Below are 72089 nucleotides of genomic sequence, written 5' to 3' on the forward strand. Positions count from 1 at the left end.
GATGTTGTTTGCAAGGATTTAGTGATGTTAGCAGGATTAGAAGTTGAAGAACTATCTAATTTCGACTTGTATTTGATGATTTTGGCAAAAGTGGGGATTTAGAGAGAAAGAGAGAATGAACGATGTTTAAAACAGAAGAGAGGGTTTTGAGAGAAAAGGTTTTTCTGGGCGTTTAATAACCAGAACCCGTGTGGGGTATCGATTCCCTAAAGGAGGGAATTGGTTTCCCTTCAAGGGGGTATCGATTCCCTCTGCACCAAAAATGCTAAAATTTGATTTTAAACACTCAAAATGCTAAAATAATTTGTTCTAGTGGTATTAGCAACTCATATTACGAAAAATTAACTATGTTCAATCAATCAAATCTATCATTAAAATTTATTTGAACATATAATCAATTTTTCACAAAGAATCATAAACTCCCCCTAACTAATAGCAAAGAATGCAATCAAAATTAATTATAAGCTTTTTCCATTTATTCTTAAAAGTGCTAAAATTATTTTAAACACTAAGTGAAGATAGGTCAGTTAAACCTAATTCTCTCATAAGTGTCCAAAATATTTCCTTGTCTAAAGGTTTTGTAAAAATGTCCGCTAATTGGTGCAAAGTATCAACAAATTCTAGAACTATATCTTCCTCAGCGACATGGTCTCTAATAAAGTGATGTCTTATTTCAATGTGCTTAGTTCTAGACTGTTGGATGTGATTTTTAGTGCGACAAATAACACTAGTATTGTCACACTTGATAGGAATGGCACCTACTTCAATTCCATAATCAAAAAGTTGTTGTTTCATCCATAAAACTTGTGCACAACAACTATCAGCTGAAATGTATTCTGCTTCAGTGGTAGATAATGCAACACAATTTTGTTTCTTTGAAAACCAAGAAATCAGCATATTTCCAAGAAATTGGCAAGTACCGGAGGTGTTTTCCCTATCTAATTTGCATCCTCCATAATCCGCATCAGAGAAGGCATGCAAGCTAAAGCTAGAGTCTCTAGGATACCAAAGTCCTAAACTAGGAGTGTCCTTAAAGTATCTAAAGATTCTCTTAACAGCTAGTAAATGTGATTCCTTAGGGCATGATTGAAATCTAGCACATAAGCAAACACTAAACATAATGTCCGATCTACTTGCAGTTAGATAGAGCAAAGAGCCAATCATTGACCTATATAATTTAACATCCACACATTTACCTCCTTCATCTATATCAAGCTTTGTTGATGAGCTCATTGGAGTGTCATGAGGTTTCCCATTTTCCAGTCCAAACTTCTTGAGCATATCTTTGACGTACTTAGCTTGATTGATGAAGATGTCATCTTTTCTTTGCTTGATTTGGAGTCCCAAGAAAAATGTGAGCTCCCCCATCATGCTCATCTCAAATTCACTTTGCATTAGCTTGGAAAATTCTTGGCAAAGAACATCCTTAGTAGAACCAAATATTATATCATCAACATAAATTTGAACTACTAATAAATCTTTACCTTTATGCTTTAAAAACAATGTAGTGTCAACCTTCCCTTTTGAAAAACCTTTTTCAATTAAAAAGTTTGACAATCTTTCATACCAAGCTCTAGGAGCTTGTTTTAAACCATAAAACGCTTTTGTCAATTTAAGAACATGATTTGAAATTTTTGAATATTCAAAACCTGGAGGTTGTTCCACATACACTTCTTCTTTTATAAAACCATTTAAAAATGCACTTTTAACATCCATTTGATATAATTTAAATTCATGAAAACATGAAAATTCTAATAACATTCTAATTACTTCCATCCTAGCTACGGGAGCGTATGTTTCATCATAGTCTATGCCTTCTTCTTGAGTATAGCCTTGAGCAATAAGTCTAGCCTTGTTTCTCACTATATTACCACTTTCATCAAGCTTATTTCTAAATACCCATCTAGTACCTACAGTAGATTTATTACTAGGCCTTTCAACTAATGTCCATACTTTACTTCTCTCAAATTGATTTAACTCTTCTTGCATAGCCATAATCCAATGTTCATCATTTAATGCTTCTTTAATATTCTTAGGCTCTATGCATGAGATAAATGCAACATAATTACAAATATTTCTAAGAGAAGATCGAGTTGTTACCCCTTTTGGATGGATCATTTATAATCTCACAATCCTTGACATAGTTGTACTCTCTTGGATAAGATACTTCATTTTCTTCAATGGTTGGATTCTCGAGAGGATCTTGAGTTTCCTCATCTTTCGTTTTTTCCTTTGATGATGGTTCTCCAACATCATGTCTAACGTCATTTGTATTTACAACACCTACATCATCATTCAAACAAGAATCCTTCCTCGAAAAGAGATTATCATTGAAAACAACATGTATAGACTCTTCTATAACTAAAGTTCTTTTATTAAATACTCGATAAGCTTTAGAATTTAAGGAATAACCCAGAAAAATTCCTTCATCACTTTTAGCATCAAATTTGCCAAGATTGTCTTTATTGTTGTTTAAAACAAAACATTTACATCCAAAAGGATGAAAATAGCTAATGTTATGTTTTTTTATTTTAAAAAGTTCATATGGAGTTTTCTTCAAAATAGGCCTAATCATTACTCGATTAATAACATAACAAGCGGTATTTGTGACTTCCGCCCAAAAATATTTTGGCAAATTGTTTTCACAAAGCATGGTTCTAGTCATTTCTTCTAAAGTTCGATTTTTCCTCTCAACAACTCCATTTTGTTGAGGGGTTCTAGGAGTTGAAAAATTATGGCTAATACCATTAGAATTACAAAACTCAGTAAATCCAAGATTTTCAAATTCAGTTCCATGATCACTCCTAACACTAGTTATAGAGTAACCTTTTCCGTTTTGGATTACTTTTGAAAAACGTGATGAATTTTTCTAATGCTTCATCTTTAGTACTTAAGAATAGAACCCAAGTATATCTAGAATAGTCATCTACCAAAACAAATGCATATTGTTTTCCACCCAAGCTAGTAGTTCTAGATGGCCCAAAAAGATCTAAATGGATCAATTGTAATATTCTTCTAGATGATACATCATTAATGGATTTAAAAGAAATTTGCCTTTGTTTTCCTTTAGCACAAGCATCACAAATTTTATCATTATCAAATTTTAGCTTTGGCATCCCTCTAACTAAATCTCCTTGAATCAATCGTTGCAAAACACTCATACTAGCATGTCCTGGTCTCCTATGCCATAACCAACTATCATGCTCATCCTTAGCAACTAGGCATAAATTAGTCATGTTGATAGAATCTAAATACACCATGTAAATGTTTCCTATTCTATGACCAACAAGCATAATCAAAGTAGATGCAATGTCAATCAATTTTGCAAACACTTAATTTAAAAATAAGACATTGTATGTTTTGTCAAATTCATCTAATCGGATTATGCTTTAATCCATTCACATACAAAACATTATGCAATGTTGATTATCGAGATTAAGAGCACATGCATAAAGTTTTTGAAAAATGTTATACATTAAAACTTTATAATATTTTAAAAAAAAATCTATGCGTAATCATTAAGAAAAATTTAAGGTCTAAATTTTGCAAAACCAAAGTTCTTGAAAAATCGATATCGATTAATAAAGAGATATCTATTACATTTTAAAAACAATTTTGACCAAAAATTAATATGATGAATTAGAGTTTATAAAACATTACCAAAAATTATTATGTTCATCATACAATATTTTTCAACATACATGAGATAAAACATAATCATTTAGAATTATTCAACATTTAAAACCTCATGCATGCATAAACTAAATGAACAACCAAATAAAATAAAAAATTAAGTTTAGAGGTTACCCATTCCTTTTTCATGTGTGGCTAGAGCATCTTGAATATCATCATCTTCATCACCATTTTTCCCACACACCTACAAGAGACATTTAAGTAGATTTTGGTATCCAAATTGCTTTGGATCCTTGAACATTAGTTTCAATGCCTCTTGTTCCTTTTGGAACCCATATTTGTCTAATTTTAAATTGTTTTTCTTTCTTTAAAGGACAAGTATGTTCCTTATGACCATGATAATGACAATGTGAGCATATTGTCATTATTGAACTAGATGAATTATTTAAAAAGATCTCTTTTTCTTTTGTTAAACATTCAAGCTTAACTTTCAAATCGAAATTTTCTTTTTTAATACTTTCAAATTTCATTTTTGAAAGCTCTAAATCCTTCTTCAAGATTTCATTTTGATTTTCAAAATTCATTTTCGTTTCTAGAAGAAGTTTGTTTAATTTGACAATTTCTTTTTCAAAGTTTTCAGATTTTATTTTTGAAAGTTCTAAGTCCTTTCTCAACATTTCATTTTGATTTTCCAAGTATGTTTTAGCTTTCAAAAGAAGATAATTTTTAGCAATAAATTTAGAAATCAATTTATTGTATTTGGAGTTCATGGTCTCAAACTCCAAAAATAATTCATCATAAGCATCTTGTAACTCATTAAAAGATTTTGAATTTAATTTATTTTAGTTAGAAGATACATTTGGCTCTGTGAGAGCTAATAGAGACATCACCTTTATTGGTTCTTCTTCTTCCTTGTCTCCATAGATCTCCTCAAGCTATCCCACATCTCCTTGGCACTTGAACAAGAAGAAACTCTTTTATATACATTAGGATCAATTGCACAACATAACATGTGCATAGCCTTTGCGTTTTGTTGAGCTTTATTCCGTTCTTGATCACTCAACTTCTTTCCCTTCTTCGTAGGAGAAGAATATCCTTTCTCAATCATCATCCAAGCTTCCATATCAAATGCTTGGATAAATATCATCATGAACTTCTTCCAACGACGATAATTTGTTCCATTGAAGTGAGGAGACACATCAATCGGTCTGGATTCTTCCATGGAGAATGAACCAGAAGTAGACGTCATCTTTATCGATTTAACTCTTCTCGGATCTACTCAAGAGGCGGTTAAACCTTCAAATGAGTCAAGATCTGATGCCAATTATTGAGTTAATCGATTAATGGAATTGGCCAAGAAGGGGGTGAATTGGCAATAAAAATTTTGGTGGAAGCTTTTGTAGAAAATTGAAAATATTTGCACAACGATTTAGAGTGGTTTGACTTTCTCAACTAAAGTCTACGTCCACTACCTTAGCTATCCACACTAAGAATTTTCCAACAAATTCACTAATTTGTTCTTTCTTTTGAGGACAAAGAGTAACCTTACAACTCCCTCAAGAATTATACCCCAAATTCTTGAGCACACTCTTTTTCAAAGAGAAATACACAAATTTGCAAACTTATAAGGAAAACCTCACAAGGTAGATTGTTTGCACAATTTTAGAACAAATAAAGAACACTCAATGATAAATACAATAGAGAACAAATGGTATTCTTGAAAGATCAATGAATATTGAATGAAAAATAGGCTTGAAGTGCTCAAACAATGAGTTTGTTGTTTTCTCTTTGATTCTCTCTCAATTCTTGATAACTATTGTTTCTTGTTCTTGATCAATGGCTTCTAAGCTTTTTTAAATACTCCTTCAATTGATTCTAAACGTTGGGGATGATTAGTGGAGTCAATGGAGCCGTTTAGGTATGAAATCAATTAATAAAACAGCTTGGAGCGTGGAGGGAATCGGTACCCCTCATAGGGAATCGGTTCCCTAAGTGTAAAATTCAAATATTTTGACCGTTGATTAGAGGGAATCGGTACCCCCTTGAGGGGGAATCAGTTCCCTCCGAGCATTCTATTTTTCTTGGAGCGAAACCATTCAGGGGGGAATCGATACCCCATTGGGGGGGAATCAGTTCCCTCTGGACAATCTGGAATTTTTGGCTTTGAAACAGTTCGAAATACTTTGTAAAATTATTTTGAAATTATTTTAAGATTAAAACTTAATTTTATACTTGAGTAAGGATTAAAAATGACATTTGAAAGATTTTGGAGTAATATTTTGATATTCGAATAATTATATCGAATATACTTAAAAAATCTTTTGGAAAATCTTAAAATTCATTTATCTTAATTTGTTATATCGAAATATCAAAATGTTTTCTACATAATTGTTGCTCCCTATTAGAATATGTAAAAAAGACTTAAATCTTAAAGAAAGCTTCTTAACTCTTCATTAATATGAAAGCATGGTTTTTATACACATAACGACCAATTCCCTAAGCTGATAATCTGGTGTAACATAATACTAACAAACTAATTGCACTACATTCTACAGACATACACGGTAGATTACTTCAGTAACATTCTAGATTCATTCTAGAATATTTACTTCAATATTCCCCCTACTTTTTCTCTTCTCAACTTCAAGAAACGACAACACACCAAGTCTTTGTCTGAACTGAACAAAGCTCTCTTTCGTTAGTGTCTTAGTAAGTTCTTCTGCCACTTGATGTTCAGAGGGTACAAAGTTCACTTGAAGCTTTCTTGTAGTAACTCGTTCCCTCACAAAGTGTATGTCTAACTCCACGTACTTTGTCCTTGAGTGGTATACTGGATTAGCACTCATAGCAATTGCACTGGTGTTGTCATTCCACACCATTGAAGCAGCTTAAACTAGAACCCTCATATCACTCAGTAATGCTTCAAGCCAAATAATATCAGAGGTGGCATCAACTAGGCTCTTGTACTCAGCTAGGCTCTTGTACTCAACCTCTGTGGTGGACCTCGAAACTATCTTATGTTTCTTTAAACTCCATTGAACCATACTGCCACCAAGAAAGACACAAGTGCAAGATATAGACCATCTATCATCAACATTACTTCCCAATCGGTATCAGCAAAGGCCACAAGCTGAAAGGGTTCTGTTCTTGGCAAAAACACCAACCCATAATCGAGTGTCCCCCTAAGGTATCTCAACACACGTTTGACAGTCACCAAGTGTTGTTTGCATGGTGCATGTATGAATTGTGCTAGCTTATTCACACAATAAGCTATGTCCGGTCTTGTATGACAAGCATAAAGCGAAGACCCGACCAAACTGCGATATTCCCTTGCATTTTCTAATAAGTTGCATGCATTATTACTTGACAGTTTAACTGATGCAACCATAGGCGTAGGAGTTGTTGTGGCCTTACTCATTCCTGACTTATCGAGCAGCTCCATTATATACTTTTTATGGCTGAGAAACATTGCACAATCAATACACTTAACTTCAATTCCAAGAAAAAAAATTAAGCGTACCCAAATCTTTGAGTGAGAACCTCTCTCCTAACAACTTCACAACTTGCTCAATATCCTCATTTTTGCATCCTGTAACAATGATATCATCAACATAGGCTAAGACATACGTGCTAGTACAATTATTATGTTTAATGAACAAAGAGTTATCTGCACGAGAGCTTTGAAACCTAAGTCCACAAGAAAGTTTTTCAGCTTGGAGTATCAATTCCTTGGTGCTTGCCTTAACCCATACAAGGCTTTCTGTAGCTTACACACCATCCTTGTTCCATCTGCAGTCTGTTGTTCAAAGCCTTCAGGTTGTTCCATGAACACCTCTTCATTTAATTTACCATGTAAAAATGCATTATTAACGTCTACTTGCCTTAGGCTCCAACCATTGCGAGCATCAATTGTCAACAAAACATTTACTGTTGACATTTTTACAACAGGACTAAACGTTTCTTGAAAGTCCTGGCCAGGCACCTGTGAAAACCCTTTGGCCATGAGTCTGGCTTTATATTTTTGTACTGAGCCATCAACATTACGCTTGACTCAAAACAACCACCTACAGCCTACAACAGATATTCATTTTGGAAGAGGAACAAGTGACTATGTATTATTCCTCTGAAGTGCTTCATACTCAGCAAGAACAATAGCCTTCCACAGTGGATCCTCGAAGGCTTCATGAATATTTTGAGGTTCAACCTCATTTATATTATTGTTATTCTGACAAGTATGTCCACCATTGAGAGTTGAGGAGTACAACTTGGGTTTGGACACTTCATCTTTGCTGCGTGTTATCATGTGGTGGCATGTCACTGGTAGTGATGTCTCATGCTGACCATGAATACCTTGACTATTGTTGCTCGATCCTTCATTAACCCGGGTCGACGAGGAAGTACATGCCTCCCTTGAATTTTGTTATGCAACCACATTCTTATCTTGTTGTTCATCCTCATCTACTGTATTGTTTCTTGACACCAAAGGCTGAACATCTGACTCATGACCACCATCTTCAGGCATACTCATATTGTTAAAGGAATTAGACCCTGACTCATCAGCACTGGTCGCAGGGTTAACACCGTATGATTCTCTTCCTATGCAGACACTTTGAGCACCACCTATTATAGGAATTTTTACACCATTCTTACGCAATGCACACTTGCATCCAGTCTTACTGCCTAATACTGCAAAAGGAAAGAACTCTTCATAAAAAATAACATGGCGTGAGATAAAATTCGATCATCCGAGTCAATGCATTGGTAACCTTTGTGCTGAGTGTTATATCCTAAGAACACGCACTGAGAGGATCGATAGCTAAGTTTGTGTGCATTGTATGATCATAAGTGGGGAAAACAACGACACCCAAAGATTCTACGGTAACTATAATCTGGTTTCTTTTAATATAACACCTTATATGGAGATTTGTCTTGAAGAACGTTTGTAGGCAACCGATTGATGAGGTGCACAGCAGTGCATACTGCATAGGACCATAACTTAAATGTGATTGAATGTTGAGCCTTAAGAACCAAGGCTGACTTAATGATGTCTCTATGTTTCCGTTCAACCACACCATTTTGCTTGGATGTATGTGGACATGCTAGACGATGCACTACGCCTACTGACTTAAGCCAAGTCGAGACTAATTGATACTCACCTCCCCAATCGCTTTGAACTTCTTTTATTGTGGTGTTGAATTAAGTTTGGATCAAGCTAAAGAACAACTGGAAATTTGACAGAACCTGATCTTTGGTTTTGAGCAGATAGACCCAACTATGCCTCGTGCATGCATCAACGAAGAAAACATAATATCTATATTCATTGGAGGCTATGTGTGTTGGACCCCATACATCAGTGAAAACTAAGTGAAACAGCGTGGTATACACTATTTTTGATCGATTAAATGGCAGTTTATGACTTTTACCCAATCGACATACAACACAAAATGAATTGCCAACCATATTATTTTTAGAAGGAAACAGTACACCAACTTGTTTACAAGCTTGCACAAAAACAGGATAAGCAGGGTGCCCAAGCCTTTTGTGCCATAGGTTATACTTGTAACACCCCAACCCGTATCCGACCCGGATACGAATCCGAGGTGTCACATTGACCTTTTAAAACATGTACTTGTATAAAATAGTGAGTAATTTAAAACTTTTATAACATATAAATGACTAATTTACATAAAAGACATTTTCATTATTACAAAACCAATCAGAGCGTGTATATTTCACTTATTTATTTACATATAACTATTCGAAACATTTATAAAAATGTTCATAGCTTAAACAATATATTCTTTTGAAAACATGCCAACTAGAACTTTATATACTAAAATACATATTATTCATATATTTTCTGATCTGACCTTTAGTAAGGAGAACTGACCTGTCTTGCTCCACATTGCTCTTTACTCTTCTCGAAACATACGTGTAAATCACTTACACGCTAAGTCAAAGACTTAGTGAGGCATATAAACATATAAGGTAAACGGTAACTAATAATCATACCTAAACAATTACTACTATCATTTCATACCACTCATACTTTTACATGTAACAAATATCTGCATACATATATGTCATTATCATTCATATCTCTTATGTCCATATCATATAACATATACCATAACCAATTGCACATATACATATCATGTCATGTAAACTATATATATATACTATCATTGATTCCTTTCATCATATGGTCTTATAAGTTACCATTTGTACAATCAATATCACACATGAAATTCCACAAGGAAACAAACATATTATCATATCACATTATTAATATTATCTATTTAATAGCCCATGATACACATGTGAGAACTAAATATATGCGAGTACATAGAGGTTGTGCACTAATGTTGTCACCACAGCTCATATAATTGCACCGAAGTGCCACATATAATTGTACCAGAGTGCCGCGTAGAATTGCACCGTAGTGCCATATAATAATGTCCATAAGGACCACATATCATTCCTTAAGAATCATATACATATACTATGGATCAAGTATGTGTCTCACCAGACTTCACACATGTTCCAAAGAATACATATATGTCCCGAAGGACCACATATCATTCCTTAAGAATCATATACATATGCCAAGGATCAAGTATGTGTCTCACCAGACTTCACACATGTTCCAAAGAATACATATATGTCCCGAAGGACCACATAGACCCTCGACTCTTGGCATGCCAACTATACCCCTAGCTCTCATGACACAATACATGGGCATTATCTTTTATATCCTTTTACATATTCATGTAACCATATCATATATTCATATAAGCTCATGGTTTCATTCACATATACATGTAATCACGTAGTTCATGTCAATTCTCATATGAGTTCATATTCATATAAACATAGGATTCACCCTCATGTATCACATATACTTTCTCTTTCATATGGCTCATAACATTTCTCATGTGTTCATATGACATGTAAATCATTGTCATCTTATCATGTTATCACATAAACATATCATCTTACAATACATACAAAACACATCAATACCTATATTCACATATACCTATCATTTCATTATCCTTATTATTATTCATATCATCACCATTAATCCCTTTTACTTTCCATATTCATATCAATAACACATATACTCATGCACACATATAAATCATAACAAATACATACTTCTATGAATTCATGTTTTTCACTATTGGAAATAGACTTATCACAAGTCTTATTTTCCCTTGAGCCTCATATACTAGAGAATGTACACTCGCCTTAGCCTTGTTTGCTTTGAATCAATCTTAATCCTTAGATTGTTCCGGAACAAGCTTTATTCTATATCTACATCATAATAATACATTGATACATATCAGTATACTAATTGATATCTTCTAAATTGTCACTTCTTAGGCTAAAAGAAAAGCCCATTTCATCTTTTAATGAAGGTATGCATCGATGCACTACACAATGTATCGATACATTCCCTATCGATGAATCGATGCACTACTTGTGCATCGGTGCACAAAATACATTCGATGTTTGTTTATTACTGGGATACATCGATGCATGCCTTATGCATCGATGCACCAATTGCATTCGATGTTTTTAGATTAAAAGAGTGCATCGATGCACTACCTGTGCATCGATACACCTTCAAACAATTTCTGGGTTTTAACCTTGATGCATCGGTGCACTATGAATATGCATCGATGCACTTTGCCCAGAATCCTCTTTTTGAACCCAAAAATTCATTCTTTTTGGATTAAATCCTTCATATTTCAACTCCTTTCATATTCCTAACTTACATATACATACTTAAACTCATTAATATTCATTTATCTCATCTTTAACCTCAAAATTCCATCTTTCATATGGAAATCAATAATCATACCCAATTTTCCATGTTATCCAAACTTAATTCTAACACTTCTAACTTCTTATTCTTATAGATGACAAGTCAAATCCATCCTCCAAATTCATTTAAACCTCCTTATTCAAAATTTCACTTAAAACCCCATTTTCTTTAATCTCTTCTAACCTCTTCATCTTTGAGTTTTCACTTATCTTTAGACTTCTTTAAGCTTTCTTACTTTCCAAAGAATCAAAACCAACTTAGAATTCAAATAGTAATCAACTAATAAAAATTCTCACCTTTGCTCTTGGCTTCCACGCGTGAAGAAGAAAGGAGAAGAAGAAAACTCTGGAAACTCATTTCCCACGTTTTTATATCCCCTAAAAGAGAAATAAAAAAATCTTCTCTTAGAAAAGACCATAATACCCTTAATACTTTCAAACTTTACTATTAAATCAAACCTCAAAATTCTCCAATTAAAATTCTGAACTTTTAACTTATTTCGAACTTGAACACAATGCTTTCAAAATTCACCTTTAGGTCACTAGCCTGATATTGAGGATGTTATAATACTTTTTATTACTACTATTGGAATCTTCTACCATGGTGACATGACAAGCTTCCAAGCATTCTGCATTTGTTATGAACTGATAGAGGCCTGCATGCTCTTGTCCTTTTAGCAACACCACTTTAGTCACCTCATCATTAACCAAACACGTCCCCGCATGAAATTCAAAGAATACCTTGTTATCTCTAGCAAACTTTGACACATAAAGAAGGTTTTTGGTTACTAAGGGCACATGCAATAAATCATTAAGAACCATCACACGAGAGTTAGTAGTCATAGCTGAAGAACCAGCTCGAGCTATACTCAAGCTATGCCCATTACCAACAACTACCTTACTTGGTCCGGTGTAATCTGAGCTAGTAAGGTTTGAGGCGTCAGGAGTGATGTGTTGAGTAGCCCCTGAGTCCATAATTCATCGACCATAATTTTTTGATGCAATATGTGCTTGAGCATGCACACCACTATTGCACGACTTGCATTCATCTAGGACAGTATGATTTGCTTCACTACCTTTATTTTTGTCAGCCAACACGCCTGGAAACGTCTGATCGAAGCGATGCCAGCAGCGATCAACCGAGTGTCTATTCTTTCCACATAACAGACACTGCAATCGAGGACGACCACACCCTGCAGGTTTGTTGCTCCTATTATAATTGCTAGCTCCAGTGCAATTATAGACCTAATTTGTAGGTCTGCCATTTTCACGAAAGCTTGTTCTTACAGTAGCCATATTTGCACTCAGAGGCAGAGATTGTTGCAATTGAAAACTACTCAACTGTGATTCAACATCCATCAAGATTGTTTTCACACTGTCAACTGAAAACATATATTTGCTTGCAGTGATCACGGCCACAAATGGTTGATATTCAACCGAGAGACCATTGAGAATAGTAGCAATTTGTTCAAGGTCCGAGATCGTACTCCTATACGCTACAATTGCATCGCACACTTCTTTAATCTTTGTAAGATAAAATCTCATGATATCATCAATTTTCTTGATAGATCTGAGTTTGTAATACAAACTCATCACACTCGTAGTCGATCGATTAGCGAAAATTTTTTGAATCGTTCGCCACACATCAGCTGTTGTTTCAGCTCCTACAAATTAGGGCAGCAAGGGATCGCTGATCATAGACAGCAACCAGGACGCAAGAGCACTGTCCTGAGCAACAAAACTTTTATAGTCTCCATTCACAACACTAGCACCTGATTCATCAACAATTCGAGCTGGTGGTGGTAGTAATTCTCCATTGAGCAACCTCTCTAACCTGTGGCTGCGAACCGTGAGCAGTACTTGTTGTTTCCACAACAAGAAGTTTACTTCATCGAGCAGGATGTTGATCTTCTTATGTGTGAAGATCTTGCTGCTGCGAGCAGTTTTCCCGAATTCGAAGGCAACATTGCTACAATCACCCATGAGAGCAGTAATCTCCATGATCAAAAGGTGAATGATACCATATTAGAATATGTAAAGAAGACTGAAATCTTAAAGAAAGCTTCTTAACTCTTCATTAATGAAAGCATGGTTTTTATACACATAACAACCAATTTCCTAAGCTGGTAATATGGTGTAACAGAATACTAACAAACTAAATGCAAACTACATTCTACACACATACACAACATATTACTTCAAGAGCATTCTAGATTCATTCTAGAACATTTACTTCAATACTCCCGACATCGACCAAGGAGTCCCCGAAAACAAATACTGTCGGCACCATTTGAGCCGTCGAAAACCCCACTGTCAAGCTAAATACAGAGAGTAAAAACCATAACAATTTCTTCGCCATAAAACTGTGTTGAGTTAATCGACTGACGGAATCGGCCAAGAGGGGGTGAATTGGCAATTTAAAATTTGGTGGAAGCTTTTATAATTGTAAATCTTTACTATAATTTAAGATATTTTTTATTTTTTAAATAAAATTAATGAATCCTTTTAGGGGAAAATATGATAGAAGAAGATATAAGTATAATACTATGTAGATTATTTTTTATGTTATTAATTAATTCTAATTCTTTTCCACTAATTTTTTTCATATTAATTTAAATATAGACAAATCTCTGAAATAAATGTTCAATTAATACCAAAATTATTATTTTCATCTTAAAAGCAATTTATTTTAAATAATATATATATTTTATTAGTTTAGTGTTATTATAATATAGTATATGTTTAGAATCTTTTTAACCATTGACAATATGCATATATCATGTAGATGTAGTTGCTCGAATCTGAGATACCTAAACACAACTTTTTAAATATTATAAAATTATTATTATAAAATAGTCAGGTATTACAAAATAAATTTTAGATTTATAAAATGTTATTATTTTTCTTTTTAATTGTCCTTTCGAATCAGTTCGGGTCGTACCACTTAACTTTTATAAAATTTAAAAATAAGCGATTTGAATGACCTCCGTAATATTTATTTAATTTCAGTTTTTTTTTTCAAATTATGATTATCAGTGAATTTTCTTTAATAGACTAATAAATCTTAATATTTAGAATATTTAACTTTTTTCTTTTAGGTAAAGTATAGTAATGGTCACTAAACTTTTTTAAAGCTTTCATTTAGGTCTCCCAACTTTTAAAACTTGCAATACAATCCTCCAACATTTAGTTTGTTTGCAATATGGTCCATGATGTAACCTGCCGTTTGACATTGTTACACTACCGTTAGTACGTTTGTAATAAGGTCACTGAACTTTTCAGGCGCTTGTTTTTAGGTCCCTCAACTTTTAAAACTTGCACAGTTCTCAATTTCAAAAACATGTAAAAAAATCTAATTCGTTCACGATATATCAGTCTTATAATCAACGTGAACTTATTAAAAAGAATACGAGCTCACATGACGCCAAAAACCACATGTCTGATCAATACAATTCCCAGTAAACTAGTACAAGCAGTGTCTCAGATTGAGCCTGGCGATTTCACTATGTCGATACTCACAACCAATTCCCTCATTTAAAGAAAAACCAAACAAGAAGATCTAACAAATTTAGCCTAAGACCCTCTTTCATTTCTATTCTAATGGATTGAATATCTTTCATAAGGAGTACTAAAAGTTTTTCTTAAGAAGAAAAAAAGAAAATTAGATGGTTTTGGTTCAAAACTAACACTGAATATCCAGATCATTTACATGTAGTTCCATAAACATAAAAATTTCAAAAAAAACACACACAATGCGAGTTGAAAATGGGAAAGTGCGAAAGAGGAAAAGCTTACTTCCGGATAGCCCAAAAGAGAAAATAAATACCTTCTTACTAGTAAGGGAAGAGACTAAACGCAATCGATGTTGCGTCCCGACAATTATTCCTCCATTTTTTCTTTGTAAATAAAAAGCTGAAAGATAGAGCATTGCTTAGGTTTACAATTTTACATGGCGGAAAATTGAAGAACAAAAACCAAACGGCAGTGCATATGAGCGAAAGAGACTGAGAGGTGAATGTGTTGTTTGTGATTTCATTATATTTAATCATTTGTTGGAAAATCTTTAACCACAAGGATTAAACGAAAAAATTATTATGTCATTTATACAAAATAATTCCAGCTTTGTTGGTGACTTTCAACAATCATATTTAGTTCATCTTAGTAGTAGTTGTCAACTCTGCATTTCTAACCCCGTTTATTTCTCACAAGCATTTCATCAAACATCTATGTTTTACCTGAGATGACCTGTATCTAACATTACACCTTGAATTGTTGATGGTCCTGATAGTCTCTTGGTCGGTTTTTCACTCAATGAACCCTTATTCAAGTCAACACCTCCACATAATTCAAAGTTAGATTAGAATTTCCCATGCATCCCTGAATCTTAATATTTAGAATATTTAATTTTTTTCTTTTAGGTAAAGTATAGTAATGGTCACTAAACTTTTTTAAAGCTTTCATTTAGGTCCCCCAACTTTTAAAACTTGCAATACAATCCTCCAACATTTAGTTTGTTTGCAATATGTTCCATGATGTAACCTGCCGTTTGACATCGTTACACTACCGTTAGTACGTTTGCAATATGGTCACTGAACTTTTCAGGCGCTTGCTTTTATGTCCCTCAACATTTAAAACTTACACAGTTCTCAATTTCAAAAACATGTAAAAAAATCTAATTCGTTTACGATATATCAGTCCCATAATCAACGTGAACTTATTAAAAAGAATACGAGCTCACAGACGCCAAAAACCACATGTCTGATCAATACAATTCCCAGTAAACTAGTACAAGCAGTATCTCGGATTGAGCCTGGCGATTTCACTATGTCGATACTCACAACCAATTCCCTCATTTAAAGAAAAACCAAACAAGAAGATCTAACAAATTTAGCCTAAGACCCTCTTTTATTTCTATTCTAATGGATTGAATATCTTTCATAAGGAGTACTAAAAGTTTTTCTTAAGAAGAAAAAAAGAAAATTAGATTGTTTTGGTTCAAAACTAACACTGAATATCCAGATCATTGACATGTAGTTCTATAAACATAAAAATTTCAACAAAAAACACACAATGCGAGTTGAAAATAGGAAAGTGTGAAAGAGGAAAAGCTTACTTCCGGATAGCCCAAAAGAGAAAATAAATACCTTCTTGCTAGTAAGGGAAGAGACTAAACGCAATCGATGTTGCATCCCAACAATTATTCCTCCATTTTTTTCTTTGTAAATAAAAGGCTGAAAGATAGAGCACTGCTTAGGTTTACAATTTTACATGGCGGAAAATTGTAGAACAAAAACCAAACGGCAGTGCATATGAGCGAAAGAGACTGAGAGATGAATGCATTGTTTGTGATTTCATTATATTTGATCATTTGTTGGAAAATCTTTAACCACAAGGATTAAACGAATAAATTATTATGTCATTTATACAAAATAATTCCAGCTTTGTTGGTGACTTTCAACAATCATATTTAGTTCATCTTAGTAGTAGTTGTCAACTCTGCATTTCTAACCCCATTTATTTCTCACAAGCATTTCATCAAACATCTATGTTTTACCTGAGATGACTTGTATCTAACATTACACCTTGAATTGTTGATGGTCCTGATAGTCTCTTGGTCGGTTTTTCACTCAATGAACCCTTATTCAAGTTAACACCTCCACATAATTCAAAGTTAGATTAGAATTTCCCATACATCCCCGATTGAAAAATTATGCTGGAAATGAGAAGAGAGAAGCGAAAAAGGAAATTCGAGATTGAAAAAGAATTTGAGGTTTAGAATGAAATTGAGGACCGTGTTGTAAGTTTTAAAAGTTGGGGGACCTAAATGCAAGCACCTGAAAAGTTCAGTGACCATATTGCAAATGTATTAACGACAATGTAAAGGCGTCAAATGGCCGGCTACGTCAAAAACCATATTGTAAACGGACTAAATGTTGAAGGATTGTATTGTAATTTTTAAAGTTGTGAGACCTAAATAAAAACTTTAAAAAAATTCAGTGATCATTACTATATTTTACCATATTCTTTTTATGCCTAAAGAAATATTCGATGCTTTATTAAGAATAAGAAAGCTGTAAGCGCGTGTCGGATTTGATAAAATCTGGGTTGACGTGGAACCCACCAAATTGATCAGACAAACCGAGTGGAGAAGACAGACATCAAACATGTGGATCCCATTTTCCTGGAATTTAGAGAATGCCTTTTCCAGCTTTAATTATTATTATTTTATTTTAAAGCCGGCAAACGCTCAATATGCAACTCCTAATTACTTTCCCATTTTATGCAATTTTACGATAGTTTTGAAGAACAGAGATCATATGTTAAGATCCTCACCCAACACATTAATATATATATATAATCGAATTCAGTGACTATTTATATACTTCACCCAAATATAATTTCAGTTAATAAGTAATATTTTAGGTTTTAAAAGTTCAAAACCGAAACCAAATGGTAATTCTTATAAAATTGAACCGAATCTGATATGCTAAAACCTAAACTAAATGTGAGAATACTGCCATGGAGGCTAAGAATGATGAAATCTCAAATGAAGGAGGAGGAAACTTAAAAATAGAGAGATGACATAATGAAGATTTTATTGATCATTGAAGAAAGTATTATGCCTACAATCTAATATAAGTGTGGCTTATATAGCCCAAATAACCAACAACTATAACAAACTAATAACAACTAATAACAAGTTAATAACAAACCATAACAAACTCTAACATTCACTATACTTTTCCACCTTTTAATTTTCTTAAAAATAAACTTGCTATTAGAAAGTTGATCAAACAAAGAGTGCAAACTTAATAAGCTGGAATTCAGCCGTCTTGCCGTCTCGATGAACAATTTACCGGACAAATTCTCTTTCACCTAAAACATCTTCTTTCTTCAACTTCCCTCGGCTTTTCTTCTTCTTTTCAAGAGGTTTTTTTTTCTTCAGTGTTCTTCCTCTTCACTTATTGGGACTTTCTTTTTGTTGGAAGCAAGGCGGTTAAGCTACGAGCTCCCGGATGCAATCTGAAGCCTCTCTTGGGCAATAAAACATCCTATTTTGTCTAGTTAAGGAAGGCAAGACTGTTAAACTCTTAACCTTCCCCAGAGATTTTCTTTTATGGTAACTTGATTGTTAAGCCTCAAAGTTTCATGTCAAACTTTGGAGAAGAAGTAACAAGTGATGAACGATACTCTATGAACACCTTAAAGTTGTTGGTTAAATTACACATATAGCGTTCTTCGTCAACACACAACATAGAACGAGGAAGAACATCGAGTACAGCAGTAACGAGAGGTCTCCAAATACAACAATATTTCACTGAGCACCCATCAGCCGGAAGGGCACTTGAGGCCACATTTATGAAAAAATGAAACTATTTGACACTTATGAGAGGAATTGAGTTTTGGAGGAAGTATAACTGGGAAATTATGAATCGAACATCTCTGGCTTCTTTGGCTTTCTTCTCTCTTTCGGCAAGGGCTACGACCCCTTCTAACCTTTTGAGGACAACTTCTTCTTCCCCGCAACGATCTATCAACAAAGCGTACTCGTACAAGGTCTCGTAACCGAACGGATCCGATTGAAGGATTTCATCGAACAGTCTGCGCGCTTTCTCGGTTTGACCCATGTCGGCCAACAACCTTCCCAACAACAATTTCCAACAACAACATCCGGTTGTGCAAAAACCAAGCGCTTCAAGTTGATAACTGTCGCTTCTTCTTCTTGATTTTCGACCTTCATGCGTTTGAACGCCTTCATTTCCTCATAAAGCGATGAAGTTTGCTTTGGTTTCAGATCATCCGCTTCCTTTTCTACCGGCAAAGCAGGTTCGTTTTTAACCACCGTTACTGGTACAGGATCGGCTAGGGCAGGGAATTATGAGAATCTCCCAATCATCAAAGCCGTGGCACCGACCAAAAAAGCCGTCTTGGCGAACGATTGAAGCTTATGGGCAACGGAATCAGGCTTTACAGAACAACAAGCCCTGAGCCTAGGGGGATTGGGTGAAGGAAAAGCGAGCAACAGGGCCGACGAAGAAGACGAAGGGAGTGATTTCAAGGGGAGAACGGCGATGCACGGTGATGAAAATGTGGCTAGTGTTGGATCCATGGCTGAGAATATACTTTTTTCTTAGTTTTCTCAAGGTTGAAGAAAGCAATGGAATGGCAACAACAGAAGAAAGATGAAATCAGGATCTTTGGCGAATGATACCATATGAGAATGCTGCCATGGAGGCTAAGCATGATGAAAGCTCAAATGAAGGAGGAGGAAACTTAAAGATAGAGAGATGACAGAATGAAGATTTTATTGATCATTGAAGAAAGTACTCTGCCTACAATCTAATATAAGTGTGGCTTATATAGCCCAAATAACCAACAACTATAACAAACTAATAACAACTAATAACAAGCTAATAACAAACCATAACAAACTCTAACACTAAACACTAGTGTGCAAGAGCAAGGACAATCTAAACTCTTTAAATATGTTGCTGGTTCTATGTTCATTCAAGCAACTTTGGTCACTGCATAGCATGAGCAATTACTACTGTGTCTAAAAGCAGAAATTTAATCCGCATCAGATGCACATTTACACTTCAAGTAGCTCCTTCAATAACGACTTGAAGCTTTCCTCGTCGCACCCCTTACGAGGTATAATCTGCATTTCGGAACAGAGTACGACAACTTGAAAAGGATACATATGTTTCAGAATCTCGGGGTCTCTATCGTAGTCCTGGTAAAATCAAGTTCAACATGCTTAAAGATTCGTTATAAGGGAGATCTTCTGCATTTACCGAAACCAGCTTTCTTGGTTACTCACCTTTTCTGTAACTACAATAATTGGCTTACAACTGAACTTGTCCTCAAGTTGTCTAAGCCGCTTTCTTATCATATGAATATCCTACATTTCATCAACATGGGGAAATGAGAACGCGATTTCTCGGAAAAAATAAATCTGGGATATAAAGGAGAAGAGGTGCTTTACCTCGATTCCAAATGAGTGATGGTCACTGAAGTCGATTTGATCAACAAATAACGGTCCAATCTGCAGCAGGTCATTCACCACTAAAATAACTATCATGGAGAAACAATGGTCCATTATGCATAACATGTTAATTAAACCGGAAAAGAGATAACAAAAAATAAAATAGTAAAACCTTTTCCACCGCCATCACAAAAGCATCAGGAAAACCAATTGCAGAAACACATAATACGACTGCATCATGCAACCCTTCCAAATGCATCTTTTTGCTTATATTTCTCGGTTCAAATAAATATGAGGGAGTCATTCTTGTATAAAAAATAGGAAGTGACTCCTTGATTTCTTGAACCACTAACTCGATAACTTTGACCTTTTGTTCCGGTACCTGCCACGATTTTGGAGCACGAGCTTTTAGACAACTTCTTCACGTAGTTCGGCTACAAAATTACAAGCAAAATATACACAACTTTTGTTGTAAAATTAGAAAGTATCTTCTAGGAAAGTGCACAGTTCAAGCTCAACTCTTCGTACCAGGTCAGCATGATGAATTACAGCAATATCGGCTCGTCTGATCGCTGTTAAAGCTTCTCTTAAGGGTCCAAGAGGAAGTAGTTTGCCGTTTCCCCATGGCATTAATCCATTAATCATTACAATCTCTAGGTCACGACTTAAGCTCCAATACTGCCTTCCATATACATGATTAATAACTTATCAGCATAAACCCTAAATGCACAAAATGTTCCCCCCCCCCCTTCAAAACTTCCCTGATAAAGGAAAGAGCAGAAACTAAATATACCAGAATATCAATTCCGAGGAACATGAACTGTTAGCATCTAAATGTATTCATTAGCTTAGAAAGAAATATGGAACTATAAAGAGAAGTCATTTGGCCATATAACACAAAACTAACCGACTCATTCGAATATACAATAAGACATGCAACAGAACAATGAGAAGAACATGGAAGAAACTGTAATACCTGCATTCCATCATCCAGAATTGCAGCACCAATTTTTTGTGAATCAATATGACTTCCCATTTTTGGGTCAAGATAGGTTCTCTCAACGAATTTACCACCACGATAGTCTACGTATCCGTATTTTTCAAATGCCAAATTGGCTGTGGCCACCCTATTTGCTCCCACGCCGACTTTTACTGCCCTCCCAATTAGATGCCTTTTTAGCATTTTAGCTTCATCTCCACCAGCATAGCCCTTCAAGAGAACCAATTTTTAGCTCCATTGAAAGTGACAGCAAATGAGAAACATAATTCAGCTCTATTCTTTGCCACTAAACATAGGAATTCAAAAACACAAACAATTACAATCCACTCGAACTTACTTAAATCCAATGGCCATACTTCCAAATCAAAACACCAGTATAAATTTACAGCTCCTATATTCAAAATCAAATGCAATAATTAAAGTAGTACCAGTACCGATAAGAAGGAATACCCTTGTCAAAATGAGAGATGAAATTCCATAATCAGTTAAGCGCTTCGCTATGAACTCAACCATTGGAGTCTTTCCATTTCCTCCCCACGTCAAATTTCCAACACTGATTACCGGCACCGGCAAGCTTCAAAAAATAAAAACCCACTAAATAAATTAAACAAAAATTGATTTTTTTTTAATTTCCTCCAAACTGAGCTTCAATATATTATCGGACCTGTTCTTAGAGAAGAAACCAGAGCGGTAAAGCGAATGACGAATATAGAGAACGGCGCCGTAGAGAGAAGAAGCATAGGAAAGGAAAGGAATAAGAGAGCGATGAAGATTGGAGAACTTAGCTTGGTTTTGACCGTAGGCGATCTCTTTCACTGCTTGCTTCAGTTTCTCCATTATTGACAACGAACAGACTGAGCAGTGAAATCGGCGGAAAATTGGAAGTGGGGGATTATGGAGGGAACAGAGGGTAATTTTGTCAATTAAAAAATACTAATACAACATACAATTACTTTTTTTTTATATATAACTATTGATATATAATTAATTAATCAATAAATCTAAATTAAACATTATAGAAGAATATCATAAAATGAAATTTTCAAGTGCCAATTTAATATACTCTATTAAAAAATTTCTTGAATTTAAATCTTATATAATAGATGTAGTTTTTATTTAGACCAATTGATATTTGATCAAATATACATTTTTTAATATAATTATCTGATATTTGATCTGTTGAAAAATTAAGCTATATTAAGTATAATAAAAGCTCAATGTAAATCGATCTTTTAAATTAATTCAATTTGCTTAATTCAAAACATTAGAATTTAAATATTATTTAAGAAATTCAATTTTTATTCTATTTAGACCAATTGATAATTGATTAAATACATTTTTATCATAATTTGATAAAATATTCAACTAATTAAGATTAGGTATGAAAGTTCTTTACGAAACAACTCTTTCTACTTAATTTGCCTCATTTATAATACTAAAATTGAAATTAAGAATGACAAATAGTGGCCTTGCCGTCCAAACATGATACAATTTCTTTACAGTACTAATACAATTTGAACTTTTAATTTAGTATAATGAAAAAATTGGACTCTTGTTTATTGTCAAATGTGTACGAGTATTTAGAACAAATATTACTTTATAATCACTTTTTAATTTAAAAAAATTACACTCTAACCTTCAAGAACTAATGATTTAGTTTTGCCTTATAATATGATTTCAAGACCCACTTTGCATCCACCCACTAAATGATTTCATTCACTTTAAAAAAATCCACAGTTACGTTTCATTTACATAAACTACGTAATGTCTTTAAAAATATATTCTTAATTTTTCAGCAAGAGTAACAATTTTGTATCTATACGTAAAATTATATCATGCATAAATTGCATGCCCAATGTACAAACTTACTGGCTTTAGTAAATGGTAAGCTAATTATTAAATATCAAAACTTTAAAAACCAATAAATAAATGGTAGTATGTAATTTGACAGATTGCTTCTCATATATGAAATAAAAAGGTGGCTCAACAACCTCTAAAAAATGCAATACTAATTAATACATATCCAAAACTTTAGAATAAAGTAAAAAAAAAATTAGGATGAAAACAAAAGAGGATTACGTCTATCTCAAGGTCTTTTACCCGACGTAAATGGACGATGTAAAATTAAGAATTCACACATCCTAAGGTTAATATGAGATTTAAAAATAAAACCAAGCTTTTTGTCAACTAATATTGATTTCGATTGTATTTGTTTGTTATTGTTAATATATGATTTTAATCATTTTTTTTTTTGATTTACCAAAATGACCAACAAATTTACAACGCGGTCTCAAATTTCGCAACTCAGGCGTATCGGATTCTGGAATCCCGAGTTAGACAAACTTTTCTCAGGCGTATCGGATATAGGGATGGATTGAGATCCTATAAAATATGGTCGTACTTCTAAAAATTTTAACTTTTTATATATTTTAAATATTTTTATTGATTATTTAATTTTATAATCTTTAAAATTTTATAATTTTACATCTTTTAAAATTTTTAATATAATTTTTTAAAATTGTAATTTTGATATAATTTTTACGTGGATCGTTGACTGGTTGGTTTCCCGCAGTCAGATCTGACTTTACAGATCGGAGTCGATAGATGTATTTGCAACTGCATTAAATCATAAACGATTACTTTTACAGTATTTATAATGTATTGAAATCTAAAACTACCAAATCAAAGATTGAGAATATTGAAAGCATATATACATATATAATCTTTTTCTAATCAATCTGGGAACAATGCTTAAGAAGAACTAAGAAACCTCCAATGTTCTTCCTAAAATTCTGGCCCTCTTAGCCATTGTTTTGAAAACCGGACCGGACTGGCCGGTTCAACCGGTTGAATCGGGAATCGTGTGTTAGTCCAGTTCAATCTAAACCGGTTGAAACGCTACTAGTGAATCGACCAGAACCGTTGAACCGTTTGAACCAAACCGACAAAAAACCGGAAATTTTGTTTTAAAAAAAAAAAAAACAAGCAACGTCGTTTGTTAAACGAGCCAAGTCGAACTCAAGTATTGCTAAGCTCGACTTAAACTTAAAAACTTTAAAAGTAAGCTCAACTCGACTCAAACTCACAAGCTAAAAATTATCAAGTTCAACTCAAACTCGAAATATAATATCGAAACTTGAACTCAAAAAGGCTTGAACTAAAAAAAAATTAGAAGCTCGATTAAAGCCTAAAATTCGAACTTGATTGAAGTGAAAGAATAGTTCACTCAATGCTCACCAAAAGGCTCCATGATTTTGAATATCAAATTACCTCTATTATTTATAGAAATTAGTTGTGATGCTCTTCTATGTTTCTTAGTAATGTGGGATTGTTTTATTCTCATATTTTCTCTTTAAACTTTTGGGATGCTCTTCTATGTTTCTTAGCCATGTGAGTTTGTTTTAAAAAAAAAATTAAACCAAACAATATCATTTTGTTATGATTTTTTTAACCCCAAATTTATTTTTTAATTATAGTTATATAATTATATTTATTATTTAATATGTTTTACCTTAAATATTATGTTGTAGTTAATTTGAATCATTTTGTTTCACTTGATTTTATGGTTTTTAACTTATATATGTTATGACTTGCTTTAAATATGACTTGTGATATACAAAATTATTTTTTATTAAATATTTTTGGTATTTTTATTTAATTTTTTAAATAATTATGACGTCCGGTTCTTTCGACCGGTCAGACCGGTTCAACCGGTTGAACCAGTGAACCAATAACATGATCGGTTCGCTAACCTATCTGGTTCTGAAAACCTCTCGGCTATCAAAATAAACGACATAAAACAAGAATAGCCCTTTAAAAAGCAATCTACAAATATCCCTCTACGCTATATATATATATATATATATCATAGCTAAACGTTGTTAGATGGTTGAAGCTCTTCTGGAGGAAAGAATGGTGAAGAAATTCCGGTTGTTTTGTTTCGGTTTATTCGTGGAGGACGACGTCATCTTCTTCCCGGATTTCTTTTGATTCCGAAGAACGCAGGCATTGCCATGGCATATACATTTGGATTCTGAGGATTATGTGAAACAACCAAAGATGTTTTGAAGTCCAAGGAAATGGGTCCATGGCATTGGCCTTTTGCTTTAAGGAGATGGGTCAAAGTTGGTGGGCAGAAATTACAATTTTATTTTTCAGCTTCACATTCGCACACGCTCATGTAGCTTCAGCCATAATATATATCAAACTAAAAACGTATTAGACCATGTGTTTTTTTTATATATTTTTTAATATTATTAACATTCGTTTTTTTTCATTTGTAATTTTAAAATTTAAACTTTATATTTTTTAATGAATTCAATATCTTATATGGTTAGATTAAATAGTAATTGATATTTTTAAAGAGTTTTTTTATTTCTTCTTTCTTAAATATTTTTCTTTCATTCTTTTAGGAAGTTTTTAGTTTTGGTTGTTGATATTAGTAGACTTTTGATAAGGGCTTTAGACTTCATTAAGTCTTTTTCTTTTCAATTTATTAATAGGTTATAGGTCATATTCTAACAACTTTTAAAAATATATTTTTATTTATAATTTTTTTATTTTTTATATGTTCTTTATGTTACAAAATTGAATTTTCATAAATACAAAAAATATTTTTATATAAAAAATTCTTTAAATGTCAAAATAGGAAAAATTATAGTACAAGGACTAAATCTTATATAGATAGAGAAAAGAGATGATACATAACGGCCCTTAGAAATATATCCAATATATCGATAAGATTAATTTACTTTAAAATTATATTTTAAAATGAAATTTTATTTTCTCTCACGATCAAAGAAGACGTCATGCGGAAATGATGTTTTATTAAAAATGAAAAATAGGAAAACGTCATACGTGTTCTCCATTGTACAATGTAATTTATTTTATTAAATATTTTTATTGTTTTAATTTATTATCTTTATATATATATATATATATATAAATTAAGAATATTTATACATTGTATATGTAACAATGCACTTTGAATTTAGATAATAAAATATCCATAAATTTTTTTTTAAAACAATTTTTTAATTTAATTACGAAACTTATTTTTACATATTAATTTCTTAAGTTAGATTCTTTTCTGTTTGATAATGTGATATTATGAAAGTATGTCACACAACATAATTTTATAGTCATAAAAATACATAAAGCTTTTAAGTTTTAAGATTAATATAAACAGGAAAATTAGATATCTAGTTACGAAAAAATATTAAACTTCAACGATTAAAAATTAATTTTTCTTCCAAATTTATGTGAAAAAGTCTATAAAAAATTAAATTGATATTATTAATTAAATGTTGATCTAGTAATATGAGATATTAAATCCATCAAATAGTATGAATGGTTAAAGGAAATATTGTTCTTCTTAAAGTTCTGAATACAAGATTAAAAAAGTTATGAACGTATATTATCTTATAATCACTCCATACTTTTAAAAAATATTAAATTTACAAATATAATTAAATTAAAAATAATTACTTTTATAATGAATTTTTATGGTCAGACAATAGATTGAATAACATAAACAATTAAGCCATCATCATATCTTGCTTATGTAATAAATGATAATATATCACACGATAGATGATAAAATTTTCATATTAATAAGATCAAAAGTCAAAACCTATTGCTGTCCCTTTGAATTTGACCTGTAATTAGAATTACCAAACTCATAGTTAGAAATAAATTAGTACTGTATATGTTTAAGATAAAAACCCAAAATGACAAGTCATTTATTATTTTTATATTTTTCATATTTATATTATATTTTTTAAAGAAATGACAATTCATTTCCTTGCTGTAAAAAAAACATAGGGAAAAAACAGAACAAATGAGCTGTAAACTTCCATTGTAATAAGAAATAAAGCCGCCTATTAGGGCCTACCATTGATTAACTTAAAATTGTTAAACAAAAAATCTCTAAGGCCCGTTTGGTTCACGGATTAAATTTAAGATACCCACATTCGGATGGTTAAATAAAAAATCTCTAATCTCTTAGTTAAGGCTCTAACCCCTCCTTTGACATAGAGAGGCTTTGTCTTCACAAGACAGACTCAAAACAAACAAAAAGACAGAACCCAGACTTATGTCATTGAGTTCCTTCAATGGTACTAAGAACAAAGACTTGGTTTCTTTGTCCCTTTTGTCTCCATTTTTCCTCATTTATTATTAGTTAGTATAATATAACGTGAAAGCGGAAGATGATGATGATGAGTGGAAACAAACAAGTTTGTAGACAAAACGAGGGCGGTGGGGGTCGAACACCAACGGCGGCGGAGTAATCTTGAAAAAGAGGCCGTGGGCGGCGGCGGAGGATGCTATTTTGGCCGAGTACGTGAGGACTCACGGTGAAGGGAACTGGAACGCGGTGCAAAAGAACACAGGGTTGGCACGTTGTGGGAAGAGTTGTAGGCTACGATGGGCTAACCATTTAAGGCCAAACTTTTTTTAAAAAAAAGAGCTTTTTCTCCTGAAGAAGAAAGAATCATTATCGAGTTGCATGCTAAAATGGGTAACAAGTGGGCTCGCATGGCTACTCAGGTAAATATGTCGAAGAAGGGTCATCGTCTTTTCTTCATTTTCTTCTTAAAAATTGATCTTTTACGTGTACATTTTGATTTTCTTTCATGGAAAATGAAACTGTGTTTTTGTTATTTGATCTTGTTTATGCTTTTGGATCATCTTCTTTGTTGATTTCTTGCTTTAAAAGTTATCATTCTCATTTTATCAGCATGAACTTCAGTCAGTGTCTGCATTTTGTTCATAATCTGGTTATTTTTCAACAGTTTGACGTAGGGTTGTAAATGAGACGTGACAGAACGCGAGTTATTCGAGATTGACTCGATCAAGGCTCGATAAATACTCGGAACGAATGGACTCGACTCGACTTAACTAGCCGAAACAAGCTACTCGATATTCGACTCGAAAAGCTCGTGAGCAGCTCGAAAATATAATATATTAAGATTTTATTTTAAAAAAAAATAAATTATTAATAATATTAATATTTATGTATTGATTTTTTTAAAATACAGTAAGATTTCATGTATTTAAGGTTTATGTTCGAGTTTGAGACTTCAATCGAGTTAAGTTTAAGAATTTTTTTTTTTCATTTTGAGCCTTTTTGATCTGCTCACGAGCTTCAGTTCAGGATTTCGAGTTCGAGTCGAGCTTGAAAATTTTAAACTCACGAAGTTTCGAGTCGAGTCGAACTCCATTTCAGAGTTTTCGAGTCGAGTTGAGCTCAGCAATACTCGAGCTCGACTCGACTCGTTTACACCCTAGTTTGATGGTCCTTTGTTCATATTTTGTTAAGAATTTCAACAGAGAATGTCTAGCTGTTTAATTTACTTCCAATAGAATGAATTGATCTGTTTGTTGCTCCAGTTTCTAAATTTTCTAGCTATTTTCTCAACCATTGAAAGAAAATCCCACAAATTTTCTATTAGTAGCTTTGAATCTGGATTGTTTTATTATAGTTTATCTAACTGTTAATAATTTCTTGCTTTTGTTAGCTTTATTTTTTTTCTTCCACTGATGCAATGTAGCTCCCAGGAAGAACAACCAATGAAATCAAGAACTATTGGAACACAAGAGTCAAGAGAAGGCAACGCCGAGGCCTCCCACTATACCCTCATGATATCCAACCCTTGCATTCCCAACACCAACGAAACCATCACCATTCGTTGCCTGTTGGGAAAATAACCGAGTAACGAGTAATTTCCCTATAACCAGATTAGTGAGAATGCGAAATAAAAGCGGAAAAATAATACTCGAAATTGATAACGAAGTTCAGCCAATTAAGCCTACGTCACCGAACTGCTGCAGATCTTTTACTAAAGAGAAAATTTACAGATGTTTACAAAAACACTTGAGAGAGAGCTAGAATGATTTGAGGATAATTTTGAAGCTAAATGGGTTAGGGTATTTATAGTTGAAGCTTAAGGACTAATCTTGTAAATATCCTAAAGTATGCAGGGACTAAAATGTAATTATGTCAATATAATTTTCAACAAAAAAATAAATGCACCGAATTCCATCGAATTCGGTGCCCCCCTTAACCCCTCTTTTTAACTTCCCTTTAGCCCCTTTTTGAATTTTTTAATAATCTCCCACTTGAAGACTGATTTTAATCTATCTTCACACCTTGATCGATGCAGCAGCATTTCTGGTCTCGTTACTCTAGCATGACAACTGAAGCTAAACACAACTTCAGTTTTTCCATAGTCACCGTCCTATAAACCCATTTGTTATTGGGCAGTTTCTCCGTGGTTGCCTTGTCCCTCAACGTCTTGGCTCCCTTCGACTCTTGTCCACTAGTCTTTGAAGGATTGTTCCTCACTTGAACATCCTCGGCAAGCCCCTGCTTCAACCCTTCTCTTAAGATGGCCTTTGAACCCATGTTCTCTACATGAACATGCTCGACAAACTCCTTGGACACAGACAACTCTTCTTGCACTTGGCTTCTACTTACCATGGCAGAAATGAACCTTATTGAGCCAACTCTCAACGCCTCTTCGATCCTGGGTTCGTCCTCTTCTCTGGACAACTTGATCTTGGGCTCATCCATCACCTTGGATGACTCGGCGGGTAATTTTGCAATTCTTCTGGTGTAACATCCTCAATACGGGGTTAGTGACCAAATTGCAATATTTCAGAATTTATTGGTCAAAGTAAAATAGTTGAATAGTTCAATGATTTATTTGGGAATGTTTACAAAAAGTTGTTAGTAATTATTAAAGGAATTAAATGGCAAAATAGTCATTTGTCATAAAAGATTTGTTTTTATCTCTTTAAGAAGAGATAAACACGTTGGGGGGAAAGTATCTGGAAAACTCTTCTTCTTCTTGCTTTCTTCTTCTCCAACGTGCTGAGCAAAGGTGAGTTTCTATTTAGTTGACTATTTGTTGATTTTATGGTTGGGTTTTGATCATTAGGTGATAACTAAGCTTAAGGAAAGTTTAAGTTATCTTAAAATCAAAAGATGAAGAAGTTACAAAAGATTAAAGAGGCATTTTTTAATGAAATCTTGAAATAGAGTTGATAAGTTGAATATGAAGATAAATTTGACTTGTCATCAATCTAATTAACATGTATGATGTGTTAGAATTGGATTTGTAACATGTTAAAATTTGGGTGTAATTCTTGAATTACATATGGAGAATAAGATTTTGATATTAAAGAGATGATTAATGAATAGAAATGAGTTTGAATATAAGTATGTAAGTTAAGAATAAGAAAACGGATGATATATGAAGTTATTAAGCTGAAAAGATTGGATTTTTGGGCATAAAAATGAATTCTGGGCTATGTGCATCGATGCACATTCAATGTGTACCGATGCATCAAGGGTAAATTTCCAGAAATTGTTCAGTGTGTATCGATGCACAGGAAGTGCATCGATGAACCCCTTAAAATAGAAACATCGAATGCAATTGGTGCATCGATGCATCCCCTTAAAATGAAAACATCGAAGGTAATTTGTGTATCGATGCATGGGTAGTGCATCGATGCACATGTTAAAGAATGCATCGATGCACTATAGAATGCATCGATGCACTTCAAGGGGAAATTGAAATGACATTTCTTTTGGTCTAAGAAATGATAGATTAGAGTATATCAATGGGATACTGATATGTATCAATGTATGATTATGTAGATATCAAACATGAACAAGTTCCGGAATGATTATCGAGTTAAGATTCGATCGAAAGAGAGAAAATCATAAAAGTGGATTGAAACTTAGTGAGGCCAAGGTGAGTGCATCTTATTTTGTTGAACTATGTTTTGATATAACAATTTAAGGCAAAATGTTTTTGGACTTGAATTGAATTTACAAAATATTTTTGGACTTAATTGAGTTTATTCAAAGTTTTAAAAGGTTTAAAAAATAATTCAAAGTCCATTAAAATCGGATTTGAGCCAAAATGCTAAAGGGTGTCAAAGTGCATCCATGCATCCCCGCAGTGCATCCATGCACCTGCAGTAATGCATTGATGGATCATGCAATGCATCCATGCACTCAAACATCGAATGAACTTAGTGCATCGATGTATCCTGCCATGCATCTATGCATCAAGGCTGCAACAGCTAGTAACGACTAGTTTATTTAAATTTAATGAAGGGGTATCGATGTACCTTGATAGTGCACCGATGCATCATGTTATGGGCAGCCTTTTTGACTAGAAAAATCATCCCCAAATGGCTCCAAAACATCCCCAACGGTTATATACGACATCAAACACATTCCAAGCTATAAATACAAGCTAAGGACACTTGAAGAAGTAAGAGAACAATTATCCAAGCAATCAAACACAAGAGAAGAGTTTTTCATTCTTATTTCATCTTTTTCTTGTAAATATTTTGTTCTTGTGAGCTCAATCTTGTAAACACCTACCTTAGAGATGTTTTCTTGTTTACGTTTTTTTTATCCTTTTGTAAAGGGGAAATGTTCTAGCTTATCCCGTGTAAAAGCTAGGGAAAGGTTCTAGTTTAGCCCGGAAAAACTAGGAAGTTGTAAGGTTACTCTTTGTCCTCAAAAGAAAGAACAAATTAGTGAATTTGTTGGAAAATCCTTGGTGAGGAGCTAAGGTAGTGGACGTAGACTTTGGTTTAGAAAGTCGAACCACTCTAAATCGCTGCGCAATTTTCTATCTTTCAATCTCCTTACTTTATAAACTCAAAAACCGTTCCGACCCCTCTTTGTAAACCGTTCTGGTTGTCGAATCGAGCTTCTGAAAATCCCAACATATTTGTATAAGATTATATGGAAATTGGACTTGTGATAAGTCTATTTCCTATAGTAATAGGTTATTAAGTCTTGATTATAAGTATGTTAACAATATGAAGTGTATGTATATTTGATTATATGAATTGATATGTTTTTGTATGTGCTATGTGGTTTATGTAAAAACACTATTAAGTGTTAATGAGAGAATATAAAATAAGTTATGAATTATAGGAATATAGAAGATAAGTCAAGAGATGTATGGAAATGGAAATAGATATTTATGAAGAGTCATAGGAGAACAAATATAAGTCATATGATAATGAAATATAAGACTATGTGAATACATGATTATGAGATAAAATATGTAATAATAGGAAAATATGATGAAAGTGAGTTCATGAGAAGTGATAGGAACTAGGTAAACATGAGTTGGACAAGTACATAGTGGTATGATCCATTATGAGAATTAGTATAATAGAGATTTTTGATTTAATTAGAGTTAAGGGAACTAAATAAGATTGAATTATAGAAGGGAATGCGAATAATATATCAATTAGGAAACTTGAATATAAAGGGATGTTACGAATATGTAAGATAAGTTATATGCTAAATATCTATGGAGCTATATGAAAAGATTATAATGAATATATAAAATTGAATTAAGTAAATAGATTAAATTAATACATAAATAAAAATACTATTAAATTATATATGTTTAGAAATACGACATAATTTATATAATCTAAGGGAATCAAAGAAATGGAGTATAAGGTAGATGATATGATATAAGTTATTATATACATATATGATATATGTTATCAAGTAATATGAAAGGACTCTGAAAATTTATATAAGCTATGTGAAAGTGTTCTAGGTGTTTCTATGTGTTATATGAAGTATATATGATCATATGTGAACAAGATATTATATGTATGTTTACATGAATACCTGATAAATGATCTAAGCTATATGATATGATATACGTGATTATATGCACTTTCGATATTTTTATATGACATGGATCTTTGTGACTACGTGAGAAAGTATATAATGTGACATGTAAATGTGAATCATATGAAAATGTTCTACGCGTAAGTGAACTACCAGTATATATGAATATGTGAAATGACAATGCCCATGTTATGTGTCTTGAGAGCTAGAGGTATAGTTGGCATGCCAAGAGTCGAGGGTCTACGCGGTCCTTCAGGACATATATGTATTCCTCGGAACATTTGTGATGTCTTTTGAGACACATACTTGATCCTTTGTATATGTATATGATTCTTAAGGAATTTTCTACGTGGTCCTTAGGGACATTTTATATGGCACTTCGGTACAATTTTACATGGCACTTTGGTGCAATTCTACGTGGCACTTCGGTGCAATTCTATGTGGCACTTCGGTGCATTTATACGTGTTGTAGTGACAGCATTAGTACACAACCTTTATAGACTCACGTATCCATAGTTCTCACATGTGTACATGGGCTAATAAAGAAATAACAACAAACATATAGTACATGTGACTTGTATGCTTTTGTGCTATGAATGATATTATATGATTTATATGATGATATGTGGATTGTATGATTAAATGAGTCAAATGTTGGTTAAAAGGCTAGGTATAAGAGGATATGTATTAAGTGATATAAACAACAATAATATTGATAACGAAATAAGGCTAATGATGGAAATGATGGGTGATGAGTATATGTGTGTGTATATGTTCTTACATGTAATGATATATTGCATAGATGTTATAGGGATTTGTTACATGAATAAGGGTATGAGTGATAGTAGTAATTGGTCATGCATGATTACAAGCTATAGTTTATATTATATGCTTATTTTCCTCACTAAGTCATAGACTTAGCGTGTGATTGTTTCACACGTAGGTTACAGAAGTGAGAAGAGTAAAGAGCAAAGTGGAGCAAGTTAGGTCAGTTACTTCTTACTGGAGATCAGATCAGAAAAGATGTCTTGAATTAAATGTATTATGTACATTGAAAATAGTTGGCATGTAATTAATGTTTTGAATTGTATATGCTCTGAACGGTTTTGCAAAAACATTTAAGCTCTGAATAGTTCTGGAAATCTTTTGAATAAGTTACAAGTATAAAAGTTTTAAATTACTCACTATTTTATACAAGTAAATATTTTGAAAAGTCAATGTGACACCTCAGAATCGGATCCGGGTCGGGTACGGGTTGGGGGTGTTACATTTAATGGTATCAGAGCTAAGGTTTAGCCGATTCTAGGCTTAAACCGAAGTCAAATGAGTTTTAAAAATGTGTACATGCCAACATAAAGTGAAAATTTTTTATCTGATAGTGTAAGGAGTGTGTTGTCTTGCTAATAGAATTAGATTGCTAAGTTATAATAGAAGTATGATTATGATAATTTCGAAATAAAGTGAAAGGTGATATTCCTGATTGTTATAGCTATTCACCTGTCCTGGCCATGCAGGATGAAGAGTGGACACATCAGGAAATGCCTCGTAAGCTCAAATGATGATTTCAGGAATTTAAATCATATGAGAATAGTGATATAAGGTATTTATTGTTTTGAATTGGAAAAGTAATATGGAGTAATTTTGTTATTTTGTGGATAAGATAGAATATGGTGAACAAGTGTCACCATAAGAGCGTAAAGATCAAGTGAGGTGGTTATCATTGGTAGAAGAGTTTAAGAATAAGTGCACCAGTTATATGTTTATAAGATGAATGAAATCAGAGTTATGGATTTGAACAAAGGGGTAGTATTGAGTATAAGCAAGAGTGTTAATATGATAAGGGTCGGTACTTTAGAAGAAAGAGCTAGCGTTGGCTAACAAGATTACATGATGAAAATTGTGTTGATTATATGAATATGATATAGTGAAGGAAATAATGATTCTTATGTTTGAGGGAAAGTAAGGGAGTATGAAAGAAAAAACATGATCGATGTTATAAGGATATTTTGATTTATATAAAGTAATGGAATAAGGAAAGAAAATGATAGAGTTACAACATTAGATATGATAAGAGTTATACAAGAAGTATCGATTATAAGTTTGATATAGAAATGAGAAAAGTGCGTAAAGTAATATGAAAAGATCATGTGTATTGAAGTACAGACAAGGATTAAGAAATGATGAAAGGTCGGATGTATATGATTGGTTAATTAGGGCTTGTGCCCTAGATTGAATAGTTGTTATTAATTAGTTGTAATATCAAAGGTAATGGATTTATAAGATTTGGAAAAGATATAAGATTGAGTTAATCAAGTATAACGTGGAATTGGATTTGGAAAGGTATTATGAGTATGTAAAAGAAGATAAGGATTTTGTATACGAACAAGAATTTTGGGCAATTCATATGGATTATTAGAGTTACGAAGATGCGATGAAGATCGATAATCAGAGATAAGTATAAGCGATATGAAAAGAGCATGAGAGTCTGAACAAAAGATATGATATATGTTAGAATGAGGTTTTTATTTGTGAATGAGTAAAGGGATAAGGAAATTAAAGGGGTAAGTATGATAAAGGTTATATAGAAGTGTAAGTGATAAGTTCGATGTAGAAATACGATAAGTGTGCAAGGAGATGTGAGAAGATTGTTTGATTATATAAAGTATATGTTTAATCACATTTTAACGAAGATTTAAAGTTTGGTATTGTTATAAAGTAATTTGAGGATAATGAAGAAGAGAATGGATGTTAATGTCTACGTGATTAGTAACATTGTATGAATTTTAGAAAGATCAAAGGGAAATACAGAATCAAATGAGAGAGAAAAGAAAGAAATGGATGAGGTTATTGGTTACTGTTTATATGATAAGCGACGGTAGATGAATGAATAAGGGAAAAGTTAGTTGAAAAACTAAAGGAATGAAAGATTAAATAAAGGAAACCATATAAGAGTATTAAAATATATGTTTTTGTCAAAGTGCGCAATGAAAATTCGAGGACGAATTTTCTTAAAAGGAGGGGAGATTTGTAACATCCTCAATACCGGGTTAGTGACCAAATTAAAATATTTCAGAATTTGTTGGTCAAAGTAAAATAGTTGAATAGTTCAATGATTTATTTGGTAATATTTCCAAAAAGTTGTTAGTAATTATTAAAGGAATTAAAGGGCAAAATGGTCATTTGTCATAAAATATTTTTTTTATCTCTTTAAGAAGAGATAAACACGTTGGGGGGAGAGTATCTGGAAAACTCTTCTTCTTCTTGCTTTCTTCTTCTCCAACGTGCTGAGCAAAGGTGAGTTTCTATTTAGTTGATTATTTGTTGATTTTATGGTTGGGTTTTAATCATTAGGTGATAACTAAGCTTAAGGAAAGCTTAAGTTATCTTAAAATCAAAAGATGAAGAAGTTACAAAAGATTAAAGAGAAGGAGTTTTTGAATGAAGTCTTGAAATAGAGTTGATAAGTTGAATTTGAAGATAAATTTGACTTGTCATCAATCTAATTAACATGTATGAAGTGTTAGAATTGGATTTGTAACATGTTAAAATTTGGGTGTAATTCTTGAATTACATATGGAGAATAAGATGTTGATGTTAAAGAGGTGATTAATGAATAGAAATGAGTTTGAATATGAGTATGTAAGTTAAGAATAAGAAAGGGGATGATATATGAAGTTATTAAGCTGAAAAGAGTGGATTTTTGGGCATAAAAATGAATTCTGGGCTATGTGCATCGATGCACGTTTAATGTGTACCGATGCATCAAGGGTAAATTTCCAGAAATTGTTCAGTGTGTATCGATGCACAGGAAGTGCATTGATGCACCCCTTAAAATGGAAACATCGAATGCAATTGGTGCATCGATGTATCCCCTTAAAATGAAAACATCGAAGGTAATTTGTGTATCGATGCATGGGTAGTGCATCGATGCACATGTTAAAGAATGCATCGATGCACTGTAGAATGCATCGATGCACTATAGAATGCATCGATACACTTCAAGGGGAAATTGAAATAGACATTTCTTTTGGTCTAAGAAATGATAGATTATATTATATCAATGGGATACTGATATGTATCAATGTACAATTATGTAGATATCGAACATGAACAAGTTCCAGAACGATTATCGAGTTAAGATTCGATCAAAAGAGAGGAAATCATAAAAGTGGATTGGAACTTAGTGAGGCCAAGGTGAGTGCATCTTATTTGTATAAGATTATATGGAAATTGGACTTGTGATAAGTCTATTTCCTATAGTAATAGCTTATTAAGTATTGATTATAAGTTTGTTAACAATATGAAGTGTATGTATGTTTGATTATATGAATTGATATTGTTGAGTTAATCGATCGATGGAGTTGGCCAAGAGGGGGGTGAATTGGCAAATAAAAATTTTGGTGGAAGCTTTGCAGAAAATTGAAAAGATTTGCACAACGATTTAAAGTGGTTCGACTTTCTCAACCAAAGTCTAAGTCCACTATCTTATCTATCCACACTAAGGATTTTCCACAAATTCACTAATTTGTCTTTCTTTTGATGACAAAGAGTAACCTTACAAATCCCTCAAGAATTATACCCCAAATTCTTGAGAACACTCTCTCCCAAGGAGAATAATATAAATTTTGCAAACTTACAAGAAAATCCTCACAAGACAAGATGTTTGCACAATTATAGAACAAAGAAAGAACACTCAAGAATAATACAATTGAGCACAATAAGTGTTATTGAAAGCAAAAATGAATATTAAATGAAATAGGCTTGAAAATGCTCAAACTTGAGGTTTGATGCTTTCTCTTTGATTCTCTCTTGATTCTTGTTGATTGTTGTTTCTTGTTATTGATCAATGGCTTCTAAGCTTGTTTAAATACACCTTCAAATGATTCTGAACATTGGGGATGATTAGTGGAGTCAATAGAGCCGTTTTAGTGTGAAATCAATTAATAAAACAGCTTGGAGCGTAGGGGGAATCGGTACCCCCTCATGGGGATTCGGTTCCCTAAGTGTAAAATTCAAATATTTTGACCGTTGAACAGGGGGAATCGGTTCCCTCCGAGCATTTTGTTTTTCTTGGAGCCAAAACATTTAGGGGGAATCGGTACCCCCTTGGGGGGGAATCGGTTCCCTCTGAGCAATTTGGAATTTTTGGCTTTGAAATGGTACGAAATATTTTGTAAAATTATTTTGAAATTATTTTAAGTTTAAAACTTAATTTTACACTTAAGTAAGGATTAAAAATGACATTTGAAAGATTTGGAGTAATATTTTGATATTTGAATAATTATATCGAATATACTTAGAAAATCTTTTGAAAAATCTTAAAATTCATTTAACTTAATTTTTTATATAAAAATATCAAAATGTTTTCAACATATATGTTTTTGTATGTGTTATGTGGTTTATGTAAAAACACTATTAAGTGTTAATGAGAGAATATAAAATAAGTTATGAATTATAGGAATATAGAAGATAAGTCAAGAGATGTATCGAAATGGAAATAGATGTTTATGAAGATTCATAGGAGAACAAATATAAGTCATATGATAATGAAATATAAGACTATGTGAATACATGGTTATGAGATAAAATATGTAATAATAGGAAAATATGATGAAAGTGAGTTCATGAGAAGTGATAGGAACTAGGTAAACATGAGTTGGACAAGTACATAGTGGTATGATCCATTATGAGAGTTAGTATAATAGAGATTTTTGATTTAATGAGAGTTAAGGGAACTAAATAAGATTGAATTATAGAAGGGAATATGAATAGTATATCAATTAGGAAACTTGAATATAAAGGGATGTTATGAATATGTAAGATAAGTTATATGCTAAATATCTATGGAGCTATATGAAAAATTATAATGAATATATGAAATTAAATTAAGTAAATAGATTAAATTAATACATAAATAAAAATACTATTAAATGATATATGTTTAGAAATACGACATAATTTATATAATCTAAGGAAATAAAAAGAAATGAAGTATAAGGTAGATGCTATGATATAAGTTATTATATACATATATGATATATGTTATCAAGTAATATGAAAGGACTCTGAAAATTTATATAAGCTATGTGAAAGTGTTCTAGGTGTTTCTATGTGTTATATGAAGTATATATGATCATATTCGAACAAGATATGATATGTATGTTTACATGAATACCTGAGAAATTATCTAAGCTATCTGATATGATATACGTGATTATATGCACTTTCGATATATGTTATATGACATAGATCTTTGTGACTACGTGAGAAAGTATATAAGCTATGTGACATGTAAATGTGAATCATATGAAAATATTCTACGCGTAAGTGAACTATGTGTATATATGAATATGTGAAATGACAATGCCCATGTTATATGTCTTGAGAGCTAGAGGTATAGTTGGCATGCCAAGAGTCGAGGGTCTACGCGGTCCTTCGAGACATATATGTATTCCTCGGAACATGTGTAATGTCTTTTGAGACACATACTTGATCCTTTGTATATGCATATGATTCTTAAGGAATTTTCTACGTGGTCCTTAGGGACATTTTATATGGCACTTCAGTGTAATTCTACGTGGCACTTCGATGCAATTCTACGTGGCACTTCGGTGCATTTATACGAGCTATGGTGACAACATTTATAGACTCACATATCCATAGTTCTCACATTTGTACATGGGCTAGTAAAGAAATAACAACAAACATATAGTACATGTGACTTGTATGCTTTTGTGCTATGAATGATATTATATGATTTATATGATGATATGTGGATTGTATGATTAAATGAGTCAAATGTTGGTTAAAAGGCTAGGTATAAGAGGATATGTATTAAGTGATATAAACGACAATAATATTGATAACGAAATAAGGCTAATGATGGAAATGATGGGTAATGAGTATATGTGTGTGTATATGTTCTTACATGTAATGATATATTGCATAGATGTTATAGGGATTTGTTACACGAATAAGAGTATGAGTAATAGTAGTAATTGGTCATGCATGATTACAAGCTATAGTTTATATTATATGCTTATTTGCCTTACTAAGTCATAGACTTAGCGTGTGATTGTTTCACACGTAGGTTACAGAAGTGAGAAGAGTAAAGAGCAAAGTGGAGCAAGACAGGTCAGTTACTTCTTACCGGAGATCAGATCAGAAAAGATGTCTTGAATTAGATGTATTCTGTACATTGAAAATAGCTGGCATGTAATTAATGTTTTGAATTGTATATGCTATGAACGGTTTTGCAAAAACATTTAAGCTCTGAATAGTTCTGGAAATCTTTTGAATAAGTTACAGGTATAAAAGTTTTAAATTACTCACTATTTTATACAAGTAAATGTTTTGAAAAGTCAATGTGACACCTCAGACTCGGATCCGGGTCGGGTACGGGTTGGGGGTGTTACATCTGGCATCTTAAGTCTACGCCCCTTCGTTTGCTCGACTCTTACCCTCGGCTTAGTATCTTTGACACTCGAACTTGTGCCAAGACTGCACATATCTTCCCCAGACTCACCATCTGGTTCATCATTGAGTGGATTTTCTCTGTCACTCGAGGAACAACATTCCTCATCCTCTGACTTGCCTTCATCACGGAATCTCTTCCCGCTACCCTCTGCTTTCGGCTTTGCTTTGGAAGTCTTGTTCTTCTTGACTCCAAATTCTTTGATGGACTCAGCGGTTGTCAAGGCTTTAGACAACTCCTTGACTTCCCTTCGCTCCAACACTCTCTTCGTCCATGGCTTCAATCCGAACATGAAGGTGAAGAATCCATCTTCTTCAGTCAAACTTGGGACTTTGAGCATGAGTTTTCTAAATCGACTCACATACTCCTTAAGTGTCCCTTTATGCCTGAGACGCTTCAACTTGGACTACGCCTTCATCCTAGAATACCATGAGCAAACTTGATCACTTTATACCCTCGGCTTGATGGTTTTATCTCTTGCTATCGCACCAGGTCCCTTCTTATGCTCGACTGCTTTGACACCCACAGTCTCGTCACGTTTTGATCCTGGGTTGACTACTTGAGAACTTGTAGTCGCACCACTCTTGCTCTTTGATTCGGATACTTTGGAGCATGTAGCCTCACCAAGTCTTTCCCCTGTCTTGATTGCTTGGATACTCGCAATCTCAGGCTTTCTTCCGGGTTCAGCTGCTTCAACATCAATAGCCTTGCCTCGTCTTGATCCTTGCTTGGCCGTATTGATCCCATCAATCGGGCCAAGTCTTTTTCCTAGCTTGGTAGCTTTAACACTTGCGACCGTGCTAATTCCCGCTACTTCTCCTTCTTCCATCCTCTTCATGATGGTTGTAAGGCGACGTTTCTCGGGACATCCTCTAATCAAATGAGGACCATTACAGAAGTAGCACTTCAATTTTCCTTGCTCCCCTTCTTCTTTACACCGGACTTAGCCTTGACATTCTTTCCCGATGACTTTCCTTGGCTACGAACAGTCGTTGGCTCACTATGGCCATTCGAAGAGCTTTCTCTACCATTTCCCTGTTGCACCTTTTCCCGGTCTCCCCCATTGTTGTCGCTATCTCTGGGCATGGGCCTGGACAACACATCGCTACTTAGCTTGACTCCCGCAAGCTCAGTCAGCTTTCCGGCTACAGCTACGACCTTCGAAAGTCTCTGGGCATCTCCTTGCTCTCCCCCGAGCATCGCCCCTGGTCTAAGTCATTCCAAGAAGGTCTTGAGCGCATCCCATTCACTCATTGCTCCCTTGCATATGAGCAGCTTCCTCTTGAGCTCATCCACTGCGTTTCTCAAAGCCATTGCTCCCACTCGAATCTGACCTTTTGGATCGTTTCTGATAATTCTTGGAAACCACCGTGCATTAGAACACATCCGTCGACAAACTCGTATCGTCGACCAAATTTTACTATTCACTATTCACGTGAATAATAACCTCGTAGAAAAACTGACAAAATTCACAACCAAAAATTCTGATACCAATTGTTGGGAAAATAACTGAGTAACGAGTAATTTCTCTATAACTAGATTAGTGAGAATGCGAAATAAAAGACGAAAAATAATACCCGAAATTGATAACGGAGTTCAACCAATTATGTCTACGTCTCCAGACTGCTACAGATCTTTTACTAAAGAGAAAATTTACAGGTATTTACAAAAACACTTGAGAGAGAGCTAGAATGATTTGGAGATAATTTTGAAGCTAAATGAGTTAGGGTATTTATACTTGAAGCTTAAGGATTAATCTTGTAAATACCCTAAAGTGTGCATAGACTAAAATGTAATTATGCCAATACCATTTTCAACAAAAAAATAAATGCACCGAATTCGATGCCCCCTTAGCCCCTCTTTTTGACTTCCTCTTAGCCCCCTTTTTGACTTTTTTAATTCGCTGCCGACAACACCGATCACATCATCGACAGGCACATCGACCTATTCATTCTCCTTCCAAACCTCGACGTCATCCTCGTCGCCAAATCTTTATGGTTCTATGCCAACGCAATCGTACCCTCTCCATGTCAATCGGTCAACGTCGTCTCACATACTCTATAACCTGCATTCGACACCGCTATATCTCCAGAGTCCGGGCGCGGTTTCGACACTGCGACCACTTCCTAGCCTTTCACCTTCAACACATGTGTCCCCACTGTAATCTCCCCATGGGCCTGCATTTTCGACTCTCCCTCTATTTGATTCTTCAACATCAAACACTACTTGTAATAATAACATCAATGCTAACAATGGCGTTAACAATAACATTAATATTATCTCCTCCGATTTTTCTTTCCCTAGAGCAACCCCTCTACTTCAGATGCCGATGCGATACAAGCGATTCAGACACAGTGTAAGCGAAAGTAACAACGATGTTTTTGTCAATGGCGGCAGTGGCAGCGGCAGCACCAGTTCGAGCTTTACGTTACAGTATCCTCCTTTTCAGAAGAATTCATTTTTCAATCCCCATGATGTTGTTGCAACCGTTTGTGGTACTAGTACTCCGTTGACATCCTCACACTACTCTTCATCTTCATATTCATTAGATCCGATCACACTTGATCTTACTTGTTCTTCAAGGATACTCCCTATCAACACCATTTTCTGTCCCTAGAAGGGAATTCAGGAGTTACATTTGATACCAATGGGAATAATAGGTATATCAACAATGATCAAAATAACAACCAGATTTTGAGTATCCCTTTTGGCGGCTTGCTGGATGATATGCTGGAGGAGGCTCAACTTTTGGCTGATGACAACGACGATAACACGCGGCGGCCGACTTGTTTGGTCGGATTGAGTATCATCTCCGAGGGTCTAGCTTCAGGACAATCCATGAAACATATTTTTAATGCAAGATAGAGATTAATAATTGAAGTTCAAATATGGCAATTAATAATATGCATAATTGTCTAAGATAGGGAAAAGAGGCCAATGTGGGGGTGTCATTGTTTATGAACCTTTTAAAGTGAATTTTTAACCTTTTAAATGTCACCATTTATACTTTTATTCTGACTATTTCTATTGCCTTTTATTTTCTTTTAACCGATGTGGGATTCATAGCAAAAGAAGAAACAATAACAGTTGAATAGCTCAACGCTACACAAGAAGACTACTCTAAGCCACTCGATATTCCTTAGTCGACGGCAATGCACGATTGGTACGACAATTGTGGGAAGTCTCCAACAGGCTTTTGGAATGAGAGCAAATAGCTTCACTATCGCTTTGGGGTGACGAAATTTCGATGTTTTGTAGGGCGGAAGACGTACTCGAGGTGATTGAATTACTACTATATTGTTCGATGTTGGATATTTAAAAAAGTATTCTTTGGTAAAGTAAAGCACGATGTGTATATTTAATTGTATATATACATGTACTAAGCTTTATGTATAAATTATATGACTACGCTAATAAAATTTGAAGGATAATCAACTTTTGTTCTTCAAAACCATGTACTGGATGACTATGGATTGTGGTTCTAAACCTAAAGATCTAGAGACTAGAGGAGTTTTGGTAGTAGAGGATCAGGCCCAACAGATAGTGATTGTTCTCGAGTCTGTGCAACGTGGAGCCGGCCATACGGAAATATTTAGTGGCAAAATATACTACTAGTTCTTGAACTTTTATGACACTTGCATTTTGGACATTGAACTTTTAAAGTTAGTATTTCAATCATTCTATTTATAATTCGTTGTTATTATGATCATTATCGTTGGCTGTCGTTAAGAAAAACTAATTTCACACATTAAATTCTATTATTTTCATTTCATTTTTTTCTTAAAAATATTAAGCTTCTAAATTGATACACACCATAAAGGTTGAGTTTTCAATGCATAGTTTGGTTTCATGTTCATTCGGCGATTCACAGTGGCAAATTGGAATTTTTTGCTTTTAATTTCAATTGAAATTTGAGGAAATTTGAAGGTTTTTTACGAGTTTAAATTGAAAGAAAATAAATAAAAAATGAAGTAGTTCAATACTCTTTACGACTGAAGAAACCATCGAACAACGGTGAAGTGAGATGTTTCAATACTTTAAGTTGAATTTGGATGAATCTAAATAGAAGAACTGAAAGAACACCAAATGATAACAATATATGTATATGAGGAATGACTACCAAATCCTACAATGTCTTTTGTGCATTAATTAAATTGCTAACGAAAATAAAAATATGTTACACGCATCACGAATGATTTCATATAATTTTGGTTTGCTTATCCAAAGAAAGAATTTACTTGTACAAATTTCTCTATTTCTTCGTTATATATACACATGAAAAATGGAAGCAACCTAAGTTGCCGATCTCGTCAAACAATAGAGTCGACAGTACCATCTGTATCAGATGCCCGGTTGTCATTGACCTCTTCTTTGTCGACCTCACGACGGCGTAATATCTTAATTCGAATTAGACAAGACACACATCGAGCTGCATCACAAACCAGTTCGAACACCTCTTGGTACAAGTCGATGAGTACTAGTTTAATGAAGAAACTGCACCATACGACCATCAAGAACAACCCGAGGTACGGGAAAGGTATGCTTACGAGCAAAATGGATGCAAGGGGTGCAGATAACTGAGCGATAGTAGCGATGATGTTGGGGCAATCGATGTCGTCGTTTCGGAGCTTGAACTCGGTCGCCATGGCTGCAACATACGTTAACGTAGCAATGAAAAAGGCCAATATCGTGGTGGTGTTGTCATCAAATGGAGAAGCATTGGGTTTGTTGAAGTATTTGAGTAGCAGAAAGGGTACGAAGGCCCCTATTGGGAAACTTAAAATTGCATGCATTGTCCCCAAGTCACCTGCGCTGTAAATTTGAACATCGGCCGTCAGTACAATTATCTCTTACATGATTGAACTAAATCAATAAACAAAATGAATTCTAAAGTACCTGACCTGACAGCCATTTTCTTGTAATTCTTAGATCTTTGGGTACAGTGAACACTTTGAAGATTTGACCGATTGATTATTTTATTTATATAGGTATTATACACGAGACGCTGAAAATGATGGATTGGTACGTAAGTGTAGTTTATCGCTCTAAATCATAAAAAACGTTTGTTTTCCAAAATTGTGTACCCTCACATTCTAGAAAATCATTTCTTTTGAAAGACAACTAAATATCGAAGATTGACTTTTTACAAATAATTTAATTGTTAATATTAAAAGAGAGATTGTTGATATTACTTTTTATTTAATCTTTTAAGAACTTTGTTTTTTTTCTTCTAAAATAACATTACTCACAATTTTAGGTAATATTATCGTTAATGCATTTATTTTCCTTGCTTTATTATTATTAAAATTTCCTTGATTTATTTTATGTTCTAATGAACTTTATCGATTTTATAAGCTTTTACTTTAGGGTAAATTCTACATGGTAGATTTTAGTTGAATATAAATTTCATCAATCATGTCACTTAATTATTTAAATAATTTCAATCAAACCATTAATCCTTAATAGTGAACGAAAATATTGATATGATAATTAAATAAATTTGTATAGTTCTACAGTTACTCCTCATTATTAACACTTTATATCAATTTAACCTTAATTTTAATTAAAAAATAATTTAGCAATCCTATAATGAGATGACACAAACTTAACTCCGACATCGGTATTTTCGTTAACCGTTTACGGTTAATGAGTTGATTGAAGTTATTTTAGTTGTTTAATGACTTGATTGATAAAATTTATAATTTAATGATTAAAATAAAACATACCCTATAATTGAGTGACTACAGAGATATATATTTTACATAGATAAAAACACCAAAATGACTTTAGATATATACAAGTTTAGTCCTTTTAATTATCCCCTTCAATGTATAATGCTTAGTTCGGTCATCGAGTACTACTGTCAACACATGGCCTCAAATCCATCGTAATGTCAATAAAGCTATTTGACCTTTAGCATCCAAAAATGGTGGCCTCAATAAGAAAGAAAAAACACGTTTGAATCTGGTTTGGATATCGCTTGATCTCTTGTTGTTTCACAGTTCATATACACTGACGCAGGTTTTATACGTAGTTCACGCGATACCATAAAATTCTCCCTTTGGGCGGCAACAAGAATAAAAAAAGAAAAAACTATTTATGCATTAGTGAAAACGATAAATTAGACATCTAACTTGTATGTATAAGTTTTCTCTTCAATTATTCAATAGATAATATGTTAAAACAGTTATATATATATACTTTTGATAAATTCTAAATTCAATTCTAACTTTATGAAGGGAATGAGGGATTCTATGAGAAGGAAGGAGGGTATTCTTAGCGATATAGAACTCATGACCTAAAGAAATATGAAATATTTATTAAGTGATTGAAAATAAAATTCATACATATATGTCGTATATCTTGTGCTCGTATTAACACGTGGCTTTGACATGTATCCCATGAGGTTTCTTATGGACAAAACTCATTTTATTTTTTTCTCTTCATTTTGGACATTGATAGTATCAATTTGATTGTGTATTGCTTAAAGCCCAACAAAGGCACGCTTCATTAGTCATGTATTGCTCAAAGCTCAACTAAGGGGCTGTTTGTTTGCCTCTTAATGGAACCATTCAGCGTTGAATGCTAAACCGTTCAGCATTCAACGCGTTTGTTTTGCATCTCTGAATGATTTAGTGTTGACTGGTTCAACAAAATAGTGCTGAATGATTCAGCACAGAAGTACATTTTGAATCATTCAGAGCCGGTTATCAAACAGTATGTCACATTCAGTGCCAAACCATTCAGAGCCTCTGAATCATTCAGCATTTGAATCATTCATCGCTTAATCATTCTGAAGTAAACAAACAACCCCTAAGTCTTTGTTTCTATTTTAATCGTACAACCTTCGATTTTAATTTTTTGTCACTATAGAAGTTTTGATTTGAGTTTTATATAATTTAAAAAGATTTCGAGGGAAAAGAATCAAGTTCAAAAGAAGAAAGATGAGAAAAAAAATTATTTCAGTACTAGTTATATTATAAATGATGTCAATGGTAGTCAAACGACGAGGAAAAAAGACGTCAGAAAAAAGAACTGTAAGATATCATGGCACTTCTGCTTTTTGTTGTTACACAATTAACAATTGAATGATGAAATATTAAAATTCAAAGGTTAGATGATAAAATCAAAAGTTTTTAAAACTAAATTATCAATATAAAAAAATGTAATAAAAATCGAGTGTCTAAAGGAAAGTTTAAACAACTAAAGATGATACTTATTAAACATGAAACGCCTAAAACCAAATTAATCCTATCAATATTTTAAAATAAATTTTAACTCATGGGATGTGACGAATAAGCCCGGTTTTGATGAAATATTCATCACTATTTTCAGTCATAATTATGAGATGAGAGTAAAAAGAAGAGGCTAAGTCATGAAGCGGAACTCGAAAGGCATCAATGGCGGAAGCCTTAATATTGTTAATACTTATTATGGAGTTTTCCACTCACTTACAAAAAGAAAATAAAAGAATTCCCTTCTCTCTCTCCGCCTCTCTCTCTCTCTATATATATATAACTGCTCTTTGTTGGGTCTTTCTCCCTATATGAAATGGAGCAGACACTATCAGCACCCTTCAACCCATTCATGTTTTCTACAGTTGTTTGATTTTCTACAGTTGTTTGATTTGTGAACTCTCGATGTCCGAAAAACAAGCTCGTTTTCCGTTTCGCTTGCTTCCCTCCCGAGTTCGGAGGAACCAGACATTGTTAAAATGTTCCAGTTCGTAAAGCATTCTTGCCTTCTCCACACCGCCGGTGAACGTCCTTCATCCTCTCCACCGACCTGCATATGCCGCTGCAGGTCCAGTCGAATGAAGCAACACAGATGTTGCCTGCTTGAGCCTTCCACTCGCAATCTGCATCGATGTTTGTTATCATCAAGATTTTATTGAACAATTGGCATCGCATAAGCTCAGGCGGGCGTCTAAAGAAACATTACCTGTCGTACCACAACAGAGTCTGCGGTCATCTATATGATCGACATCCAACCCGATAAACCATGCTCCCAACGAAACATCTTCATTGGCATACTTATGCAGCACATGTCTGGAAAATTATGTTCCGTGAGAAAAAAAGGCACATAAAACACAAAGATCATACGAAGTTGTCATTCGGAAAAAACTGGAACTTACTGGTTAATCCATATGTAAGAAGCCAAGTCTCTGGAGATGGCATATAGCTGTCCGGTAGCATGGCGGAAATACTTGTTTCCCTCCTCGCCGAATTTCCAATATTCGGGTTCGTGGTATCTTACTCCCCTGATCACCAACGAGGAAAAAGTGAGAAATTTAAAACAGAAAGGTTGCATCTCAAAACGTTTAGTTAAAAACATAATGCCGAACATTTGAACACGCTTGGCTTACTTTTGAGCAAGGACTGGACCGGATTTCATGCAACCGATATAAACCCTTGGCTTCCACCGATGGCTAGCCAAAGTTGCTCCGAGTGTTGCTGCAAAAACACATAGATAGGCCACATTTAAAAAAATATTAGGAGACAAGCAAATCCGAGAAGCATTTGCATTGTAATCTACAAATCCAGGGGTTGAAAAGCGATCGGTATTAGTTTCAGATGAAACATGCATTTTGGCTGCTACATGAGAAAAATAAATATATTAAAGAACATTGAGCTTAACCTTCACTGATCCGAAAAGACTGTTTCCTGAAATTGCAAAACCATGCAAGAAATATTGCTTCCCTTACCTATATTTACATGCACATCATCATCAACTTTTACATAGAAATCGGCATCCCACAGAGCAGCGGCAGTGGCGAAGTATGTCTTAGTCTTTGCTGACAATTCGAGGTAACCCTCGACATGTTCCTGCACAAATGGATTTCTTTAAATCAAAGCAAAGCAAAATGGTTGTAGAAATGCTTGTAACCATGCTCTAGCTTCTACATATCAAAGTAAAACGATAATAATACTGCAGAAAAGAGATGTTTTCTGCAGGCTCATGTCGAACAGAAGATGTATACATAAAGCTGACAACGACGTAAGATTGAGGGTAGTATACCAGCCTCAGAAGGTCACCATGCTTTCGATCTTCTGCTTCAATAGCCCTATCAAGGATACCGCCTGAGGTAGAGCTGTCAATGGACAGAAAAGGACTCGATGATTAGTTGAAGCAAAGACCACAGGATACAGGATGTGAAATTCCAACTAAACTAGCTTTTAACTCGGACAAAGTACCCACCTGTGACCAATTACAAATCGCATTACGATACCCTTCTCTTCTTCAAGCTTCTTTCTTTCTTCCCCTGATTTTCATGCCACAAGTGATAATGATTCATCTCATGAAATTATTTTAGAGATTTGTTATATACTGAACAAAAGAAATCAATCTACGAACCTTGAGGCATCCAAGTAGCACGAACTGAATCTCTTCGTTTTCTGCTGCTAAAAGCAGTATTGATGCCTACAACCATCAAATATTTTCGTTTCACAATCGTCTCGGGAATTTTCATGTCATCTGAAATGGGAGAGCCATTAATTATGGATTCCTGCACAGCTCTCGCAGCTGCTAGCTCCATCTCCAAACTTGATATCGTCTTATCCAGGGTTCTGCATTTTACATTCAGTAAAACATAAGTCTTCCACTAAATTTAACAGAAAAGGGGAATGAAGCACGGATATAAACTTACTGTATAGGATTATGTGTCTTCGAAACTTCCCCGAGTATATTCTTGGGCTCGTGCTGCACACCTTTCTGTTAACAGACGACATCATATGAGCTAACCGAACCTAGCAATAAGTGACATTTCAAGTATTCAAATAAACACTCACCATTATCGGATCCGAACCCTCTGAATTTAACTTTAGCCTTTCATCTTTAAACCCCGGTTCTCGTGATGCAACTTTATCTTCAGCCTCCGGCACTGTCCACATTCTAAATGTCGAAAAAAATCTAATTAATTACCCAAATTCACACAGACAATAGCAGCAGAGACCTCGAGTAACCAAAGTCGGATAAATGAACAGCAAGTGAAGTGTTTGAAAACAGAAAATGCCATGCCAAATGAAGATTCGGTGACATCTTTCTGGTTGCTTACGAATTATTACAGGACATGAAGCCAGTCGAAATCTTGAGTTCTATCAGATTTCAAACTCTAATCACCTTAATTCGATCTCATCAACGACACCAATCAACAAAGCAAACCCGAAATGACGACAACCTTAAATCAACATCACAAAAAAGCATGAAATAAAGAACAGAAAAATCTCCATAATACTCCATGGAATTGCAGATCTTTGCTTTACAACATCCAAAGTTTCCATAACCATAATCAACAAATAAGAACCCCACAGACATCCTAAACAAGACCATCCTAAATCAGGAAACTTACAAAAAGGAAAAGCAATTTATGGAAATAAAAAAACAGAACTTATAAAATTGAGAACTTTACAAGCACACACTCCACCAAACTGCAAATACAAGTTAGAACCAAATCAAGACATGGAATTTAAAGATGTTAAAAACGAGAGTGAGATGATTCACCTATCAGAAAACAGCATCCCGGCACAAAAACAGCCAATGCAAAGCAAAAGAGTCCATTTTTTTGTCACAAAAGACTTTGAATTTGGCTCCAATCCTTTACTCTTCCAACCCATTTTTCTCTTGAAACTCTTTGCTTTCTCCCTATAGAACTATTTAAAATCTAAATCCAAGCAAAACCTATTTCTTATCTCAAGTCAATAAAGTCAATTTTCAGATCCAAAAAATCCCAACTTTCCTTCTAATCAATCACTCAAAACACAAATAAAACAGCAATAATTTATCCCAAAAACCAAGTGGATTACTTAAAATTTGTAACTTCAAATTGGGTTTTGAGAAATCTTTCAGCTGGAAAATTTGCAGAGAAGAGAAAAAAAGAAAAAAAGGTAGCTGATGCTGTGTTGGAAAGCTCTTGGCGATGAACCCAACAACTTCAACTGTAGAAGTTTTTCTAATATAAAATATATAGAAAAAAGAGATACAATTAATATGCATAAATTATACAACCGACATTCAGAAATGTAATTTTTTATTATTTTTTATTTTTTGGTCTGAATAAGATTGGGTTTGACATCCTAACGACTCCCATATGGTAGTTGTTTGTTCTATATGATTAACATCATAATAAAAATGAAATTGAAGTACTACCACAAGCTAAAAAGCTACATTTCAACATGGAAAAAGCTTAGATCCTTCTATTATTAGCCCAGGAACAAGATAAATTTCAAGTCGGACATATATTCGTATTCGATATTCATGTTCGAATTTGAACATGTGTAATGGTGGATTCTCATCATTTGCCCAGAGACAGAAATTCCAAGAGGAAAAAGAGCACAAACAGTTGAGGATTAAAGCATGGCAAATCACATGTCCTAAGAATGTAGCATAGTGGAGAATATTTAGGCTGTCAATACAACCAGACATTCATTTGTTGCAAAGAACCTTTGAAAGATATGATTAGCTCAGTTCAGTTTAGTTAAGCTTAGCTTTTTTTTCCCTGATTAGATTTGTCTTTTTGTCCTTACAAAGAAGCAGAGAACCATCATTCCAACTGTTCTAATATCCCAGCACTTGAAAACATTTCATTAAAGTATGCTAAGGACACATGGGACACATGCAAAGAACATGAAGTCTAATAATGGATTTTTCACAGGTTCCTCTAGATTTAGACTGAGAAACACAGGCTAGTTTGGTCCCAGTTCCAGCACAAATATTTTGAATTTATACATATTTATCTACGAGTGTGTGTATATACACACATATAAATATATGAAGGTCAAGAATTCCAAGGATTTTTTTTGGTTGAAAATTGCTATGGAAATTCATAATAATTAGTGTTTATTTATAGGAAAAGATGCTATTAATAAAAATAATTAGTGATTCTCTAAAAGGAGAAAAAGGCTTAGCTGTACTTTCAAATCTCATTATCCATGCAATGATTATCTGCTAGAATTCAATTATAAAATTACTCTAATCTTTTACCCTTCTAAATCCTCATTTAACAATGCTTTTTCCTTTTTGTCAAAAAAACTTTTTCTTAATTTTTTTCTTGAACTAACCATCAATATTTGTTGAGTCTAGCGATCAAAAAATATTTAAATAAAACTTTAAATCCAAATGTTATGAACAAAATTTTGTCCATCGTTTAAGAATTTGATGATTAATTCGACTCTAGATAAGCAGAATTCAATATGAAGCATCGTATATAATACAAATTTTTGTAATATCAAGTTGCATAGTTTTGACTTTGGGAAGAAGCCTCCATATATTGTCTCTTACACAACATATTTGAAGACAGATGAAATGTCGCCAGAATATCAGCTTGGAAAGGGAATTAGGGCCAACCTTTAAGTATGTTTTTTGTTTAATAGATGAACCATATCTTTCATTAAAGATGCCAAAGTTTGATTATTTCATCATATATTACAAACTCATTGTTCATTAAGATATATTAATCTGAGTATTGCTCTACTTTTGCATGTAAAAAAGATAACGTTGATGATTCTGTCCTTCTAAAGCATAACATTGTGTCCTTTCCTTGATTTCAAACATCTCTACTTTAATAATCAAAAAGCTGCAAAATGCTCCAATGGAGTTCATTTTGAGCTCTTTAGGGTTTTTATGAGGAGACCTTTTCTTGCCATGATATGATCAACTTTGAGTAAAATAATAATAATAAGAAAAATGACCCATTATATAGAAATTATTGCCTTCTCTCGTCTTCTAATTTTTTATGGGTTTAAACTGGTAACTGAAGTACTTTAGTTTTGTCAGAAATGAGTGTGTTTGATTAAACCATGTTGATGTTATTAACCATCATAAAAATGGCACCAAACACGATAATACATCAAATTTTGGAACACTTTTTGTCACGTGATTGTGGGTCTGAATCCCATGAGTAGCTTTAAGGCAATGGCATTTAATATTCAAAATATAAATGGAACATATTTAATTTTATAAAATTTAGATTAATTTTATAAAAAAATAAAAAAATAAATTTGAGAAAAATTTAGTAATTATTATAATGTTCATATATATATATATATCTAATCATCTTGCCGAATAGAAATGAAATAAAAAAAAGTTTTATTTGGTGGATTAGGTTTGCATGAGACAGTTTTTATTCTCAAAATTTGAAATTAATTCTGAAATAGTATCAATTATCGAGATAAATAATAATAAAATAGCAGATTTCAATTTTCGAGTCGGAGTAAAAACGGGTAAAATGATCTGGAGAAAAAGGTAAGCATAGTTTTTATTCACCAATAAAGAAAAGCCTAAGCAGTTAGTCATGATCTGTCCTTATACTTTTGTATCACATAGGATTAAACTAAAATGATTGAGATTCCGTAGTTACTAATTAAATTGAAAAAAAATGGTAAATAACAACGACTTATATAAAACCTAAGTTTAGTTGGGAAAGTATAAGTAACCATATTTCAATAAAATGAATTAAATTTGCTATATTAAATGAACCACATGGTGTCACCTAACATTGTGACCAAATTGCATGTTCACTTCACATACTGCTCATGGCCCATTGACTTTGTTTCAATAAAATGAATTAAATTTTCTATATTATGTAATGAGAAATGGTATATTTAATTAATTAGTGAAAATTATTGGTAGGTGTTTAAAGAAATTTATTTGCATTAATAAAAGTCAAAACTATTAATTTGATTCTTAATTCTTTTAATATCTTCAACTTGTACGTTTTAATATAAAATTTTAACCTTAGAAAATTGTCTATTTGTTTTATCAATTTTCAGAATTTCCACCAAATCGAAAATTAAAATAGTATATAAGAATTATACTTTTAGAGTTATAAGGATAGATTATATATTTCTTATTTATCAAATTTTTATTTATAAACTTATTGAATGATTTCATTAGTGAGAGAGAATATTATCTTTTAAAGAATTTAGATTCAAATAATTACACTTATAAAGATATATATACGTTGTTGATAATTTTAAGAAAATAAACGAATAATATTTTATAATATATAAAAAAATAGTTATTGTAAACAAAAATAATATTCGTGTTAAAGGGGAAAAATTAACAAATCAAATCAATGAACATCGCCACAAACAAACGAAAGAAACGTGAAACAAAACTCTATTGGCCGAGAGGATGAACGGTCGGAGAGAGCCCTGGCCCCGAGACTTTAAAAACTTTGTATTCAATCTCTTAAATTTTTTGAAAATTTCAATTAACACCTATTAAAAAAATTGAAGTTAGACCCTTCAAAAAAAATCGTCATACCAGTCCAAGTATGTAAAGATAGAAAAAAAAATACAAGAATTATGTGGTCGGCAAGGTTTCAGTACGAGCAACAATAAAAACCACACCTCACATAGTCACATGAAGGAGCAAGACTGAGAATCTGAGATATGTGCAGACTGAAGACCACGTGCAAACTTCTATTGAATTTGTTGGGTCATATGTGTAAATTTCCCAACTGGAAAGCATTAGGGGATAGTTTTACACACAAGGATTAATTAAGAAAACAATTGTGTTTGGGTAGCTTATCTATAACCTAATCAACAGGCACAACAATAAAAGCTGATGAAAAAGTCATTAAATTATTAATAATCTAATGATTTTATGTTTGAAAGATTAGATTGAGGTTCAACTAGGGCTTCTATTTGAGTTGAGTAGTTTAAATTCGATTCATTTAAAATTTGTTTAATGTTTGATTTAAGTTTATTTGACTCGAATTTGAGTTCGACTCAAGACATCGATGAGTCTAATTGAACAAGGTTCAATTTAACTTGATAAATTCGCGAACAACTCATTATTTTTTTAATCACTTTTAAGAAGTTATTTGTCCACTTTTTAAGATTGATTATGTATTATTAAACTTTTTTTTCAAAAATATTGTAATATGTTAGTTGGTGTAGTTGTGGATTGTTACTTTAGTTATAATATGTTAGTTTGGTGTATTTGTGAATTGTTATTCTCGAGTTTAAATTTTGGAATTGCTTCACACACTATTTTGATTTTTTTTGTTATATTTATTAATTTATGTTTACATAAACTATATATATTACGGGTTATGATTCACTTATATCAAGTGCAAAACTCTTATTTTTACATCTTTTAAGACCATTAGATGAGAAAAATTAAATGTTGAAATTAATTCTTTTTTTCTTTGGATCTTCTTATTTCCTATTGTTAAACTCAACATTTGATGTCACTCATCCAACAATCCCAAAAAAAGTTTAAAACTAAAAGTTTTACACTTAGTGTAATTGAATCTTGTCCCTTATATTATTACTAGATTTTACATATATATTTAAAAAAATAAGGTAAAAATTATAGTGAGCTTAAAGAGTAACAAATCGAGTAATGTATTTTTTAATAAATATGAACCAAGTAAAATTTTATCAAACCTAATAAATAATGGATCAAATCAAATAATTCTAAAATCTAATAGAATATTATTCAACTAGTAATCAACTAATTTGATAAACACCTTTATGTTGAACCATATATATCGCCCAACATTACAATTCTAGTCACACCGCATCAAATTTCCAACAGCACCCGACATACGCTAATAACTCTTTGCAGTGGAAGACCGTAGAGTACAAGTCCATTTCATCGCGTTGAAACTTGTGGCTTATATTATAAGAACATTTTATCATATTTTTTATTTTAAAAGAATTATTAATTTTGAGTATTATGGATGATAAAGGTATGAGTGTTCGATATCAAATGATTGACAGTTATATTTAAATATATATTATATTGTACTAATCTTAAATTAAAAATATATATAATATATGATTTTATTAGACCAGTTAATAATTAATAAAATGATATTTTTAATTCACATTATTATTATTATTTATTTTATGGAACATTTGTTATCAAGAAAATGTTTTTTAGGCTTATCCAAAAAAAAAATAGACTTCCTATTTCAACAACAATAATTAAAAAATGAATATTACAAGAATATCTGACGTGGCAATAGTGACATCTCATGTCATATAATTGTCCTTTAAACTCTCCTCGTTTCTTCCACAACTAACGCTATATAACAAAAAGGTCAAAGCCTCATTTCTTCAACCTTTTTCTTTCTCTATCTTTTGAAGCTTTTTGAAACTTATCCATGGCCAGAGCTCTTTCTAACATCAATGGCATCTCAGTGTTTCATGTTCCTTGTAGACCAAATCCCAATCGTCAGTGCCTCTTACAGATGCCTTGTAGGGTTTTCAAGGTTACCATGTCTTGTAACCATTCTCATTGGGCCTCCATAAACTCCAACATCAAAGCCCATCTCAAGCAAGCCATTCCGATCCGAGAACCTCCCTCTGTTTTTGAGCCCATGAAGGGTTTGACGTTCGCCACCCCACGAAGCATCGTGCCAGCATTATGTGTGGCTGCCTGCTAGCTCGTCGGCGATCACCGAGAAGTTGCTTTGCCAACGGCATCTGCACTCTGGCTCATGTATTCGGGTTCCTTCACACATGAACACCTTCAGTTTACCCAAAGTTGTAGGCCCAAATCCGATGTTTGGCATCTCTACGGCCCGAGCATAGAGTTGCTCATAGGGGATGCAATGGTATCATTCGGGTTCGAGCTACTAGCTAAATCAGATGATCCGACTCGAAACATTTAGAGTCAAATTTTACGTGTAATAATCGAGATCACAGTGCCATAGGTTCACAAGGTATGATACATAAACAGTACTATAATGTAGAATGATATAAATCACACAATAACGAGTCACGCCATGTTGAAAAAATCGAAAATTACGAAGGCACGTTACATGCTTGCGCGGCCGCGTGCGGGGCGATATTAGGTGGCGGAAGCGAAGAGGAGATTGGGAAAATGAGGTGTGGTCTATACGTGGGAAAAATACAAGGTATGATAAGTAGAGTTGAAAGAAATGACAAAGAATTGAACAAATTGGTGGAAGAGATGAGGAAATTGGCTACAAAAGAAATGAGTGGTTTCAATGAGGCAAAGGTCCAAGCAATATCTACTTATTTTGAGTCTAATTTTATGTATGCTCAAGTCTAAGGTTAAATTAAACATTTAAGCTTTGTTTTAATTTGATTCGATTCATGAATACTTTTATCGAATATATTTAGCCTTCGGATCGAAAAGTCCACATAACCCTTGGGTTTGGGATTCAGGCCAGTAATTGAAATCTGGGTACGTCTGTTTCTGGGTTTATTATATATCAATGAAGGCTTTAGCCCACTTTCACTTCTCTCAAGGCTAAATTATTGAGGGCAATCTTTTACATTAGATAATTAAAATGTGCTTTTCAATGCTGAATTATTGTTGGGTTTCTTTCAATGTCAACCATAAGTCTTTGAAGAACATGTTTTCCTTTGATAAATTACCTCTGTTAATAGTAAATAAAAATGAGTTAGGTGAATGTGAAAAATCTCGCACGTGATTCAAAAGCTGAGACTCTTATCCACAGTGTTGACTATTCGGATCATTTCATCACCTTAAAAATGTAACTTAATATACATAAAATTATTATAATATATATTGTTATGATCTTATTTTTTTAATAGTATGAGATGATTATAAAATAATATATGTTGAGAATTTTTTTAATTTATTGGCAACACACTTCTTGCATATGTCATAGCTCATCATATCTAGGGAGATTAACATTCTCTTTTAAGAATGAGGTCACTCAATGAATGCATGAATTTAGTGACCTCAATGGTAAAGAAAATGTTGTTATTTCTTAAGGTTTCAGGTATGAACACCATGAATATCAAGGGTATGTGTATTCAATATCAAATTGTTGAGAGTTATCGTTGAATATTTATTACAATTTATATGTTCATATATACTATTATATGAATATTTTTAAAATTTTAAAATTATATATTAACATGACAATTGACACATAAATTAAAATAATATTACGTGAGCAACGAAAGCACGTAATTCACACGCTTGTTCATTACATTTAGCCTGGTTCATCCTCAAAGCTTGCTTTCATTTCATGAAATTCAATTCCACGGCTCTGAAGTGAAGTAGAAAATGTTCCAACTAAAACACATCTGACAATGAACATTGATTTCATTCAAAACCCCTATATACAAACACTGAAAACAGAAAGAACTCTTTCCACAATTCACATTCTACCATTTATGAAACTACATCAATGTGGAGAGGGACTAAACATATACTTGAAAACATCATTCAAGGAAACCTGTTCTTGTCAAAACTGCATTCCTCACTTTCCTTAAATCCCTCCCTTTGAGTTTCCGGCCAACGCCTTCGAACACCGAGAAAGACGATATCTGGCTCCTTGCAAGCCTCTTTGCAAGAAACTCATGTGGTGGCAACTTGGAATCGAATCCTTCTTCTTCTTCGGCACCAGAATCATGATCATCGTCATCGTCATAGTCGTCATCATCATCATCATGCCATGATAAGCCCTTCTTTGATTTGTTCTTCCTAGAGAACTTAGACCAATCAGGGATGTTGACAGGAGCTGATTGCTGCTGCTTGACACCACCATTAGCTTCATGACTGGAACTTGAACTAGAACTGCCTATATTATTGCTGCTGCAACTGGTATTAACAACAGAGAAAGTTCTTGGGATCATCCTTGCAGCACTTGGGAGGTGTCTTCTAACAGTAACAACAGATGATGATGATTCTTCTATGGATTGGCCAAGTTTGATAGTATTAGAATCTTTTCCTTCTTTAAGAACTGCCCAAACATCTTCTTCCTCAAAATCCCCATCTCTCAATGATCTCCACACACCACTTCCCTGCCTCGAATAACCACACCTATCTTCCATTGATGAATTTCTACAAACACATCACGTGGTTTCCACTTTTCAGTTTTCACATTCCAAAATCCACAAATTCATACAAAAATAAACAAAGGGAACGCATCTACCTTTCCCTGGAGATTAAGAACCTTCAGAAAGGCCACAACTTTCCCAAGATTCCGAAGTGGTCTGCACCATGAGAACGAAATATCAATTAAAATGAAAAGTTCTCTTCTTTTTCAGTAAAAACAATAAATGCATAAGAATTTCACCTACAGAAAATGATACAAAAAGCAGCGTTTTCTGCAAAGGGGAGACTCAAACAGCCAAAATGGAAGACATAGAGCAGTAATCAAAGAAGAACCGAGCAATAAGACAAACCATTTTTGTTTTGTCTTCAAAAATATATTAATGGGTGCCTGCTGCCTTTTCAGTATTTCAAGAACTCAACTTTTGACAGAGAAGGACAGGAAAAGTAAAACAAGAAGTAAAAGGAAATAGAGTTATGATCTGATTTGGTGTTTTGCTGTATATGTTCACTGACCTGCCTTAATTTTTCCAGGGTGAATTAGGCATTTAAGAACATCCAAATCCACCTTAGATATGATACCATCTTTGAAGAATCAACTTCAAGAACTTTTCATTTTGATAAAAAGAAAAACAATATTGGAAAAGCTGAGTAGTTGATCTTCAGAAATGGATTGGTTATTGGCTTTATCAGAAGTGCTTTAATTAATCTAATGCAATTACTATATCCACTAGAAATGTAGAGAAAATTAAAACCAGGGTTTACATCATTATCTCATTTTATAATCTCTTTGGTTTATCTGGGTTGTCTTATTAAAGAAAAAAAATTGTAAATTGGCTTTGGGTAAATTACATCAAATATCATTTAATTTTAGGTTGTATATCGATTTTACCATTAAATATAAAAAAATTTAATTTGATCATTAAACTTTGAGTTCTAGTTCAACTAAAGCATTGCGCCATTAAACCATTAATACTGAGAAAACATGTAGTTTGGTGATGACAGGAGAGGTTTTTTTTTATTTCACCTCATCATATTTTTCATCAAAATTAAAGTTTTTTTCACTAATTTTTAGCATTATCGAAAATCACCATTCTTCAGAGTCTTTTGTAGTCATTATAGACACCAATGAACACGTCTCACCGTCCTTTACTATTTTTTCGGTTTAGATTTTTCTAAACCCTCTTTAAAACTCACAGAAATTTATTACTTTTGAGATTTTGAGACTTTTTGAATTTGATTTGAGGGGTTTGAGAATTGAGATGTTTGTTCAAAAAATATGAACGACTTGAAGCATTTTTTCAACAAGACAAACAACATACCTTGAAACTAGTTTTATCAAACAATACTCAAAGGATAGCAAAGCATTAGATCATCAAACCTTTAGATGAGTTTTTATTGATTTTGAGTTAGTTTCATAAAAAAAACGAATCCGATGAGAAAAAAAATACAAAATACGAGCATTTTGATATCGATATTTACGTGAATACCAACAACAACCACATGAGTTAATAATTTTCTATATCGACTAAATTGATGTACAAATAAAAGTTTAATACCAAATTTTTTAAAATGAATAATAAAATCAATATGTAAATTAAAGTTTATAGGAAGAAACAATCATGTCATCACTTCACTAGTGATTTAAAGGCCTAATATCTTAATTGAATTCAAAATTAAAGTTTATTGCTAATACCGAAATAATTTAAAGTTCAATGTTAAAAGTAAAATACAGCCTAAAGTTTAACAGTATTTAGTGTTAGCCTTATATTTTTAAAATGTGAACTCCTTTAAATCAAGACCTAATTAAATAATTTGAGTATTAAATACAAACGTACGTAAGTATATGCAATAAAGCTACAATGGACTGTAGTTTTTATTCCCTACATTTTTTTAATACAGAGAGAGAATAAATATTAAAGAGAGATTTTGTGATTTGTCAAACCATGATGATTTATATACATTAAACGACAGTGATGGAAACAGGCGAAGAGCTGACGATGATATTTTTATTTAATTACAAACTTATTTAATTAAATTAGAAATATAAAAGTTTAAATTAAATCCACATACATGGTTAATATAATTTAATCCTTTATTATTTTTATTTTTAACATTTAAATTAGAATAATGCAGAAAACTTATTTGAATTTGTCGTTAAAATATTAGCCAAAAGCTTGATTAGTCAATAATGATGTCAAATCCACTTAGATTTGCTGTACATTGATTACGCCATAGAAAGACAAAGCAAAATGTGATTTGAAGTGCAATAATTATATTATATTGTATAAAAGGAGGAAAGAAAAAGGGGAAACCAATTTCCTAAAATAATGCCAACAAGACATTTAGGTTTAAATTTATTTTGATTTAAACCTTTATAGTTATAAAAATAATATTTTATTTAACCAAATATAACCTTTCATAAATATCTTTTTAATGTTAAAAAATAACAAATTTAAAATTAAGAAAATGGTGAGAAATTTAACCATATTTTTCAAATTCTTTATTCAATGAATTGATGGTAAATTGAAATGCTTAATCGTAAGAGTTTACTATGATTAAGTAAGAAACACATTTGTAAAATTAAAAATGACATTTTATCATTTTTCACTAGATTTTTAATTTCTTTAACTCATTGAACGACATCAGTGATATAAGAAAATTTTGTTTTCTGTTAAATTTTTGAGTTTAAGCAATTATGTTTATAGCTGTGTGTACATTATCAATGACTAATAAATATTATAAACAAATATTACCTTATAATTACTTAGATTATTCAATAATTTTTTTCATAAATAGTACGTAACCTAACATATAATTCTCATTTCACCAAAAAATAAATATCATTCAATTATATGTGACATGTCATGTTCTTATTGATTAAAAAATTTATAGGTTAAATACTACTTTTTAAAAAAAGTAGTTAAATGAGAAAATGATATAATTTAAGGGTAAATTTTTATATTAACTTTTTTTATTGGTACCCAGCAAAATGCAACAAATTTGCAGCCGTCATTCAACGAATATGGCAAAACATCAAAGGAGTGAGTGAAGTTGAACAAATGTCAATTCTTTTGTGCTGAAAAGATTGCAGATTCATTTCATTGTTAACAAACGCATGCTCCACCGCAGCCGCCGTGAAAGGGTCCTTACTTTTGTCTCTTTGTAGAGCCAACAGCTACTTAATTTAGCTCCGTACATCTAAAATATAATATTATTTTTTTTAGTACACAAAAGTTTAGGTAAGGATGGCTCCCCAGTCTAGGTCAAGGCATACCTAAGACCCAATTGAGATTTGTATAGAACTTTACAGATTGCACACCAAGAGTGACAGTGGTGGGATTCGAACTTGACCTTACAAACTCAAATTCATGAATCTCAATCACTTGTTCCAACACTCGTTAGCCTAAAATATAATATTATAATTGACAATAAATTACGAAATATAATCACAAAGAATCTTAAATTATTTTAATTGACGCGTAAGATTATAATGTTTAACTAAAAAGTATAAAATTAATTAAAAATATATTGGTATCATTTATTTTTAATATTTTTGACATAATTAAACTCATAAAAATAGTAAATATAAATAATGTAATTAATGATTATAAATAGAACATGAGTAGCTTGAGCTATCTGATGAGTCAAATTAGAGTATCTAATTTTTCAGAAAATACTAAATATAAGGATTTGATAAGTGGTAGTAGTAAAAACCTAATACTTTCCAAGCATGTAAGAACCTCCTTCAAAATTTGATTTTTTTTAGTTAATTATATATTTTATTGATTGTATCTATCATGAAATTTTATTTGTATTTATTCTACATAAAAAATTTGTGTTACCAATACATATATATATACATTCTAAAAAATATTTTTATCCGTTACTCAAGAATTATAGGATTTTTCAAACAGATAAGGGTGACATTCATATTTCATAAATCTAATTTTCAATGTATCTGGTAATAAATCTTAATTTTTAAATCAACGTCTGATCAAAGAAAAGACAGATTAATGAATCCCATAAGTAATAGTAAGAAATTATCTTAGTTTCATTACAACTTATTGTTAAAAGATTATTAGTTTATGACTCGATTTCATAGGATTCTCATATATGGATAGATAGGGAACCTGAAAATTTCAAATTATTATATAATTTAGATATTTTTTATTTTATATTAATAATATTTTTTACCTCTTAAAATTTTATAAATTCTTCATTGTAACATAGAATCTTATATATATGCTAGCAACTAACTGTAAAAATTGACTTGAAGGTGCTGCAGGTTTGCTGGACAAAAGTGGTCTCACCTTGCTGATCATACTCTTATGGAACGTATGAAATCGAAGAAATAAATGGGTGCACGAGATAGAACTTCAAAGAATGAGGGACACTGTTAACGCAACATGGCTTCCTGCATTCGACTTTTTGGAGGCTCTTGGGACACCTTCATGCAACCGAGAGAGGGCTATACAAAATCGTAACAAGCTTTGGAGCAAACCGGAGTAAGGAAAATCAATTTTGTTACTATGCCCAATGGCTATTTCCTTATGGGATTCTATAATGAACCTTAATGGATTGAGAATTTCTACTTCGTCATGGGAAGACATGAAAAGATGGGCATGTAACGCTTGGAAAGGTAAATCGCTTCTCACAACAATATTAAAAATTGCTTGGTGTGCTTATATATATACACTCTATGGGAGGAAAGAAATCGAAAAATGTTTCGAAGTAGCGCAAAAACAACTGAGGATCTCCTCAAAGTCATTAAGGAAAGCGTAGGAATACAATTAGAAGGGAAACAAATCAACAGAATTGATAGCATAAACCTCACTCTTTGTAATTATTGGGGTATTGTCTAACCGATCATTTTCTTTTGTATAGTTGAATGTTAAACTATGTTGATGATTGTACTTTAGCAGAACTGTGATTCTTTCGAGCAATATAAATTTGAATTATCTAAAAAAGAAAATCAATGTTGATGGGGCTTTCATCCCCAACACCGGAGCTCCCGCAATAGGAATGGTTGTTCGAGATCACAAGGAATAATTATAGACGGGCTCCCTCGTCGACTTGACGGATCACAAACAGCAGAGTCAACTGAAACTAGCAGCTTTTAGGAGAGACTTCGTTTCACAACCAAGAATGGATGAGAAAATGTGATCATCAAAGGAGATACTATTTTATTGTTACCGTTTGACAACCCACGAAGAGACATTTCAGTGATTGGATTGATGCTCAACAAGATACACACGGTATTCGCTAGATCCCGATTTCAAAGTTCGGGAGGCAAACCGAATTGCTCATTGAGCTGTATCATGGATAATTTCATTTTAATTTTTTCTCGATGATTCTGAATGTGTTAAAAATGATGTAATTTTAGATGCAATTAGTATTTAAATTTGTCAACTTTCCTTTAAAATAAAAAAGCAAAATTCACACACAATTTCCATGGAAAATCAATATAACAAAAGGGGGGAAATTACAGTAGAAATCAAAGAAACCCAATTTTTTGTTCATCACTTGATTCAATGAGCAACAGCAACATCATTGTTTAGCACGTTAATCAACAAATTCTCACCATTCCTATTACTTCTACTCTCCCTAACATTATCATTACCATTATTCTCCCTAGATTCTAAACTTCGAGCAGAAGCCTGCAAATTGACGAGCAAAAGAGATTTGGGAGCCAAAAGCTTCTTCCTTTGGAGACAACATGAAGCTCCATAGATCTTGCTGAGGAACATTGGGATCTGATCGAAATCTGAAATCTGGATCTGGGTTTGGCTCGGAATCAGAGTCGGGATCGAGTCGAGTCGAAACAGCTTGAGCTTGTTGGATCTGGCATTGATTTTGGAGTCTCTTAACTGGGCTAAAGCACCTGGCTTTAGATATCTGGGGAATGCTGTTTCGGTCTTGAAGGATCTTGTAATGGGTTTCATCTGGGAAATTTTCAGAATTTTTCTGATGGATATGGAACGTGGATAGTTGTCAGTGGAGGAAAACTGTTTTTTCTTTTGCTGGAGAGAAATAAATTGGGTTTTAATGAGAAAGAAAAAAGAGGCGTGTTTGAGAGGCGGGAAAATAAGAGTGGGAAAATTAGAGGAAATAGGGCTGAGAAAGTAAGAGAAAGTCTTTAGGGCTTCGAAAAAAAACGTAAGGCGGGAAGTCCATGGATTTGTTGGACCGAAGAATCACGTGATTTCTGTTGTTTATTTACAAATTTAGATTCTAAGTGTCTACATTTAAATTTCTTATTCTAATTATAGTCGTTAAATACTGTTAATTGCTCTCTCATCTTTATTTCATTGTAAGTAGGGTTCTTCATTTAGTTAAAATCGAATCGAATCGAATCGAACTGAATTAATCATAATCGAATTAATCGATTTTTTTTTCTTTAACCGTTAACCAAACCGAATTTTTTTTTAAAAAATATTAACCGAACGAAATAAATATCGGTTAATTTTCGAATTAACCGATTTTTTTTTAAAATTTTCTAATTTATATAAAAATTAAATGTTTTTAAATTCAAAAAAAGTTTATAATTAATTTAAATAATATATAATTATAAAATAAAAATTTCAGATAAATTTTTTAATTAATTAATATTGATTTAGGTTTAAAAGTTATTGGATATTAAATTATTAATTGAGTTTTAAATGGTTTGGGATTAACCCATATGTTATATATAATATGTTTAATATTTTTTAATTAAAAAAACAGTTTATAATTAATTTAAATAATATATAATTATAAAATAAAAATTTTATATAATTTTTTTAATTAATTAATATTGATTTAGGTTTAAAAGTTATTGGATCTTAAATTATTAATTAGGTTTTAAATGGTTTGGACTGAGTCCATATGTTATATATAATATATTTAATATTTAAAATTTAATTTCGGTTAATTCGGTTAATTAACCGAATTCGAACCGAATTAACTGTTAATCGAATTCTAAAAATTTTCTTAACCGTTAACCGATCGAACTAATTCGGTAACCGAACCGAATTAACCGAACTAATTCGGTTCGGTCGGTTAACCGAATTAGTTCGGTTATTTCAACACCCCTAATTTTAAGCAAGTTTTCAAATCTCCATTGTCCTATTTTCTAAGACATTCTTTGAAAATGTTTTGAAAATGTTTCTTCAAACAAGGTTTTTTAATGTAAAATTAATGTTTTTTTTCAATTTCTTGATTTGAATTAATAAACTTGTTTAAAATGTGAATTTTTAGTTAAAAATAAGGCATTTAGAATTACTTTTACGTTTCAAACGAATTTTTGAATCAAAAACACTTCCACAAACATTACCAAATGATTCCTAAAGATCTCTAAGTGTAGATGATAGGTCTTCGTCGGAGGATTACACATCCAAGAGTTTACATGAGATTATGGACGGTTATAAGTTAGGCTACACCATGTTTTTAATTCATTTGAATTTGATTTAAGTATAATAACTTATTATTTGTTTTATGATTTGAATTTAGAATTTTTTATTCGATCTGAAATTTAATTTAATTCTTAAAGTAAAAAATTATATCTGATTCGATTCGTTACATATAATTCTTTCTTATTAGATAAAATAGAAATATAATTAAAATATATATAGACATATGTGTATTATAGCAATCATCTCTAGATATATAAAGATCAATTATACTATTATTCTCAGGTCATGTCGAGTTAGATATTTTTTATTCTAAACCCAAACTTAAATCCGACCTAATTTTATCCTTTTAAAAGTCTATCCTAATTTACTCGAACCTGATTTTTTTATAAAGAAAATATCAAATCTATAAAATTATGTTCAATTGAAATCTGTCGGGTTTGAATCAATATCTATCCTTCATGAGATGTTTGGTCGAGGTGAAATCAAACTGAAAATAATAGTAAATAGTTTTCAAGAAGTGATAGGCTAAAATAATATTTAGAAGGATGATAATTTAGATTGTGAATTCAAATATTTATGGATATTTAGGTTTTTTTTATGGTCAAGTAGTTCACAAATTTAGATGTTAAAATAATCAATTCATTGTGAATTTGAAGCGGATATGGATAGACATCCTCATACATTAGTAATATAAATTTGTGTTACTTATACACATGCGAATTCAAATATTTGAATTTGACACCAGATTATAAAATGGATGATATGTTTACTTCTAATGAGATTAAAACTTTGGTCATCCAACTTTTATTGAATTTAATTATGGTTTAATTTTTGTTGGCATTCAACCTATAATTCTAAGAATCTAATGAGTGGTTTCACTAAAAGGAAGGTTGTTATTCTAGAGGACTTGAGTTTGAGTAGTTACGTTTATAAAATGTGTGAACGTTGTTAATAATTAAGAAATTTTCTAAACAATATTATCTTGTAATCATTTCAACTGTTAAAAAATATATAATTCAAATTTTTTATTTAATTCATATAACATGCTTGATATATTCTCAAAGTTGATTAATGAAGTATTAGGTATAATTAAAAATTTGAGGAGAAAAAACTTAAAATATTATTATTTTAAAATAAATTGAATGAAATCTATTGAATCTATTATATTAAATATGTCATTATTTACTAATGATTAACTGTTTTGATAACCGTAAACACAGGAAAAACACACTCTTAATAATGATTTTTTTAGATGAACTGCATCTATATATTCCAACCAAAAAATAAAGAACCTGTACAGAAAAAAAACAATCAGCTCACTAACCCCTTATACAAGTAAATCCCAATTGTCACATATAGCACTATGCCTAAGTAATTGTCTTTTCTTGACTTTACCTTTAAGCTTCAGTCTAATAACCTCCTAAACCTGCTTAAAGACCACCTCCACAATGGAACCAATATGTCCAAACACTTTCATATTCATTTCTTTCCAAAGCATGCAAAGGCAACAATTCCAAGCAAGCTTCAAGATCAAAGCAGGAAGAGATTTACCTTTCAAAGTGCTACACGCCCAAGCCAATTCATGATCCCAACTCAAGACAGATCTACGAACCTTACAAGCGCGCAACGAAGCAGTCCACAAACAACACGAATACTCACACTAGAAGAACAGATGATCCCTTTATTCCTCCCCTTTTACACAGCAAGAACAAAGTCTCCACATTCAAGCAAAAGAAATCAATCTACTCCTAGTTGGTAGCCTGTCAAAAACGGCCATCCAAGCAACCATCAATTTTCTGGGCACATGCCCTGAATGCCAGATAACCCTATCCCATGGCACCTTAAGCCCCCTCTCCTTAACATCATTTCAAATACTCATCACTGAGTTCAAAGAAGGGTGAACCAAATCAGGAAAGCAAGCAGCCAAGTCACAGAGATGCAATAAGCTTCTCCATGTCTAACTACAATGCTGGAGACAAATATGCAGCCAAAATGAGACACCCTTAATGACATATTCATGAATCCAAGCAATCCAAATAGATCCTTCCTGCAACAACAATTTATGAATCAACAATAAAGAGAAAGCTTTATTCCAAATATTCATATTATGCAAGCCCAGGTCCCCCTCAAACTTAGGGGTGCAAACCCTTGCCCAACTCATCCTAGCTCCCTTGAAAGACTTGTCCTCACCATTCCAAAAGAATCTAGAGAACAACTGATTAATGCGCTTGATCACAACATCCGAGGGCATGAGTTGCCTACTCCAGAAGTGTTGAATGCTATAAAGAATTCACTAGATCAACTATCACCTCCCCGCATAGGAAAGCTTCCTACCCATCTAAACATGAAGCTTTGTAGAGATATTATCCAAAAAGAGACACAATCTACAACCGAGAGCCTCTTCGCTACCAAAGGAATACCCAAATAATGCATAGGAAGCGTGCCAAACCTTATCCTCAGAGTATCATGTACAACAAGCAAATCCGAAACAACCAAACAACTGGAGAATAGTTCATACTTTGCTGGGTTAATCTACAAACCCGAGAAGTTGAAAAAAAACTTTCATTACCTGTCAAACTCCCATAACAGAGTCAATCGAGCCCCTGAGAAAAGACCATCAGGTCATCAGCAAAACAAAGATTTGTAAGGCCAAGGCGATGATATTTCAGGTGATAGGAGAAAATATCATCCAAGTCCAACAAACGAAAACATTCAGAGATAACGCAAACAGGTAGGGGGAAAATGATCCCCTTGCCTGAAACCTTTTGAACAACTGAAACCCCTCCACCAAACCACTATTCAGGGAAATAGAGACTTTTAGAGTATAAATGCATTCCCTAATCCAACCAAACATGACTGCAAGAACATTGAGAGCCTCCAAAACAGTCAAGATAAAGCTTTACTCAATAGAATCAAAAGCTTTCTTCAAATCCAGCTTTAAAGAGCACCTAGGAGAGAGAGTGGACCTACTGTAGCCACTGACAAGCTCATGCGCCATAAGAGGCTCTCAATAATGTCTTTGCGCCATAAGAGGCTCTCAATAATGTCTTTTCCAGGTATGAAAGCACTATGACTAGGAAAATCACCTTAGCAAAGAAACCTTGCAGCTTATTTACAATACCCTTGAAATACACTTTTAAACCACATTACAACAAGAAATTGGCCTAAAATCCCTCATGAGACAAGGATTTGTGATCTAAGGGACAATGATAATAGTAGTAGCATTTATAGTAGGCAACAAACTCCTAGCCTCAAAAAAGTAGGAAATTGCAATCAAAACATCAGGCCCAGCAACACTTCAAGCAGACTTGAAAAAAAAAAGCAGAGTACTCATCAAGCCCCGGAGCTTTGTCAGAATATTGCTCAAACATAACCTTCCTAATCTCCTCATAAGTGATATTTCCTGAAAAACCCTACAAGACTCATCGAAAAAAGAAATACCCAACAACTCTCGAATAAGCTCAACAAACCATCACACTACATTTGCAGTACTAGAACTAAGCAAACTCTGGAAGTAGCCCACAACCTCATCAACAATCTGGTCATAAGAAGTTAAGAGCTGACCCTGGCCATTCTGAATAGCACAAATGAATTGCTTATTTTGTTTGAGCCTAACCATAGAGTGGAAATAAGCAGTATTCATATCCCCATCCTGCACTCCAAGAGTCCGAGCCTTCTACCTGTAAAAACTCTCTTCAGTATTCACCAACTCTTGACGCTCACCAAAAATAACCTTGTGTTTTACTAAAAGTTGAGAATCAGGAGCCCCGAACAAAATTTAAAGTTACACTTACTCCAAAACCTCTCTCTTCCCCCTAATCCAAGCAGGCAGGTTTCCATATCTACTTTGATTTTGTAACATCCTCAATACCGGGTTAGTGATCAAATCGTAAAGTTTCATAATTTGATGACTAAAATAGAAGAATGAAATAGCTCTATGATTATTGGATGCATATGATGAAGGTTATTTTGTAATTGTTAAAGGAAATAAAGGGTAAAATGGTCATTTGATCATTTAAGGAATTATATACACGTGGGAAGAGAGCTATCTGGAAGCTTTCTTCTTCTTGCTTTCTCTTCTTCACGTGGGGATAGCTTCAAAAGGTAAGTTCTTTGTTTGTAAATGAATTGTTGATTTTAAGGTTGGGTTTTGATTATTAGATGATAACTAAGCTTAAGGAAAGCTTAAATCATCTTAAAAACAAATGATGGAGAGGTTATGAGGGATTAAAGATTTGGAGTTTTTATATGAAACTTTGGAAAAGAATTGATAAGTAGAATTTGAAGTTAAATTTGACTTGTCAATGGTTAAATTAAGAAGTAGGAAGTGTTAGAATTGGAATTAGAACACATTGAAAATTTGGTATGATTTTTGAATCTTATATGGAAGATAGAATTTTGAGTTTAAAGAAGTGATTATGGAGTAGAAATGAGTTTAAGTATGTGTATGAAAGTTAGGAATATTAAAGGGAATGAAGTTTGATGTGTTGAGCTGAAAATGAAGGATTTTCGAGCTCAAAATATGATTTCTGGGCAAGGGGAATCGGTACCCATTCAAGGGGAACCGATACCCCTTCAAACGACAGAATTCCAGAATGTCTTGAGGGAATCGATACCCCCATGGTAGGGAACCGATTCCCCCTAAAGAAAAATGTTAATATTGGTTTAATAAGTTCGTTTAAGTTGCTAGTATTCAATTACAATGTGTAGGTATCTAATGATTACCTCGAAATGTACATTTATGTAGATTCTACGCATAAAGAATTCCGGAACGTTTGGCAAGTAAGATTGATCAAGGGGAAAGATAAGAGATTTGAATTGACTAGTGAGGCCAGGTGAGTGCATATTAATTAGTTTATGGTGCTAAATGGAAACAAGACTTGCGACAAGTCTATTTCCTCTGTTAGAATGCATGAATATATGATTATACGTATATGAATGACATGAATTGTATGTATGCATGATTATATGTGTTAACATGCTTTTGAATGTAATGTTATGAGAAGTATGTGCTATGTAATGTATATATGAACATATGTGAAACTGAACTATGTGACTGCATGATAAAGATATGAGCCATATGACATGATATATGTGAACATGAGAAAACAAAGTATAAGATATGAACTATGTGATCCTATGAGAATATGAAAAGAAGCTATGTGACTACAAGTATATGTTATGAGATAAGATCTATGTGATTGCATGCAACATATGATATTAGATATATGTTTACACATACATGTGGTATGTGACAGAAAAGAAGGAACATGTGGTTATGAGATCAATGATTACAC

General features: G+C 33.0%; 4 protein-coding genes and 2 pseudogenes across 6 annotated transcripts; 2 read left to right on the forward strand and 4 right to left on the reverse strand.

Moving 5' to 3' along the window:
• Nucleotides 1-20006: 20006 nt before the first annotated feature.
• Nucleotides 20007-22394, reverse strand: LOC120198078 (probable tetraacyldisaccharide 4'-kinase, mitochondrial). The gene is made up of 8 exons (XM_039199465.1): nt 22114-22394; nt 21900-22023; nt 21426-21659; nt 20978-21127; nt 20622-20831; nt 20450-20509; nt 20285-20365; nt 20007-20197 (listed from the first exon to the last, which is right to left on the reverse strand). The coding sequence occupies exons 1-8, from the start codon at nt 22284-22286 to the stop codon at nt 20054-20056; spliced, it is 1176 nt and encodes a 391-aa protein (XP_039055396.1). The 5' UTR covers nt 22287-22394; the 3' UTR covers nt 20007-20053.
• A 5264-nt stretch (nt 22395-27658) lies between these two features.
• LOC120198488 lies at nt 27659-43474 on the forward strand (annotated as a pseudogene).
• Nucleotides 43475-48251: 4777 nt separating this feature from the next.
• LOC120198649 (probable beta-1,3-galactosyltransferase 4) lies at nt 48252-51608 on the reverse strand. The gene is made up of 11 exons (XM_039199956.1): nt 51110-51608; nt 50398-50500; nt 50256-50320; nt 49964-50175; nt 49808-49871; nt 49628-49700; nt 49314-49434; nt 48975-49062; nt 48744-48869; nt 48551-48657; nt 48252-48467 (listed from the first exon to the last, which is right to left on the reverse strand). The coding sequence occupies exons 1-11, from the start codon at nt 51220-51222 to the stop codon at nt 48319-48321; spliced, it is 1221 nt and encodes a 406-aa protein (XP_039055887.1). The 5' UTR covers nt 51223-51608; the 3' UTR covers nt 48252-48318.
• A 5115-nt stretch (nt 51609-56723) lies between these two features.
• LOC120197938 lies at nt 56724-57641 on the forward strand (annotated as a pseudogene).
• Nucleotides 57642-58693: 1052 nt separating this feature from the next.
• On the reverse strand, nt 58694-60050 carry LOC120197935. Of its 3 annotated transcripts, none has more exons than XM_039199334.1 (3): nt 59915-60050; nt 59499-59559; nt 58694-59407 (listed from the first exon to the last, which is right to left on the reverse strand). In XM_039199334.1, the coding sequence occupies exon 3, from the start codon at nt 59395-59397 to the stop codon at nt 58786-58788; it is 612 nt and encodes a 203-aa protein (XP_039055265.1). In that variant the 5' UTR covers nt 59398-59407; nt 59499-59559; nt 59915-60050; the 3' UTR covers nt 58694-58785. The 3 variants fall into 3 exon arrangements, with proteins under 3 accessions (XP_039055265.1, XP_039055264.1, XP_039055266.1); XM_039199333.1 differs by lacking the exon at nt 59915-60050 and adding an exon at nt 59643-59686; XM_039199335.1 differs by lacking the exon at nt 59915-60050 and adding an exon at nt 59647-59666.
• Nucleotides 60051-64929: 4879 nt separating this feature from the next.
• LOC120198489 lies at nt 64930-65343 on the reverse strand. Its single transcript, XM_039199819.1, has one exon. It carries the CDS (start codon nt 65341-65343, stop codon nt 64930-64932), a length of 414 nt encoding a protein of 137 aa, XP_039055750.1.
• Between the last annotated feature and the right edge of the window lie 6746 nt (nt 65344-72089).

The sequence above is a fragment of the Hibiscus syriacus genome, unplaced genomic scaffold (genome assembly GCF_006381635.1).
Source record: "Hibiscus syriacus cultivar Baekdansim isolate YM2019G1 unplaced genomic scaffold, ASM638163v2 tig00117056_pilon, whole genome shotgun sequence".
Classification (NCBI taxonomy): Eukaryota; Viridiplantae; Streptophyta; class Magnoliopsida; order Malvales; family Malvaceae; genus Hibiscus; species Hibiscus syriacus.

Bases quoted from the DNA above. Each gene is read 5' to 3' on its own strand.
- LOC120198078 (XM_039199465.1), bottom strand. From the start codon at position 22,286: ATGGAGAAACTGAAGCAAGCAGTGAAAGAGATCGCCTACGGTCAAAAC. The intron at 22,024-22,113 runs GTCCGATAATAT...TATTTTTTGAAG, and splicing joins GGTTTCTTCTCTAAGAACAG to CTTGCCGGTGCCGGTAATCA. The intron at 20,198-20,284 runs GTGAGTAACCAA...TGATTTTACCAG, and splicing joins TTATTGTAGTTACAGAAAAG to GACTACGATAGAGACCCCGA.
- LOC120198649 (XM_039199956.1), bottom strand. From the start codon at position 51,222: ATGGGTTGGAAGAGTAAAGGATTGGAGCCAAATTCAAAGTCTTTTGTG. The intron at 49,872-49,963 runs GTTCGTAGATTG...CATGAAAATCAG, and splicing joins TGCTACTTGGATGCCTCAAG to GGGAAGAAAGAAAGAAGCTT. The intron at 49,701-49,807 runs GTGGGTACTTTG...GTCCATTGACAG, and splicing joins CGATTTGTAATTGGTCACAG to CTCTACCTCAGGCGGTATCC.
- LOC120197935 (XM_039199334.1), bottom strand. From the start codon at position 59,397: ATGGAAGATAGGTGTGGTTATTCGAGGCAGGGAAGTGGTGTGTGGAGA.
- LOC120198489 (XM_039199819.1), bottom strand. From the start codon at position 65,343: ATGAAACCCATTACAAGATCCTTCAAGACCGAAACAGCATTCCCCAGA.